Source organism: Prunus persica, chromosome G8, assembly GCF_000346465.2.
Source record: "Prunus persica cultivar Lovell chromosome G8, Prunus_persica_NCBIv2, whole genome shotgun sequence".
Classification (NCBI taxonomy): domain Eukaryota; kingdom Viridiplantae; phylum Streptophyta; class Magnoliopsida; order Rosales; family Rosaceae; genus Prunus; species Prunus persica.
In genome coordinates, this window is record NC_034016.1 from 4,682,549 (window position 1) to 4,743,973 (window position 61,425).

Sequence of the window (61,425 nt, forward strand, 5' to 3'; positions counted from 1 at the left end):
ATCCAAATTAATTATTTTCATTAAAAAATTTGTGAAAAAAACAAAAAAATGAATAGTTATTGCCCTTAGCCATGGCAATGGGTGGAAATACAAAATACTATTTACAAGGGCAGCCACTCCATAACTAAGGACAAATAAGTGGAGTTGCCCTTAGCAACGTAAAAGTAAATAACGAGTTACAGCTAGTGGTAAATAGTTAGGCGAAAGTAAAAGATAAAGATATAGTTGATAATGGGAAAATGGGGTGAGAGAGAGAGAGAGAGAGAGAGAGAGAGAGGATGAGGTTGACAGATTGAGACAGGAGATCGAGAGAAGAGATGGTACCAGACGAGAGAGAGAGATCGATGAAGTGACGCCGACGTTGTCGCCGATAGAGCTGAGGTAGGGAGAGACGAATCGATAGAGTAGTTCAGGTCGAGAGAGAGATACGCTTACGTCAGAGGAAGAAAGAAAGAAGAAGACTGAGAGAGAGTCGTGTGAGTGAGGTGAGGGTACGGGAAAATAAAATTGAGGGTACACCGCAAGCAGTCTCACCATGAAAACGAAAAAACAGAAGGAATAAAAGCAGCCCTAAGTCACCCGTCGTCGTTTTGAGTTCCTCTGTGAGTGGAAACCGAGCAAACGTCGCGCAGGAACGAACCACAAGCGTTCGACCATGTCTATGGAAGTCACCAATACAAACCTAATCACCGACCTACAGTCCCTGGTCGACTCCCTCCGGCACCGAGTTCAGGTACCTTCTCTCTCTCTCTCTCTCTCTCTCTCTCTCTCTCTTATTCAGTCCCCTTTGGTCAATGAGAAGTTGTGGTTAAAAGAAGAAGCTCAAATGATCAAAATCCTGTTGATTCCCTGCAATTTTTGCAGGGAAAAGCAAGTAAAGTACTCAAGAGAAATGCTAATCAAACAACGCATTGTGTACTTCATAGCTTAAATTATTGGTTGGTTGATTGTTTATCATCAATGGAAATCATAGCATACACAGTATGAGTCTCAGCTATTTATTTATATAAACATTATAGCGTAAACAGTCCGAGTCTCAGCTATTTATTTATTCTCCTTGAAAAATCTAAGCAAACAAGGGTTGGGTTGTAACTTCCATCTAATAGTTAATCCCCCAAGTCTTCATCATCCTGGACCTGGACCCAAGTTCTCATATTCCATTTTTGTTTTTTTGGTTATATTCAGTTTTCATGTTAAAAATATTTGTTTAGATTTTTCTATGATTTTTTCCCATGTTGGGAATGTTGAGGAGAATGGCTTCCAGAACCTGATATTCAAATAATGTCTGTGTGAAGGGCTTCCAGGACAGGTCTTGTCCACCAAATTTGGAGAGTCACCGTGTAGGTACAGGTAATTGCATATGTTGTGGGGATGACGGTAACATTAGGAGTTCAAGTGTGCTAGACGAAAAAAATAGCCAGGAGAGTTGGGAGGTTGGTGGAGTAAGCTAGGTACTTCTTGAAAAGAATGAACTTAGAATTAGTTCCATATCTAGTAAACAAGAGTGAGGAGCTTGGGAAAATGAAGGAGGAATAAGAGCAAAATTAGGAGTGGCAATTTTCAACATTGCACAATAATTTGACACTACTTGGCACAAACCTTTGACTGACACAACCTGGTAACATGAGTGAAAAAAAAAGTTGGGATAGTGGCAAACACGAATAACCCAAGCCCAAAAAAATACTAACTTTGTTTCTTTTTTTATATGGTATTATATGAATTTTTGTAGAATTGCAGGATAACTTTATATGGTTTTGCTAATGTTAAGATAAAGTAGATTTTTATTCTATGGAGAATTAGGAATGATTGTTTTGGCTTAGAAATAAACAGAACTTAGCCTTAAGTTTCTAGTTGAGAATATATGTGGCCCGACCACAACACAATTTAAAAAACGAGTTTGGGTTAAAGTCGAGTCATTTGACACGATTAATTAAATAGGTTAGGTTGGAGTTGACAATAAGTCGGAATGAATATGAAATGAAATGACATGACAGGACACTACTACATGGCCTGACTCGATTTCCACCCCCAAGTAAAATGAGGATTAGAGAGCTGGAAAATTCTAAGTTGGAGATCAATTACTAGCCCGGCAGGAAGATGATACTATCATGAAGATCATTAGTTGGGACATGAGAAGGTTTGCGAAATCATGGGAAGAGAAGGCTAATAAGGAGGTGTTACCATGTTAGTGAGGAATGGCCCTAATATCATAATATTACAATAAACACAAAAGGAGAGTCTAGGAGTGCGAGGGACTTTAGTGTCATTACAAGAGAGTAATTTGCTGTAAAATTTTAATGATGTTGCAATTTTAGCCTTAATCATTGTTTTATATGAGATCAGTTTTTCCCTTTAAAAAGAACTTGAATCTCTTTTCTTTTTCTTTTTTCAAGGGTAACATTTTGATAAAAGATTTACAAAGAAAAAAGGGGCCCAACTGAGCAAGTTTGTGGTTAAAATAAAACCATCCTAAACTGTAATTGTTTTCTATTCAAAGAAATAGTTTTGGTTGGCATCTTGGTCTTTTACCTTCTATCTTCTGGTTGTAGGTGCTGACAAGGGTGTGATAGTTTCCGTATTACTAATAGGTGCCACTTCAAATGTTTTTCTATTACATTATTTTTAGTTTTCTTTTCTGGTAATTCTTGTACTCCCAGAATTAGCCAAAGTAACATTTGTTAACAAATGCATAGTTATACTTACTTGTTTGCAATTCAAAATCCAGGAACTAGAGGCTGAGAATGCCAAGTTTTCATCTCAACTTGCAAACTGTCGCTGTCATGAGGTGGGTTATTCTATTTGTTGATATACCTTTTTCGAAGGGATGACTTTTCAGTTTTTACGTTTAGTAATTTGACTATTACAAGGATATTACTGGTAATTTTTCAAGAAGGTAGAGTGACCCTTTGAAGTAGGGACAGTAGTGATTAAATGAGGGATTAAACTTAACAAACTCTGTTAGACAAGAAACATAACTCAAAAGAAAAAAAGGCATTGTACTTTTAGCTGGAAATAAGGTTTGTCTCAGGACCTCAGACTGATTTACTAAGGGGAAAAAGAAATGAAAATCTCCTTCTTGGTGTTTCCATTTTGGCTTTTTGATTGATCTTTTTGGTTTTGTGAAAATGAACATGTTATGATGCAGAAAGAGGACAAGCGTGATAGTTCTGCTGTAAGTTGTGATAGTTCACTGGAGACAAGCAGGAAATCAAACTCTGGAAGTAAGAAAACCACCAAGGAGATAGTAAAAGAGAAAGTGCCAGGTTTTCCCTTTGATTTTTCCTTTTCAAATTAAAATTAAGAATTTTTTATTTCTACCAGATGCCAAGATAAGACAATGCAATTACATATATTTGCCGAAGGTCTTTCTAAAACCATTGCAGCAGATGCCTTGTATACATATATATATTGCCCGAACAGGGAACTAATAAACAATTGCATATATATATATATATGCTTAAGTCTTTCAATCTCTCTTCCTCTCCGTGGCTTTGTCTCTCTGTCTAGTGGTTCATGTTGTTTCTTAATGGCTGTTTAATGTAGTTATTCAAATTGTAAATATCTCTGTTGGTACACAGGTTATGACACAAGGATCATGAATCACCACTGCAAAAGATATGTTGCTCTGAAAGTCATGTATTTTGGGCGGAGGTACAATCTGCCACTAAGATGAAATTTATTTTTTATTTTAAAATTCCAGCACCGCATCTTCAGCCATCTCTCCTCCCCTCCCCCGCGCCGGCCCCCCCCCCCCCCCAAAAAAAATCTTGAAAGAGAATGAACAATAAACAGAAAGGTAGTCGAATGTTGAATTTGAGAGACCATACGGTGAAAACTCTGAAATATAGGCTGTTTCATTTTCTTCTTAAGAATGTATTATCATTTTCATCCCGATAGTTTCTTTCTCCCAGATACATTTTTGATAAATTTATAGAAGAAGCTTTCTAGAACAGCATTGCATGATCGATAGGCTAGAAAGAACCTAATACCCTTCATAATGATAATGGAATGTTTAAGGGCTTTTGAACTCTACATTACAGGTTTTATGGTTTTGCTGCAGAGGCACAAATGGATCCAACTATTGAGGTATTCTCTCTCATATTATTATTTTTTCCTAGTTTGTACCTGAAATATGTATGGAAATGTGAACTAGATAAGCAACGTATGTTACTTTGAATGTCAGAATCTTCATCGTGGTAAATTGATCTGCTATTTTTAAGCACAACTGAAAGCATTTACTTTTTGCATTTTTGCCCTCAAAGATGTTTGCAGTTGTCCATTTTACACTTGGTTATGGTACTACTTGTTATAATACTCTAATAAACTCTACAAATCTTTCAAACTGTAAAGTATACAAATTTTGTAAAAAAAAAAATCTCTCAGTATTGATATTTTATGATATTTCATAAGTGATACCATTCTATATATTGTACTGTTGTACATATTTTGCATTTGTATGAATATGAAATATAGCATCTTCATCCGTAAGAATTCCTTCAATATTTAAAGTTGAATACATGGTAGATATTGGTTTATATAATTAATCGTAATTTGCAGAAGTTAATGCCGCATATTGTCTTCATCTTATACTCTGGATAATATGCAGTCTGAAATTTTTAAAGCTCTTGAAAAGACAAGGCTTTTAGTTGGTGACAAGAAGGAATCACATTACTCCAGATGTGGTAGGACAGACAAGGGAGTATCTGCTGTTGGGCAAGTAAGTGGATACCAAACCTTTCTATTTCAATTTTGTAGGTTGATGATTGTAGAATTGGTACAACTGTATACAATGTAGGGTTTTCTTATGCTTGTATTTGTGTATTCCTCAATAATGAGTCAAACTGAATTATTCTAGCATCATTTTCTGAATCTCAAGTCAGCATCACTGCTCAAGATGCTAGAAGTAGATTCCCAACTGCTATCCTAGATAAAGCCAAGATTGAAAATGTGGATTACGGTGGAAATATATTAGTGAAAGATAGACATGCATATAAAATTCTAATACCAAAAAGAGTTCCTATGGGGCGCAAATACAGTAGATGGGATACCATTTTGGTCCAGACAATATTGAGAACAACTCATGGAAGTAGAGAAGTTTTGGATGTAGTTATGCACCTGCCATTAATGTGTCTTTCTATCCCTTCCTATCATCCCTCCAAGAATGAGATAATTAGGGTTTGCCCAGTGTAAGTTGCATAGTCTTGATGAGTGTTTGGAAATTCATTACATTACCCTATCCAGGTGTACTTTTTTTAATTTTAATATCTAGTAATAAACTTCAGCTCATACCGTCTGAGGTTTGTTATAAAAAATGAAATAAAGATATTTCTCCACATAATATTCAAGTCACAATGTCATGTATCAGTGGCGCAAAGTGGCTTTACCTTTATATATCTTATGTTTATAATAGATATACTATTGATGTAGTACAGCCCGTAGGTATTAGATTAAGCACTCAAACAATAGAACAGAGAAGAATATAAGAGACTGAGGAGAAGAAATAGAGATCGAAAAGACGAGATAAAGGACAGAAACAGTAGAACAAAGAAGAATATCGGAGATTGAGGAGAAGAAATATAGATCGAAGGGACGAAATCAGAGAGTTATAGGAAAAGGTTTACTCAACATTCAAATCTGAATTTTAAAGAACTACAGGGATATTTATAGCAAACTAAAACCTAGACATAATAGGATAAAAACCCCTTGCTTAAACAGAAATCCTAACCCAAATAAAATAGGAAACTTAAAACTAGAAACCTGGAAAAGTAGAAATCCTACTAGAATTTGGAAAACTGGAGAATCTAGGAAACTAACAAATATATTAGGAAACTAATAAATTTAGGTCCTACGCGTCCTGCATCAACTATAGTGTGTAGTTTACATGTTTGGTTAGTGAATTATTGATTGCTTTAACATTTCCATCAATTTGATTCAAAATTTCCATGTATTTTTTTTTTTTTGGAATAGAAACATTGTATTGATAATCAAGAGGAAAAATCCTCGATCAAACAAGAAGACCAAAAAAAGAGTCTGACCTACTAAGATTGAAAAACAAACTGTATAAAAAACACGAAAAACACAAAAACTTCAGTAAAATCATCTTAAGACTGCCATCATGTCTCTCATGATGGTAGAGTAGTGATAGTCCTTGAACTGCCCCGAAACCGAAGCCCAAAGGGATGCCCAAAATTTAATTCTGTCCCATAATTCCTCAACCCTTACTTCTATATGACCCTGAAATTTTTTTCGATTTCGCTCCATCCAGATATTCCAGAAAATAGCATGAACTAGACAATCACGAAGGATTCCAGCTCTCTTCCCCTTCCCCGAAATCCTCAGATTGATACTAAGGAGCTCAAAACACCCTTTAGGAATCACCCACTCCACTCCGAGAGCACCCAACATCCTCCACCATAATTTTAGGGAATACGAACAATGAATGAACAAGTGATCAATGTTTTCTGCATTCTCTTTGCAAAGAACACACCAAGAGGGGGATAAGCACATCTTTGGTTGCCTCCTTTGAATGCAATCGCAAGTATTAATCCTACCATTTGCTGCCAGCCACACGAAAAATTGAATTTTCGGCGGAGTCTTTGCCTTCCAGATTGAGCTGAAAGGGGGAAAGACATCCCTAGTGGTAGAGAGAAGAAAAGACCTGAAAGACTTGCAGGAAAAAGAACCCTGCTCCTCAACCTCCCAAGATCTCTGATCCGGTCTAGAACCGTATAATCTCACGTTCCCCAATATATCCAAAAGTATTACCACTTCTGCTATTTCAGCCTCGGACAAATTCCTTCTGAAATCAAAATCCCAATTGAGAGGCATCACATGATTGTTAGCAAAACAGGCTATACTTTGATTTTTTCTCCTAGACAAGGAAGAGAGTCTAGGAAACAGATCTTTTAGAATCCCTTCTTTCAGCCAAAGATCCTCCCAAAATCTAATTTTCTCCCCATTTCCAACAGAAAATCTGCAGCATTGAAGAAAAGAATTATACCCTTTCGAAATTTCTCGCCAAGGATTCCTGCAAGAGACCTTATCTATCTGTTTAGTATCCCACCCATTTGAGTCTATTCCGTACTTGCTCTTAATGATCCTATGCCATAGCGAATTGGTTTCAAGTGGAAATCTCCACAACCATTTAGCTCTGAGGGCTTCATTTCTTTCTCTTAAAGAGCCAAATCCAAGACCACCTTCCTCTTTCGATTTAGTCACCCTTTCCCACCTGACCAAGTGACATTTCTTCCCTTCTTCTAGACCTTCCCATAAAAAGTTACGCATAAGTTGTTCTACTTTGGCGGCCACTCCTATAGGCATCTTAAACAGTGACATATAGTAAGAAGGAATGCTGCTCAAAACCGCTTGGATTAGCGTTAACCTTCCACCTTTGTTTTTGTCATTTTTTATTTTTTGCCGATCCATCTGTAGATTCGGACTGATGGTTTTATCTAAGGAATACAGACTACTGATATCAGATATCTGCAACCTTGCTTAATAGTTTTGTTTCCTCGTAAAAAGAGAAGAAAAGAACCTTGCTTGATGCTAGCTCTCATGCTGCTGCTTTTCTGTATTTTATTTTCAAACTTAACTATTTGATTTATTGAGTATATTGCAATTATTTGACGCAGGTGATTGCTCTCTATTTACGATCAAACCTCAAGGAAACGTGTGAGAAAAATGAAGATTCGAGAAAAATGGTTTTCAAAGAGCAATATGGTTAGCCAGCTTTTTTGTTTTTGATAGGATTTAATAACTTTATATCTATAGAGCAAGGATAAATAATTACACCAAAAACAGTGTTTGGTATGAATCGAAATCTTTATTGGTTCTACCTCCTATTTTTTATGAAGAGAATGAATCTTTTTATCGAAGGATCAGAAAAAAATGAGCTCGAAGTTTCCTTTGTAACCCCTGGAACTTCTTCGTAGCGGCTCCGCTCCATGCCTCATTTCGTAGGGAACCTCAAAACGGCTCGATAAGACCCCATACCTAGAGCTAACATCGTATAACCCAATTGAGACATTGTAGAATAAGCTAAGCTTTTCTTAATATCTTTTTGAGCAAGAGCTAAAGTGGCTCCTAAAAGTAATAAACCATTCTGTTACTGTTATTACATTACATGGATACACATTTTCTATGGGAAACAACATAGACATTAAACCATGATCATGAGCAAGTGCACAAATATGCTCCCAAAAGATAAGTGGGTATAGGAAGTCATGTTGCTGATATCTATTTAGTTCTAAATATCCTATAGTGAAAAGACAAAAGAAGTACAAAAGGAGATGGACAGGCTTTGAATAGTTTACATGTTTTTTAAAATGGTGTGCACTGTTCAGCTGAGTCCAAATGGCGACACGATCCCTGTGTCTTGTCACTTTGACCCCCTCTTCTCTTCTCTCGTTCTTCACACAAGCAGTCAACCTAAGACTACAAACAAAGCACCTAGGGCAAACCATATTCAAACACCAGACTAGAAAACGAGGTCAATATACAATTCCTTTCCCCCAATCAAGGAGAAAGGACCCAAGCAAAGGCTAGAATCTAGTTTTATCTCAAATAAACGACACCACCTTTTGTAGGACGATGTCCTGAATAGGATGGGGGCATTGTTTACCACATTAATTTAATGTACTTTTTTGTTAGCTGGATTTAATCAAAGTTTGGCACTATCGCTTAGCCAAGTGTCATGGCACACACCATTAAAGAAGTTGATCGGCATGGCAAAGGCCCAGCCTTGTTGGATCAGCACAATGTGAAATCACAATTCCATATGGTAGTAGAATTTAGTGGAAACTATTTGGAGGAGGAGCAAAATAATTTTGCCTTCCAATTAGGAGCGGGAATAGGACATGAGTCCATTATACTATGCTATTTAACAAAGCCACACAACTTTATTGCAGGCTTGGGTTTGACTTGGGAAAGCCACAGTAGTATTGATAGAAAATATTTACGGATTATATGGTGCTCACGCAAGCATCACTTCTGTGCTTACATGTAAGCATGGTTAGTATTGCTTAAAAACAGAAAAATTAAATTAAATGTCTATATTGTTTGATGCGAGAAGATTGACTTATGGGCCCTGGGTGGCCTTGTTGACAAGCATCATAGGAAACTTGGTATGAGCAATGACAAGATGAATTAGTCCTGGTAATTGGTTGCACAAATGGTTGGCTATAGTAACCAATTGCCTGGGTTGAGTCGTGGTTGGTGTTAAACTGGATACAATGAAGCAATTGTATAGCCTTATGTTCTATTCAAAAAACATTGTATAGCCTTATGTGTGGTACTACGTAGATTCATTTGACATAATTTTTAGTCTTTAGCAGACACTAGTTTTCGAATGGTTGTGTTGTTAAATGCAATTGGCATGGCCTCAATTTGGGAAGTTTTGGTATTTACTTGTTATTTCTGTTGCACACACTTCAGACCATAAAATATTGGCATGAAGATGGATGAAAGTTTCTTCAGGGGAAAAGAACAAGCAACAATCAAGGAATCTAGCACTGTATTTAGATTTTAGGGCATAGATTTTACTTTACTGCCGTTTGAACCATATGAAACACGTTTAAGACACTTCATTTAATATTTTTAGTATCTTTTAAGTTTCAGATCAATTTCAACTAACCACATTCCATTTGAATAACACATGCTCCTTTGTTTTTTAATTTTTTTAAATTTTGTACTTTTCTCAGAAGGCGAAATCGATTATGTGAGGGTGTTGAATCGAGCCCTTCCGGATGATATTCGAGTTTTTGGCTGGTGTCCTGTTCCATTGGGTTTCAATGCGAGGTTTGTCTACCTTGTATTAAATTCTCCACTATTTTGAGATGATAATGTTGCTCGATACTTCTTTTGTTAGAACTTATCATACCGTGTGTCCTGCTTCATTTTTCTTTTCTTTAGAAATGGAAAATACTAATCATAAAAACCTATTGAGAGAACAGTTCCTCTGAGTAGTTGGTATTTTTTTGGGTGGTATTTCTTTAGTGAAACTAGTACATTTTAAGATACAGAATGAATAAACTCCCAGCTGCCAGCCGTCCACCTAGTTATGCTCTCTTGAATTTCCCATGGACCATGTGAATTAGTAACCCTAAAATGGAAGTATATGTATTAATGTTTTAGATTTAAGCACTCAAAATGGCATCGTGATTCTTAAGCGTAATAACTATCACCCACTGATCAATTAAATAAGGAGGCTTTACAATCTGTTGATTAGCTTCATTTTTTGTGCCATGATTTTTCTTGTGTATGTCAAATCGTCATGAGTCTGGCTAAATTTTCTTGGAGCTTCTTTTTGCATAACGCTTGCACCAAAGTGTTTAATTAGGTGCCAATGCCTGGCTGTCAAATCGTCACAGCCAGATATTCTGGAGGCACATTGCTTGTAGCAATAAAACGGCATTTCTTAGTGGAAAAAGTGAAGTTCAGCTTATCAAATGTGCTCACAAGATGGGCTGCTTTTAAAGCTCGCTTTAATGTGCAAAAGGTTTTGGTATTTTAGGCCTTCTAATGCATGGTGTATTACATGGGGGTAAATGAAATCTTGCAGCCTATCACTCTGCCCTTGGGTGAATAAGTCTTGATTTGTTCCGTGTGCAAGCTGTCTTGTATTTTTCTGACTGATATCCATGATTGTCTTGATCAAAGTTGGGTAAGGATTTCAGTTCATTTGAGGATAACTGAGTTCTGCACATCATCATCTGTATAACTGCAAGACAATGTTTTCATTTTTAATATCTGATGCTTACATGGTTGAGGCTAGTTCACTGTATTCTGTAACTGTACTGACCCTCTTTTTTTCTTTTCCTTTTTTTTAAAGTTCACTGTAATGACCTTATGCATTACCATTTGTTGCTTTCCTTTGTCAAATACAGGTTTAGCTGTTTGGGCAGGGAGTATTATTATTTATTTTGGGGAGAAAATCTGAATCTCTTGGTGCGTAATTCTTCTCTTTCAATTATCACATTTTGTGCTCCTTTTATTGGAATTAAGAGAATGAGAAACTTGGTTTCTTTGCTTCATGTTTAGCCAGGCTATGGAGAGTGCTGGTAGGAAATTTGTTGGCGAGCATGACTTCAGAAACTTCTGTAAAATGGATGCACTAAATGTACACAACTATAGGCGGAAAGTCACTTCATTTGCAATCTCTCCTTGTGATGTGAGGTTGACATGGGTAGATAATTTTTCTGACCCTGTTTTCTCTCTCTCTCTCTTTTTAAATGAGTTAATTCACATTTCCCTAATTGCTTAATCAGACAAATGAGGCACAAGTATTTGTTCAAGTTCTATGAATATTTCTTCTCTCTCTCTCTCTCTCTCTCTCTCTCTCTCTCTCTCACACACACACACATTCCATGTGTGTGTTGGGTGTGTAGCCTACGGGTTTTGTCCGACGACATTCATACATATGCAAGCAGCATGTGCAAACACAGCCTTTTGCCTTGAGCAGAAGATGTGATTGTCCATCTCCCCACCAGGGTACACAGATTTGACTTTTCGAAAGTGTTAAAAATGGACATTTCCAGAACAGATATTCAGAGCATGGTTCTGCTTTACACTTGACTTCCTTTTTGCTAAATACTTCATATATGTCCTATAGATTTTTTATTTTTTTAACTTTATATATGCACTGCTGGGTGTCCTCTCTTGTTGGGGGGGCCAGCATCGAAATCCTTTTGTACTATTCTCTAGATTAGACAGTTTTTTTTTAAAGAAACGTGTAAAAGTTATTTCCGGACTTCAATTCAGTGCTACATGATCTTTCATTTTTTTTACAAGACTTCAATTTCCTATCTCTCAGTTAGGAGTTGACCTATTTCAAACCTGTGTTCCAGTAAAACCTGATTCGGTTCTTGCTGTTTCTGTATCTCACTTTCTGATTTTTCCCCTTGGCGTCCTCTGTTCAACTCATAGTTCAGTTTCTAATCTTATCAACATGCCAAAAAGAAGAATTTTCTGTATTGAGACTTTCCTGAATGGACTTTCATGAGTATTTCTTTATAATTTTGCAATTGTTTTCAGGTTTGATGAGAACCAGCTTTGGGCAATCAAAATTAAAGGTAGTGCTTTCCTCTGGCACCAAGTCCGATGCATGGTTGCTGTACTATTCTTGATTGGCCAAGGTCATGAATCTCCTGATGTGCGTACCAAATGTCTTCTTCATTGGGTTCTCAAGTTTTTATATCGAACTTGTTTAAGCTGTTAAGATATACTACTTCAAAATTATTTGTTTCTTGAATCTCTTAAAACAATCAGCCTGGCATGTGCACAAAACTGAGGTGCAGCCAGAAACACTGTAAAGGTGAAAGTTCTACAGGTACAGAATAGTTATCTGGATATCACACATCAATAACATGCTTCCACACATGCAGACCAATTGCGTCCAGTCAGATGCCTCTCTTGCATTATCGCATACGCTTTCTGAATTCCCCTATGAAACCTTACATATTTCTCAAAATGCTTTCCGGTTTCCAAAATGCAGTCTCTATGTTAAGTTTTCATTTTCGTTACATAAAAGTAACTGAGGCAAACTGCTTTAATTTGTAGGTAATAGATGCGTTACTGGATACTGACAGAATCCCCAGAAAACCTCAATACAGCATGGCCCCGGAAATCCCATTGGTTCTTCAGTCTTGTGAATTTGAGGGTCTCAATTTCACTTGTTCGTCAGGTACTTTTTTTGATACATCATATGCTTTGTTTGTGAGTTATTGAAATTTGGAGTGTTGACGTTCTGTCACATCCATTTTCTTCTCTCAAATATTGCTTGCTGAATTCAGAATTGCCCATGCAAATTGAAATGACTCTCCAACTTCTAAATGTTTAATTTACTTGTGCTCCTAGATTCTGGGCAAGCTTTGCGTATGCACTTGGCAAATGAATGTCAAAATTATCATCTCGAAGCTGCAATCTTCCACGAGGCTCTGCAGAGCTGTTCGCCAATAGAAAAAGGTGCTGAAAGCAATATTCCTCATATTATTTCCAATAAACCATATAATATTTGTTGTATATTTATCTCTTACTGAGACGACCTTTGTTTTCTCAGATCAGAGATCCTTGGATAATGGAACAGTCAAGAAAAAATCTTCCCATGTCCCTCTCATGTCACGGCCAACTGAGCGTAAGTGTTACTGTATCTTTGAAAATTACATAGAACTGTTCACTACAATAAATGAAATGTTTTTGCAAGTTCGCATCCTCGTTAAAGAGCTGGAATGTATTGCGTTATACTTTATGGTGGCTTGTTTTATATACTTAATATAATGTGGGTTCAAGTGTCTAGATAACATCATGTTGTGTGTATTGTATCATGATCATAATGTTCAATGTGATTATCACGATTTCGCATGGGCTTCGGTATTTCTGGAGTTCGAGGAATATTCTCTGTTATCTTATCCAATCCGAAAGCTGTGTAGTCTTGTTCCTGCTGTCTTTTCATTTTCAATGCAATTTTTGTATGGCTGTTTATGATTTTTCAGAGATCGCTAGTCAGATCCTATATGCCAGAAGACACCTTGTCCCCTGTTTTGTACTCTTTCATCTATATTATCTCACTTGTCTATAGCGGAAATGCCAAGCCTACCCTTAATACTTTAAACAAGTGAGATAATAAATCTTAAAATTAGGGATAATATACAAATTTCATATGAAATCATTTTGCATCCAGACGATGTTATTTCTTCTCTACTTGCTAGCATAATTCCTTTCCAATATTTCTAATGCTGCCTCATAACTCTGCTTGAATTTGATCCCAGCATCGTATGAAGAGAGACGTGCCAAATTAAACACACGACGTAAAGACTGAAGAGTTTATTAATATTATATCTGGAGATTACACAAGTATAGCAGATTCTACCATTGAACTGTAGTATGTTGTATTGATAAATTGTTTGTTTCATTTTCATAAATGCTGCCCCAACGATTTTGTTGTCGATGTAATTTTCTTACTAGCGGTTTTTTTCATTACTTTGTCTGTTAGTGGAAATGAATTTAACACAATGAGCTTTTGATTATTCTACCTACCTGGGAGTATAACAAGCCTTTTTTTTAGATTAAACCGCTACAAGCCTTTGCTACTTGGAATTTCCATTGTCAGATCCAAATCACTCTTCGTGGGAAGGAAAACTACATTGCAATAAGTATGCTATTGTGTCGGTATTCTAATTCAATTACGTACTGTGATTTGGGAAAGTTATGCATCACAATGCATGATTGACTTGTGATACTGCTAGTCAGATCCAAATCACTCTCTTCGGTATGCTATTGTGTCGGTATTTTAAGTCAATTACGGACTCTCATGTGGGAAATTTAGAATGCATCACAATGCATGATTGACTTGTAATACTGCTAGTCAGATCCAAATCAACTTTCCGGGAGCAGATTTATAAACTAGGTCCCTCATTTGTTGGCGGGATTATACTCCACACCACCCGGCTAGCATGCTAGCATAACATAGTTAAAAAGGAACATGGACAAAGAATGTAGGCCTCACAAAGCCCAAGCATTTTACCGACTCCTTGTAGCTGCTTTGGCCCCATTCAGAAAGCAATGTCCAATCAACTCAACTTTTTTCATCGTTGTGAAAAAGTTTTGCCACCTTTTTCTTTGTCTATAAAGCTAAAGGATGACAAATGGAATGGGTTGAAAGGCTGAAGGTGGAACACATCAGTTAAGCAATAGCACGCATCACTGTTGGAGAAATGATTAGTAACACTGCAGTCGGTTTTCACTTGCAGTTTTTTACTAAACAAAGTTAAAAAAGTCATGAATAGGGAAAGTATGAATATTGAATAGAGGAATGGAAAAAGGATCAAATATTCCTCCCCTAATCAATTTATATCTAGTTTTTTAACTATTGAATTACGGATTTTAATGTGGATTCACATAATTCGTTTAGAGTGCTATTATTTTCATCACTTATCCTAGTTCCTCACCTACCATGTAAATTTGAAAAAACACAATCCTATCTTTTCATCCACCATTATTCCTAAAATGCCCTTTAATTATTAATTCAAGCAAATTCTCTTTACTAATCATTAGTGGTTTTCAATTATGAAAATTATTCAAAATATGAAAGATAGATGTGACATTTTTTTCGATGGTGATGATTGAAAACGAGTTTTTTTAATGATTTCATAGATTCTTTCATAATTACAAGCCCTTTGAGATACTGGAAAATGCCTCTCTTTTAATTTTTCAAATTATCATGAGGGTTGTTCATTATAAATCTTGTGAAGTAAAAAACTTGACCATAAATTTGAATTTCAACCTCCTTAGCGGTTGTCACAACCCTATGAGAAATGTTAAGGACAGTTCTTCATGCACAAATATGTGATTCTTAGTTGTTGTATTATGGGTTGTATATGCATCAACGGTTGAAAGTCGTTTGTAAACGCATAGACAGTTGTCCCAATCACTGCTTATATATTATTTCAACATTGAAGACTTTAAAGAGATATTTAGCATTGGTGCACTTAATATTTTGACTAAATTATATCAAATTGGCAAATTGATAAATAACAAAATAAAAAATAAATACAAATAATAGGGCAGAAGGGTATGTGATGGAGTAGTTCCCGCGAGGGAAACTCGGGTCAAACAAAACAAGGCGCCTCTTTTCTCTTCTCTGAGTTTTTATCAACCAAACAAACAAACAAACAACCCAAAATCAAAAAAGGAAACGCAAAAGCAAAATAAAAAAATAAAATAAAAATATCAGAGAGAGTTTTAGAGCCAGCCAGCCCTCACAGAAAACCAAGGAACAAAAAATGGAAGCAGCGATGGGATTGATGCGGAGAATGCCTCCCAAGCACACCGAGACGGCTCTCTCCGCCCTCCTCTCCCTTATGCCCCAACACTCCTCCGATCTCCTCTCTCAAGTCGATCAGCCCCTCCAGGTCCGTCTGTTTGTTTCCCGAGAAAATCCACCTTTCTAACGCCAAACCCAATTTTCAGTTTTCAGTTTTTCTTTCTCTTTGGCTTACCAGCCTCTTAGGGTTTCATTTTAGTCAAGAAAGGAAAAATGGGTTGTTGAAATTCGAGAAAGAAAAGTAATGACAACTACAATAGCAGCATTTGAACTCACTGTGTTGCACCGATTTCCCAAAAGCAGGTTTTGTGCGATATGGAGTATGGGAAGGAGTTCATTTTGTGTGAATATAATAGAGATGCAGACTCTTACAGGTAAAGACACTCCAATCTTTGTTCTGTGAACAGTCAAGTTTGATGACTTCTTGTTAGATTTGTGATCTAATTGGCTTTAACAGTATCATTTTTGTGGGAGATTTTAGATATAGCAGATCTGGCCTTGATTTTTGAATCTGGATGTTTTGTATAATTTGATTTTCTTTTTGTTACGCATGCAGATATAATTGATATGGTAAATGAAATGCATGTATAACTATCTATTTCACACACACAGAGACTCTCAAACCGCTGCTTTCATTTTTGCTCTATCCTTGATGCTGCTTCTGTAAAGTATTCAAAATCAATTTACAAAATCTCTTGATTTTGCATTCGGCTACCGGTGCTACATCTTCAGTTTATTTTTTGGCTTTCTTTTTTTGTTTTATCTTTTATGTTTTATTCTATGAATATCAGTTGTCTTACTCATCTTTGTATTTTCTTTTTTGTGTTGCTATATTTCTATACAGATCACCTTGGTCAAATAAATATCATCCACCATTAGAAGACGGCAGCCTCCCGTCTGAAGAGTTGAGGAAACTTGAAATTGAAGCAAACGACATCTTTGCCATTTATCGTGACCAGTGAGGTCCTTTACTTACCTCGTTCTTGTGTTATTGTTGTTAGTCGTTGAATTGTATAATCTAACCACCTCCACAATGCTTTTTTCTTCTTATTATCTAGTTTTCAAAACCAACCAAAATTTCTAGAAAGTATCCTCACGCAATATATTTAGCATAATGGTTCATTTATTCGTTTCATTTTGAAGATTTACCACGGCTTAATTGACTGGTAATTTGGTAGGTATTATGAAGGTGGAATTTCATCAGTTTACATGTGGGAGGATGATAACGAATGTTTTGTAGGCTGCTTTTTAATAAAAAAAGGTCTACTGCCTGAACCATCTCCAAGCAGATATAAATATCAACTTCTTTTCTGTTATATTCCTTATTTCTGATTTTTATTATTCGTGGGAATGAAGACGGCTCCAAGACAGGTCAAGGTCGCAGAGGTTATCTGCAGGAGGGGGCATGGGATGCTATACATGTAATTGAGGTAAACTCCATTTGTCACGGTTGGAACAATGTAGACATGTGGTGAGGGTGTCCATGTAGTCCTGCCGCTCTCTTCCATTTCACACTTCAACTAAATTTTAATTATGTTTGTTTGTCATTTATTCTCCCAATCATTCTGGGAACTTCGTTTTTTACATTAGGTGGGTCCGGAGGAGGAAGGAACATCCCATTACCGCTTAACCAGCACTGTCATGCTGTCTCTGACTACAGACAATGAGTCATCAGGCACTTTCAGTTTGTCTGGATCAATTAGACGACAGGTAATCATACTTGATTTTGTTTCCGTTTGGGATGGATTGGTATGTCTCCCATCTAAATGCTTCTTGGGCTTTGACATTTAAGTGATAAACGTGTTTCAAATAGATGTAGTTGTTATCAGCGAACTATTGCTCTTGTTTGTTGTTACAAATACACATTTTAGCTATTGAATGTTGTAGTGGAAAATCTTCTCTCTTTTGATATTTATGAGAGGAAGAACTTAATGTGCACCAATGAGTGTTGTGAAATCTCTGTGGCCCTAAGGTCTCCCCACCACCCTGCCAACCTCGGGTGAAAAAGATCAATAACAAAAATGGAAGAGAAGCCTTCCTCCCCACCAAAAGAGAAATAATGCCTGGTTGGATGGTTCCTGTGCTAATGTAGCTTATAAGATTCTTTTGGTCATATGCACTGAAGATGAAGACCTAAAGATGCACTAACGTGGGGAAAAGAGGATAAATGGAAATAATATAACAGGGGTAGAACAGTGTGAAAGTAAAGGGATTATTTATTGGAGTTATGTTGTAGAGAATTACCTCGTCTTATTGGAAGAGAATAGTCCATGATGTGGCCCCCAAGTTTTTGAAAAAGGACTCATGTTACTTGTACATGCATTTAATAGGGATTTCAGTTTTTCCACATGCATTTACTCGTTGTTTGGTTCTTGGAAAGCAACTGGAATCAAAATGCTAAAAAGGTCTAAAAATGCTTTAAAACAAAGCTACTTCAAAATTCTTCTTTTTCTTTGCTCCATATGTGCGTAGAATTGAACAGAGGCTCAATATGTTTTGTTGATTGTGTTAAGGCTGAGATGGTTCAGATTAAGCACAAGATTTGTTCTTTAAATGATGACCCAAAATTTGTTTTCTATGCTGCTATTCTTGTACTATTTGTATGATATCCTGGGGTGGATAAACTATTCTTTCTTGTTGGCTTTGTAGATGAATATGCACCTCTCAGTTCAAGAAGGTCATCTTTGTAACATGGGAAGAATGATCGAAGAAATGGAGAGCAAGCTGAGAAATTCACTGGATCAGGTACTGTGGTCTGTTATGTGTGGATTTACCTTTCTACATCCTTCTCTACAGTTTGAGATATACAATGTTTCAATAAAGTATTGAGCCCAGGCTTGAACTTAAGCCATGCCTTCTGAAAGCAGTGGATTTACCACTTAGCTGTCCGACAGGGACTTGAACATTGTGCAGTTGTGGCTAGACAGTAGGGGCTTATAAAGGCTTTGCATTTTATCTTTGGAATTTAAAGTTATGTCGTTGATCTACCTATTGCAGGTTTATTTTGGGAAGACGAAAGAGATGGTTTGCACTTTACGACCACCATCTGAAGTAGTGATGAGACTGCCTGACAGCTGATGTGGCATTCTATGACCTATCAAGAAGGAGAACAGTCACCAGGCGTTGGTTGTCATATTTGCTTAAAAGGGTGATTGGTGTTTTGGTATAGTTCGTATGTCATTATCCCAGTTTTTGAAATGTTCTTGCAATTTGATTTGCTCCAGTTGGTGGCCTTGTGCCATTGCACAGTGGAGAAGATGGCTGGTTTGTCAATTGAAAACGCATCATGGATTTTGTATTTTCATATGCCTTATCAAGTGTTTTCTTGAGTTAGTTTGTTGTGCCTTTTCTTTTTGGTTTTTTTTGGGTGTGAGTAATAGAATTATCCTACTGCCAGGTCAATTTATGTTACAATTTTCAGATTATTCCATAAGCTGGATCATTTTAGTAGGCTTGGCTTAACTGGTATAATCTTCTTGAAAAAAATTATGTGACGAAAGAAATTTATGGATGAAATATATACCCATATTTTCCATGATCTTTCCATAGTTTCTGTGTCCTATGTTGGTGCATTAGGGATGCTCTCTGTTTTTGCTGATCATAGTTTTCATTTTATTTTTTAAACTCAAAACATAAAATTTATTTTTTATTCGAATTTTCGAACTCTATTGTACTTGAAAAAAGTTGTGTTTCTACGGCCTTAGAATTGTAATGATCTGTTAAATTCGAATCATTATAATTTCACAAACCAAAAACAAGGCTCTTTGCATTCTATCTTCGTAACGGAAAACAATAGTCTATATGTGCGTGCTCAATTTTCTACATATGAGTGCTCAAATGGAAATCAATACGCTAACTTCTCGGTTAGACATACTCAACATCATCTTATGATTTGAACTATTCATTTTTTAGGTCATCATTCAAAAATTACCGTTGGAACAACCAAAAAAGTCAAATTAGACAACATCTAACTACGATCAAATAAATAGACGAACACAAATAGTTAAACGATATTTGATTTGTAAAATATGAATGATTTATATCATGAGATCATATTGTGGAGTGAGTGCAAACGAGTGTTCGTATTAAGTTACTCTCATCCTTTTTCCCTGCCCTCTCCCTTTTTTCACTTATTTTCAAATTTAAAATTAAAAAAAAGAAAAACACACATAATTTGTAACATATTTATTTTCAAAAATATATATTTATAACAATAAATAAATAAATAAATAAAACTAGTTGGCACATGCGTGCGTGCCAAGAAGCAAGAAATAAAAAAATTTAAAAAAAAACATGTTACCCCATCCTTTTTCTAAACGTTTTCTTATTTGTTTTACAAATTAAACTTAAAAAGCACACCTTTATTTCCATTAATTTTCAAACACAATTCGTAACATATTTATGACACGTGACAACATAGCAAGAGGCAAACAATAATAAATAAATTAAAAAAACACACAATGTGCATCTCGACAGTGAACCATAGACCATCCGAAAGTTTAATCTAAAATCTGCATTATGAACGAGTATTACTCCAACCTAAACTCTAGACAAAGGACTTGGTTAACACGTACACTGACCAAATTACCAACATTTCCTTCTGTTCAATAAAATAAATAAAAACCTACCCAACATTTCGGCTTTAAAAACGGCTTCATTAAGTTAAACCACGACGCCAACAGATCATAATTCAATGGTAAGAACATTTGCCTGCAGATAATGATCACAGATTTGAACTCAAATAGCACCTTCCCCTCCCCCGTCCAAATGACATATTCCTGTCTTTCGTTGTCCTCTGAAATATCTGTAGAACTAAATTGTAATCTATAGCCATGCACTTTGTTGGCAAAAGAACTATAAAGAGAAGAACCAGGCCACCCAGAAAACCATTTTTCGAGTTACTCATATGACGATCTGATTACCTAATCATCCTGCGATCAAACTCATTGCAGACTGAACACTCAAGACTTGATGCCACGATTAACAAGCTCAACATAATATTCAACAAATCAACGATATCTCGGGTTTAGAATCTCAGTGAGATGCATACTATAATGAAAAAAAACCATACATCATCACCAGTAATGAACAAGCTGATATCTAATACCTAGTAAATGCCAGAATCCGATTCACAAAAAGTGGAAATTTAGTAGAGCTTGCCCTGCCAACAGCAATCCTCTCACTAGACTACCCCTCAGGAAAAATAAAGAACAAAATGAAAAGGGAACCCCTCGGTGAAGGTGAAGGAAGCAAAGCATTCAGAAAGTTTGTGTGTCAGAAAATAAAACACATATTCAAGTGCATGTCAAAACAGAGAGTAGCATTGGCTTTGAAGACATTGTAAGAAAGGCGTTCACCCCTCAAGCTTTGCAGTACACCCTGCCACTTTTCGAACATTTTGCATCATCAGGCAGAAGCCTTTGCGTCATGCTCACCACTCGCAGGTGGTTTGGCATCAGATTGTGCAGCAGCTGATGGTGGTTGGTCAACAATTTCATCCTCGGTGTCACTATCACCAATCTCTTCTGGTAGTTTTAGACAATTAAATCAAAAGTCAAATACAGTAACATTATAGCTTATCTGCACTTAATAGTCCACTTCCTAAAATAAAAATAAAATCACATAACCGTAATGAAAATGATGTGGATAATATATTGTGAAACTCACCATCAAAGTTGCCAAGAGCATCGGGATTGAAGCCACCAGGGCCACCCATGTTGCCAAGAGCATCAGGATTGAAGCCACTGGCGCCACCCATGTTCATGCCAAGAGCATTAGGATTGAAGCCACCGGCGCCACCCATGTTCATGCCAAGAGCCTCAGGATTGAAGCCACCGCCACCACCCATGTTCAGTTTCTGAAATAACAGGACAAAGGCAATTGTTTATGTTCATGAAAAATTTAATACACGCTTCAATAGTTAGGTGATGGTATAGCCAAGGTGATGGTATGACTGCTCACAGAGAAATCAAAGTCTCCAAAGTCCATATTGTTTCCAGCTGAAAACCAAAATTACATATAATGAAAACCAGTCAGAATTTTTCCAGGAAACTATGCCAATAGGGCAGAGATTTAGGAAGGATACAAGAAACACTTACCACCTTCATCAGGTTTCACTTCCGGCTCTTCATCTTCATCAACCCATTTATCCCAATCCACTTTGAGAAACACAGGAGCTTTTCCCTGTTGTTTTATCAACCTGCTCCACCATTTATCCTCAGCCTTTTTCACAAGGTAACAGATATTTCTCAAGCCAACACTAGCCTTGCTCTCCTGCAAAGGAAAAGATAAGTTAGTGTTATAATTGATAACTATCCGATATAGTAGTAAAGATAGATGAAGATGTAATGGCTGCCATTGGAAACCTACATTTACATCAATCTTGTCATAGAGATCAAGGTCAACTTCATAAGGTGTCTTCTCTGGTCCAGTAGTAGCAGAGAATAAAAACTTTCCTTCAGGCTCCAGGTTAAGCTTTACATCGTGGGCATCCGGCAAGTTAATAGTTATGTAGACCGTATCAGACCTCTGGGCCCATTTCACATTAGGATGTCGGCTGAAAATTACATGTTTAAATGAAAATTAGTACAAATGAATATAAACACCAACCGAGTAAACTGTTACAATATACATATATACCAGAAAATGAGAAGAAAATGGAAACCCATGTATATAGCAGTATCAATAACAACAAAATTAGCATTATAGTTCACTTCTTGAAGCAAGTACTGTAAGACAAATCAGACTAGCATAAGCTTGTAGCTACTAGATCCTACACTAACCAAGCGTTCCTGCACAACTATTCACCAATATGGCAGTTTAAGCACAAAAAACAAAAATAATATAGAATCAAGAGTTAAAGGAGTATACAAAATAAAAATGGAAAAGCAAGACTTGTACAAGTGCAATAGTAAACATAGTTGCATTCATTGAATAAACTTTCTGTATATGCATCATCGTATCATACAAAAGAGACGGACAGAAAAATAAGAAATCTAACTTTACAAATTCTCTTTCCCATTTGGGTCTGGTATAATTTCACCAAAATCTCACTATATTCAGTTTTGTAAAAATAAAAGCATAGCCCTTCGTTTGGTTGCAGAGAAAAAGAAAGATGGAAAATAAGAACAAATATATTTCGACCAATACCAATACAGTCAGTTAAATCACAACATATGTAATTACCATTTCCAGGGAAGAAACAATAACTAAAACCCTAGACCTCTCCTGTTTGGTTGCGGAGAAATACATAAAGGTGAAGAAAAGGAAATCAATGAAAATACCCAGCGACTGAACCCAACAATCAAAACAGGCCATCCCCCATAGGCAGAGTCAAGTTCTCATACTTACAGATGATTCATTTTCCTTCACTTTCTAAGCAACCAAACAGGAAAAAAAAATAAAAAAATAAAAAAAAACCTAGCTCAAATCCTATGCTTCACAAGAAACTCAAAGATGAAAAATGAACAAAATCAGCAATAAAATGTAAATTAAAAGAAACTAGGAGCTAAGAACAACACCTCATCTTGGCGTATTGATCTTCACCCAGAAACAGCGTTTACTTGCGAGAGAGAGAGACGAGAGGGAGAGTGGTTTATAAACAAAAGGAAAGGGGTTTTAGTGTGAATTTATAGATGGAGTTTATGGACCGTAAACAGTGAAAATGCACGGTAAAAAGTGAAATCGGGTCTTAGATGCTTCCGTGTGGTTCCACACTTCCGTTTTATTCTAGATACTTGTGCAAGTTTTAGATCTTTTGCGGTTGCAATCGTCTGGGGGCAACCTTATTTGGAGGGCTGCTTGAGTTCCCTAGGGCCCGCTACAATTAGGGCTCTCATTAGATAAAAGTTTGGATTAATGACCTAAATGGTCCCTTAATTATTGTTCCAGTATTATTTTGGTCCACAAACTAAAATTTTCATTTCAAACGTCCTTAAACTTTTTATTTTGTACCAAGATGGTCATTCCATGACAGAGTCCATCACTTTTGATCACGTGATGGCCACGTGACTGAGTTTTGAAGGGTATATGCGACTTTTTGAGAAGCCCTCTCGTTTCCCGCGATTACCATCAAGTGAAAGGGATTCTAATGCGAATTGCTAAATTGGTCGATGTTGTAGTAGTGTGCGAGTCACTGAATTGGTGAAGTTAGTGTGTAATTTCAGTGTTAGTTTTGGAGTTCGAATTTGGGAGTTTGGGTTAGGGTTTGATTTTGGGGATTTTGGAGATTTTGGGAAATTCACTAGTTGCTGATAATGGAATACGAATACCGTTCGGGTGGAACAACTCCCAAATACGGTAAGGGCTTCTATAATGCATTTTATGTTGTTTTTGTTTGGAAATGGATGAAATGGATGAGTTGTCGTTGTCTGAAACTGTGGTTTCTTTATAAAAATTCCTTTTTCTGTGTTTGTGTTCGGCTTTTTTGTTGTTTTATGTTTAAAGTAAGGATAAAGGAATCGTTTTCTTGTATGTGGATTTGGCTTTTGCTACATTGACTGCAGAGTGTAAGCTTTATGTTTGTGGTCCCTTGGTTGTGGTTCCTGTATGTTGAATATGGGGGTTTTTTTAAACAGCTGTGGTCTCTTGGTTGTCTGGTTCATACCCAACTCCGTAATTGTTGCCCTTGTTGTCGTTAGCATTAATAACAAAACCATGGAATGTGCATTCTAGAATTACATCATGGGGGCTAGTTTGAAAATGGGGTTTATAAGAAGGGTAAGGTCTGTTATTTGGACAATATTATAGAGGATTTTCTGTCCTTGTTAAATTTACTGAAAATTGGGAGAGATCTTGGGTATGATGTTGACATTTCTCAAGTTGAACAACGTTTGGAAACTAGGTGTAAAAATCCTGAGGGTGGACTGGAGCTTGTTACATCAGATGCTACGGTGGTTGAAATGGTTGGTCACATACCATCCAATAAGGTTATTATGTTATACTATAGTGAGATTGAAGACTATGAGTATGATGCAGATGCAGAGAATTGTGATGGGGATTTGACTCATAATTACCAAGTGAAAGGGGTGGATTATATTGAAGTTGAAGATGATGAGACTTTTGAGACTGTTGGGATAAAAGTGGCAAATGAAGATGCAAGGGCAGAATTACCAAATGAAGATATAGGGGCACATGTGACAATTGATAATAAAGGGGCAGAATTGCTAAATGAAGATGAAGATGCAGATTCAGAAATTAAAGATAGTGATTATGAATTCAGTGAAAATGAGGCAGAGGCCAGGCCAACTGTTGGAGAGAATGTAGCAGATAATGGGACTAGTCATGGTGCTCCAGGAGAGATACCATTAGATGGTGCTGACACATTAGAATTTGACACTGTAAGTGAGACTGAAGATGAGGGTAACAGTAGAAAAAAAGATAAAACTGCCAAAGTTTAAGCAGTATATAAGAGATGTGGATTTGAAAAATCTTGAGTATAGATTGGGAATGAAGTTTGCAAACAAAAAACTGATAAAGGCTATCAAGGAGCATGCAATTATACATGGTAGGGAAGTGAAATTGAAAAAAAAGATAATAGATGAGTTCAGGCTAAATGTGTGAAAGGGTGTTCTTTCCAGGTATATAGATCAAAGATTAATAGAGAGGAAGAGACATTTGCAATAAAAACTTTGAGCCTAGAACATCAGTGTGGAAGAGTGGACAAGCTTAGGCATACTACATCAAAATGGCTTTGTGACAGATATGCAAACAAGCTGAAGCGCAACTCAGACTTTGATTTGAAATCATTTCAAGAAGATGTGTTGGAAGATTACAAAATAAATGTCACAAAAATTCAAGTTTATAGGGCAAAGAGGCTAGCCAGAGATTTAAATGAAGGTACTTTCAAAGAACAATATGCTAGATTGTGGGATTATACAGAACAATTGAAAATTGCAAACGAGGGTAGTATAGTGAAGATTAAAACTCAGATTGTGAAGGATGAGACAGTGTTTCAAAGGATATATGTGTGCTTAGCTGCCTGTGAGAAGGGATTTTTAGAAGGTTGCAGACCTGTTATTGGTGTTGATGACTGCCATTTGAAAGGGCCTTATCCTGGACAGATCTTGACTGCTGTTGGGGTAGATGGGAACAATGGTTATTTCCTAGTAGCTTATGCCATGGTTGATATTGACAGTAGAGACTCTTGGATTTGGTTTTTCAATATTCTTATTGAAGATTTAGGGATTACAAATGGAAAAGCTTGGGTAGTAATTAGTGACAAACAAAAGGGACTTGTACCTACCATTGAGAAAGTACTTCCAATTGCAGAGCACAGAATGTGTGTGAGACACTTGTACAGTAACTTTAGGGCATCACATATTGGTCTTGCTTTGAAACATATATTATGGGCTGCAACAAGAGCTACAACTGTGCCTTGGTGGGAGGCAGAAATGGAAAAGATGAAAAATGAGGATGAGGAAGTATGGAAGTGGTTGAAGAAAAGACCTGCAAAAAATTGGAGCAGATCTCACTTCGAATCACATGATAAATGTGATCTTTTGTTGAATAATCTATGTGAAAGTTTCAATGCAGCCATACCAGATGCAAGGGATAAGACAATTTTGAGTTGCTTGGAGAGGATAAGGGTGTATGTGATGCTTAGGATGGTTAGTAGGAGGTTTGCATATCAGAATTGGAGATACTCTGTTAGGCATAGGATCTTCAAGATAATTGAGAAGAACAAGCTAGGTTCATCACAATGCATTCCTAGATTGGTTGGTGGGAAATTGTATCAAGTGAGCCACATTTATGGTAAAGAATTTGTTGTAGACCTTAGAGCAAAGACATGCTCTTGTATGAGGTAAAATTTATGTGGAATACCATGTACTCATGCAATCTCAGCTACATTTCAAAGATGTGAAAACCCAATTGCTTATGTGGATGATTGTTATAAGCTCGAGACTTATATGAAGGCTTATGAACCAGTGATTCACCCCATTCCTTCAATGGACCAATGGAGTAAATGTGACCTTCTTCCAATTAAATCTCCACCTTATAAGCAACAACCGGGTAGGCTTAAAAAAGTTAGGACGAAGGAGCCTAGTGAGGTTGAAATACCAGCCCCCATCCTACCAAACCCTATGCCTCCAAATTATATTGCTCCACCAGCCAAGTTTAGAAGGGTTTTCATTGAAATAAGATGTCGTGGATGCGGTCAAAAAGGCCATAATAAAGCAACATGTGACAGACAAAACAATGAAACCCAACAGGTATGACTGTTAGACACATTGTTTAGTTCTATGTTATAGTGTACTTACATTAATAATTTTGTTATACATTTGCAGGTTCATGCATCTTCAACCCAAATAGAGCAAGGTTCTTCTTTTAACACAGTAAGAGGGAGAGGCATAAGCAGAGGGAGAGGCATAAGTAGAGGAAGAGGAAATGTTGCTCAAGCTACTGCTTACCCTAATTCTCTACATAGTGTAAGTTTTGGTTGAGCTGAAATCATGAATTTTTTTTAGATGGCAAGAGGTAATGGAGAAAGAGGCAGAGGAATAAGTAAAGGAAGAGGCAATGTTGCTCAAGCCCCTGTTTACCCAAATTCACAAGAAAGTGTAAGCTTCATTTTTTTCAATTTTTTATTGCTTATGCAATTGAAAAACAATAAAGATCAGTAACTTTTTCAGGTGACAAGAGGTAATGGACAAGGAGTCTCACCATCTTCACATATTGGCTTAGGAAGATGTTTACCATCTTCAAAGCTAAGTGCAATTAGAGGAAGAGGCTTAGGAAGAGGGATAAGTTGAGAAAGAGGCTTATGAAGAGGCATAAGTGGAGAAAGAGGCTTAGGAAGAGACATAAGTGGAGGAAGAGGCTTACCATCTTCACGATCAACTGTAGGTTTTTGTCATTTGGTTCATTTCTTACTCATTTCACTAATTGCCAACACTATCATACACCTGACATTATTACATTGTTTAGGTGGCAAGAGGAATGGGACAAGGAGGACCAACTTTGGACAACATTTCCCAAGATAATAACATGGCCTCAATATAGGGGAAATTATTGCTAAGGCTGTCATATTTTGCGTATTTTGGGATATGTAATTTTTTGGCCAGAGGGATTTTGTGACAAAAGGAACTGATTTTGACTTTAAACTGTGTAATTGGTTTTGAGTTTGAGGGGCTAAAACTCTATAATTGCTTGCTTATTTTGGGTTAGGTACTTTTTTGGACAGGAGGATTTTGTGTACTTTGTGTAATTGGTTTTGAGCTAGAACAACTTAAACTGTGTAATTGGTTGTCTGTTTTGGCTTATGTACTTTTCTAGGCAGGTGCATTTTGTAATTGAAATTCTGTAATTGGTCTAACTGGTCTTCAGTTTCATGGGCTCAAACTTTGTAATTGGAATTTGAATGTTTATATAGATGTTCATTTTGTAAATTGCCTGCGTGGTCAAGAATGAAATGGCTTTTAATTTGGTCTACTCAATGGAATGGCATCTCCCATATATTCAAATAACCTCAATTCAAGAAAATTTCATAACACTAATGCACATTTCAGAACCATTACATTCAAAGGTACAAACCCCATAACAATTACAACTTCCCACTCATCACAAATGTTATAAATAAACCCCAAGATAAAATCAAGGGAACCCACATTATGAATTGTCTTTGCCCATGACCCCATTCCAAAACCATTTTTTTCCTAAACCATTTCTTGCAATTTTTGCTGCAGTTCTTTCTTTTTTGCTTCCACAGTTCTTAATTGTTCTTCCTTTGCTCTACCTTCCTCCTCCATTACTCTAAGTCTTCTAAGCAAACCAGGGACCACTTGTTTTCCTCTTGGACAAGTTTCATTATCCACCCACTCGAAATAATGCATACCTCTTCTGCTATTTTGGCAAATCAAATCTTACCCAATTTTAGACCTCATCAAACAATTACAAATAGAAAAGAACAACTTTTGCAACCCAAATAATAACTTACCGAATTTTTATCACAAGCATTGAACCTTCTTCCTGGGTTCAAATCTGTCCACGAAGTCTGACGAATTATCTTCGTCTCACAGGCGTAGTACCGACTCATCCCACTTGAGGTCGTTGAAATCTTTGACGTTGAAATCTCCGACATTGCAAACCTAGGGTTCTAATTTGGGGGTTTTGGTGGAGCTTCTAACAGAAATGGGAGGGAATGCGATACTACAGTGGCTTGGTGGTTTTAGAAGAGAATACTCACCTAAAAATACGATTTTGTCCCTTGATTTAACGGAATAATACACAGACTTTGACGGAAAGAATATTTTGGTACAAAATATAAAGTTTAAGGACGTTTGAAATGAAAATATTAGTTGGTGGACCAAAATGATACTGGAGCAATAGTTGGGGGACCATTTAGGTCATTAACCCTAAAAGTTTAGTTACTTGGTAAGAAAAAAAGGATAAAAGTTTAATTGTTGTGAAATGTACAGTGTATGATGCGTGAATATTGAAGGTGCACGTAAAGTAATCGAGACTAAATATTTAACGAGGTTCAGCAATGCCTATACTTGGAGAGCAGCAACAGTAACCTTTTTACTATGTAAAATATTAAGGCTACAAGAGAATACAACTTTAGTGTTTACACTCTCGTAGACTCACTGATTTTTCTCTTAGCTCTCATTTTCTCTCATCTCACTCTCTTCTTTCTTCTTCCTCTCTGCTTGGCTCTTTTTTCTTCTCTGATGGTGCACCTTGCAAAGGCATAATGATGCCTTATTTATAGGCTAAGGAAATGATGCCCGTGAATGTACAATCCATACTTGATGTACCAAAGTCTTCTAGTGGGCTCCACATTTCTTCTCTTTACAACACTTCCTTTTAGAGACCACAAATAACATATATAAGAGTTTATTGTATGCAAAATATTCCTAAACCAATTGAGCACTTAAACCGCACCTTAACCCGAAACACAATTGAACAAAAGAATTATTAGAGATAAGGCTTACTTGAATTAGCCATAAGATGATCTTATCCTCTCGGTATTCCGGAATGTCAATGCTTTCAATTGGACAAGCATACATAATATGAACGTATAAATATGAGAGCAGAGACCAAACCTTTTATATAAGTTGCTTTACAACTGACTCTCCTATTAAGAGACAATTGCCAGCCAAAACGTACAGATAATAGATGATATCCATCTCTAGCAACAGTTATTCCATTTATTCATTGTCTGAATAAAAGTCTCATAATATCTTAATTTAAATATACCTCTATTTATTATTTATATGACACCTCATAATAATGAAATGGCAAACTCACAAAATATATGTAAAAACTTACATTTTCCCACATGAGTATAGCTAATTCATCAAACAAAAACTGCATATTGAATAATCAATAGTAATCACAGAGTTATATGAAATTATAGATAACTTTTGACAAGTAACCATACTGATATAAAGAGCTGAACTTTAGAAAACTTGACACACTTAAATTGTATTGGCACTGTAAAATCACAAACTGATTATATCATAATGTAAATGTTGCAGACATGGAATAAGAAGTGTGAGTATCGGTACCATGAGACTCCCACTTTGGTCTTATGATGTCATGAACATCATTCAATTTCAACAAAACTTTCCAAAGACTTAATAAACACAACAATAGAACCAAAAAAATTATAAAACATTCAAAGGTAAAGAATTACCTTACTCCCGCATTTCTAGTCTTTCTAATGTAGTCACATGAAAAGCTTTTGTTAAAGGATCTGCTATCATATGTAAAGTGCCACGATGCTCAATATCAATCACTCCATCTATGACCTTGTCTTGAAGTGCCCAGTACTTAATATCCATTAGCCTTGAAGCATCAAACCTTTTATTATTTTTAGCAAAGAACATAGCTGAACTATTATCACAATATAGCTTCAATGGCCTCTCTATACTCTTGACAATTTTCATACTATGAATCAAATTCTTTAACCAAACACATTGCCTTGAAGCTTCAAAACATCCAATATATTTAGATTTCATTGTAGACACTGATCTGGTAGTTTGCTTCTTACTTCTCCATGAAACTGCACCATCAGCTAAATAAACATATACCCACTTGTTGAGATTCTTTCATCAACACAGCCTCCAAAATCAACATTTGAATAGCAAACTAAATCAAGTAAATCCACATAATGATAAAACATCACATATGATTTCGTCTTCTACAAATATCTGAGAACCTTTTGCCTGCAGTCCAATGAGCAATACCAGGATTTGATTGAAACCTTCCTTGTACATTTAGTGCAAATGCCAAGTCTGATTTGGTACAAAATTGAGCATACATCACCATAGCTACCAAGGAAGCATAAGGCTTATCTTTCATAGCCTTAATTTCAAAATGTGTCACAAGACATTGATGAGTAGAAAACTTATCACCATAACCAATTAGAACATCACCACCACTACAACTTTCCATGTTGGACCTCTTAAGAACTCTGTCATTATAATTATTATGAGATATCCCCAAAACTCTTCTCAACCTGTCTTTAACAATCTCAATGCCCAAACAAAGTGAGCCTCTCCTAAATCCTTCCTATCAAAACTACTAGAAAGCATACCCTTAGTATCTTGAAGCAACTGAACATTTGAACTTGCCAATAGTATATCATTTACATAAAGAACTAGAATAATAAAATTGGACTTCGCCATTTTCATATAGGTGCAGTTATCAAATCTATTTTCAACAAAGCCAAATGAAGTCACAATTTGATCAAACCTTAAATACCACTGTATAGAAGCATGTTTAAGTCCATATATAGACTTATATAACTTATATACAAAGTTCTCTTTCCCCCTTTCAATGAACTTTAGTGGTTGCTTCTTGAAAATATCTTCTTTAAGATAACTATTGAGGAATGCAGTCTTCATATATATTTGGTGTAATTCAAGATTGAAGTGTGTTGTGAGAGCCATGATAATTCTAAAAGAATCTTTGGTTGACACAGAAGAGAAGGTTTTAGAGTGATCTAAACCTTCTCTTTGTGTAAACCCCTTTGCAACTAGCCTTGCCTTCAACCTTTTAACTATGTCTTGAGAATCCCTTTTAGTCTTGTAAACTCATTTGCAGCCTATTAGTTTGACATTAGCAGTAGTCTCAACCTAAGTCTGAACACCATTCTTGTCCATAAAAGCTAATTCTTATTCCATAGCAGCTTGCCAAAAAGTTGACTGAGAACTTTCCACGGCTTCTCTATAGGAAATAGGATCATCCTGGTCTCCAATGTTAAATTTAATTTCCTATAAATACACCATATAGTCACCAAAAATTGTAGATCTCCTCGGTCTTTAAGATTTTCGACGTGCACACTCAAGATTAGCTGGTACTACTTGTACTTCTGGTTCTGGAATAGGCAACAGATCTGCTCCTTCAACTTGTTCTTCAAATCCTTATGGCTGTGGGACATTATTTGCAACTGCCTCAGGTGTAGAACATAGAATTGGCACAGGAATTGACACTGAATTTCCAGAGGATGCAACTGAAGTTTTATCAACTTCTTAAAAAATATAAGAATTTTTGGACTGTGAGGAAGATGTACTGAACTCCTCTATAAAGTTAGCATTATTGGTATCTGGAATTCTAGTATGTGAAGTAGGACAATAAAGCTTGAATCCTTTAGACTTCTCAGAATAACCAAAAAGTAACAAGTGGTGGTTCTCATATCAAGCTTCTTTTATGTTGGATGATAAAGCCTAGCTTCAGATCTACAACCCCATGTATGAAAATGATTGAAGCTTGGTTTTCTACCTGTCCATGTCTCAAATAGTGTGGAAGTAATTGACTTGCTTGGTACCTCCATTCAAAATGTAATTAGCTGTCTTTATAGCTTCTCCCCACAGAAATTCAGGTAACTGAGGATGAGACAATATGCTTTTGACCATATCCTTTAGAGTCATATTCCTCCAGTCTGCCACTCCATTTTGATGTGGAGTTCCAGGTGTTGTATAATGTGCTACAATGCCTTGCTCTTGAAGAAAAAGAGCAAATAGACCTTTTTGTTGTCCAACCTCTGTATGCATGCCAAAATATTCTCCACCACGATCTGATCTTACAACTTTAATGGTTTGGTCCAACTGATTTTCAACTTCTAATTTGAAAACTTTGAAACAGTTTAAAACTTGTGATTTTTCAAAATTTAAGTACAAATATGAATATCTACAAAAATCATCTATAAAGAGAACAAAATAGAAATTTCCACATATTGTCCTCGTTGGAAATGGACCATAAACATCTGTATGTATTATCTCTAACAAGTTACTGCTTCTAGTTGAGTTTATTTTCTTTGTGCTTACGGTTTTGCCTTTAAAACAATAAATACAAGTTTCAAAATAATTGAAATCCAAATTTGGCAATATTTGTCTTTTCATTAATCGTTCCATTCTATCCATTGATATATGCCCTCTATGCCAAAGCATAGAAGTTTTATCATTATTGAGCATTCTCATAGAAATAGAATCAACAATATGAAAACATTCATGAAAATAAGCACACTGAAGCTGCCACAAGTCAACATTAAGAAAAGAATAACCAAGTACATAAAGAACATTGTTCAAGACTAAAATAAAATCAGATGACAACTGTAACGTAACACTACCAACAGACTTTACTTATACTTTTGTTCCATTTCCAACAAAGACTTTGTAGATCTCTCTATTTTGGTCCTTATGGCTTTTGAATGCCTTCAAGGAATTAGTGATATGAATAATGCAACTATTGTCAAACCACCATGAGTTTTGTGGAATAAAAACCAAATTTGTTTCAACAATAACAAACACATCAACAATTTGAATACCTTTCTTAGTGAGCCATGCCTTAAAACCAAGGCAATCTTTTCTCACATGCTCAACATATTTGCAAAAGAAACATTTTTTGAAATTTTCTTTGTTAGGTTTAAGACCATAACTAGTGGTAACAGTAGATCTTTGAGCAGGCATAACATAGTTATTAGGATTTTGCTTTGAATTGGAATTTGAACCTGTTTTAGATGCACCAATATTCAGATTGGGATTTCCAGACTTGTTGACTGTAGCTGCTTTCTTTCATTTCCCAGCATGAACCAAATTGACTTCAGTTTTGCTATTCTTCAATCTCTCATTCTCTTGACAGCAAATAGCAATAAGTTCATTGACAGTCCAAGTCTCTTTCTGGGTGTTGTAGTTGGTCTTCACTTGCTCATAATCGGAAGACAAGGAATTGAGAGCCATATGAGCAAGGAATTGACCAGTAATCTACAAATCCAGATTGTTGAGCTTGTTTGCCACATTAAAAAGTTTGAGGAGATGCTCTCTCATGCTGCCAGTTCCATCAAACTTGGTTGAAGTGAGAGTGGTAAGATAAGAACTAGATTTAGCCTTGTCAGACCTCTTAAACTTTTCTCCATAGCTACTATATAATCCTTGGCAAGATCACACCTCGAATGCCACCTCTAATGTGCTCTTCCATTGAATTTTGCATTATAAGCAAAGACATATCATTTGTTCTCTTCCACTTTTTAAAAGCATCCTTTTCTTCTTGACTACTGATATCAATCAAGGTTGCTGGCTTAGGCTCCTTAAAAGCTGTGGTGAACTCAAGTAATCCCAAATTCATGTCAATATGTTGCTTCCATGTCTTGAAGTTGGTTCCATTTAGTTTCTCAATGTTAATAAGGTTTATCATATTGAAACCTACCATTAATTTTAAAAACAGAACATAAGCTTTGAAGTTCACAACAATTGTGACTAAAACTAAATCTAAATGCTTTAGTCATACTAAAGTTATAGATGCAAGAAATCACTCTATAAATGTAATGAACTATCAAAATTTTGCATAGAAGCATAAAGCACAAGAAGTAGTACAAATTCAACAACTTGTGAGATGAAAAGATACTAACCAAGTTTTCCATGACTCACTAGACATTAGTTTATAGCCAAACCCAGTGGACAACTTCTTTGGAAGCAAATCTACCTATTAACGCTTATAAACTACAAACCGAGCATAAAAAACTTTGGCAGTTTACCCATCCAATCCCAAAATCAACCAAATATAATAATCTTGTTAATTGAATTAAATCAACCAAATTCATGAAAAACCATCAGACAAATCAATTAAGACATAATTTGATTCATAATGTTTACTTATCAAATTGAATATATATATAAAATCACAAGGATAATTAATAACACCCAATACTCTTTGCCCCCAATAAATCATTCACCATTTTTTGTAAGCAATGCCCAATACTCTTTGTAAAATGAACTCAATAGCCAATTTGGACTGACGGGCAGGATTTAGGCCCAAAGACCAATTTATATTATGAGTGGAGAATTTGGGTTGCAGATGGAGATTACAAGGTTGTCATACAGAAAAGTACACAACCGAAAACGTGCTGCTTACAAAAAGTTGGGGTTGACACGGCTCATAAACTGTAGTCAACCCAACATAAAGTAGTAATTGGCAGTTTGACAATGTTTTGATTGTTTTTAGCTTAATTACGATACAAGTTTATATCTTATGTATATACAAATAATGATAACTGAAAAAACACAAGTAGGTCAATCTTTTAAGTATTTCATTTTCTAAAACTTGCATTTATATACTTTCTAAATCTAATGGTCTTGTGAAATGAAACACACCTTGGAAGTTGAAGCCAATACCATAAACCTAACAGTCTTAACGATTTTTTGACCCAAAAAAAAAAAAATTTCTTAACGATTTCAAGCACATAATCTTTTCTTGCTCTTGAGTAATAATTTGTTCTTGAAATTCAATTATCTTGCACTCCACTTCCATTTTCTCTTCTATGTACCTATAGGAAAGTTAATGTGTTTGTGTTCTCATTAAAATAAATAATAATAAAATGTTTGCTTTTGGGCAATATACTTATAGGAAATTTAATGTGTTTGTAAAATAAGTGTTTGTGTTTGTGTGAAATACCTAAATGAAATTTAATGTGTGTCCTCATTTGCAAAAAAAAAAATTAAAAATTTAATTAAAAAAAATTGTGTTTAGGCAAAAGTACTTAAAGAAAAAGTACACGAGCCCAAATGTTAAAATATAAAGTGTAGAAAAAAAAGGATAAAAATAGGCAGAATTAAGTAAATACGTAGAATGCCTTTTAACTCTGATCAGATTTAGGAGCTTCTAAAGGTCCCTATTTCAAGAGCTCGATATAGAGCTTTGTTTTTTCGAATCCTCCTTAAATTTTGTTTAAGTAAGTGATTTAGAAAGCCATTACATTATAAATGCTTTAAGCCGACAATAAGAAAAAATCTTTTACACTTATAAAATTCTTTCTTTCTGCATAAAAAAGTTGAGACTTCAATAATGATACTGATATGCCCCTCTCTAGTGTCAACCTTAGTTGGTGACTTTAAAAGAAAAGAATATCAGAGAAAATATTAGACAAACATAATTCTTGGATAAATTTCATAGATTTTATTCTTCTCCAACTTGAGGTCTATATATAGGGTACAAAACTTCTCTTACAAGGAAATAAAATTTTCTTACAAGGAAAAAATTATACAATGAATCATAATTGCAATTGGTAATTAAATACAAAGTGGTCGACAGATAAATCCTATCTTAAATAAGACTCACGTAAACACTCCTCCCTAAGTTGGTGCATCTCAAATGCCCAACTTGTCAAGTGAGTAATCAAACATCTTACTTGAAACTGCTTTAGTCAGAATATTTGCGAGTGATTCCCAGAGGCAGACTCATATACACTCCTTCATTCAGGTCACAATGAACAAACACATTCTTAACATTAAACAGTTGTAAAGGTCAATCCAAATTTGTTGCTACGAACAACAAAACTTGAATAGTGTTGATTTTAACAACCGGAGCAAAAGTCTCTTGATAATCAACTCCTTAAGTGTGGGTACACCCTTGTACCGCTCAATAATTCCATCATCTTTATGTTTAATAGTAAACACCCACCTGCAACCAACATATTTTTTTCCTTATGGAAAATATACTACATCGCACGTATAATTCTTCTTGTGTGCCTCAATTTCTTCATTCATTGCCTGAGTCACCTTAGGATGTAAGGCTTCTTCAACCTTACTTACAATGACCACATAGGCCATCTGATGCACAAAAGCCTCGTAGGATGGAGACAGTCTGTCCGAGGACACATGACTGGCAATAGGGTTTTTGGTTGGCAGTTCACCAGATTCAGTCGGTTTGGTAGATTCAGCCTTTTCAATCAGCTTGCCGATTCAGTCAATTCGGTCTGTTCGGTCATTTCGAGCGTTTCAAAATCATTAATCGATTCCACAGAATCAGCTAAGTCAGTCTGTTTAGTCGTTTTAGTTAGCTTGAAAGATTAAGTCTCGTCTATCAACCTCATCAATCATCCAAATTAGTTATTTTGAAGTTCCCATCTCCATTTGAAGAGCATAGTGGGATACTGTTCCACCAAAATACATTTGTCTCTAGAAAATTCACTTCTATCGTAACATAATTTTGACGAGAATGACGATGATAATATCGATTCCCTTTTGGTTAGGGCATTGCTATAAACACACATGATAAGGCATGGTTCCAATTTAGTCCTAAGGTTCTCCTGAATATGGACAAAGACAACATACCCAAATACCAACTGAGTAAAATTGAGAACAAAAGATATGGACACAAGCGTTGATAATACATCCAAGGGGTTTTAAATCGAGACCGGAGATGGCATGTGCAGCTTGTCCACCAATCAATAGAGCTATGGTTGTGTCCAAAATGGGTCTATTTTTCCTCTCATCGATATCATTTTCTTAAGGTTTCCAAGGACAAGTGGTCTCATGAACAATCCATGAGAGTTATAGAGAATTAGGTCTATATCATCCAATGAAATGTGTAAAAAATACATCCAACTTCAGTTTTGCTTTCATTAGAAACAACCAAGTTATCCTGGTATGGTCATCAACAAAGGAAACAAACCATCGAGTGCTAGTAAATGTGGCAACTGGCGATGGTCCCCACACATCAGAAAATGAACTAGTCTTCTATGCATACCTAAAGGTTAAGAAACACGGTGGGTCTTGGCTAAAATACAAGCATTACACTTTTAATTCAGAGTCACAAAAACCTAAAAACAAAGACAGTAACAAATGATATAGATAACCAAAAAGGCATGCCTTATGTTTGTGCAAATTTCTCATTGAAGAATATTCGAGTGTAGATTCTTCACCCTTCTAGCTTCCTCCTCTCTCTTCCTCGATATCTGCAAAATAAATAGGAGTAAAAGATCAAACACAAAGGGTGTTGGTCAAAGGCCCTCCGATGCCTAAGTTAGTTCAATTGGATTTTGAGAAAAGATACAGCAATAGCTAAACTGGACAGAATTTTCTCTCATGGGGAGAGCCGGGTGGCCGAAGCCGTGTGTGGTGGCACTTAGCTTTGTGAGAAGAGATAAGGAGAACGGCAGAGAGAGAGAGAGAGAGAGAGAGAGAGAGAGAGAGAGAGAGATTTTCGTGGGGTTTTAGAACTAGGTTTAGGATTACCTTGAATGTCTTATGTGGCTATATTTATAGCCTCCTAGGGGTCATTTGGTACGGCGGACTGTTATAAACTGGACTAAATCCCGAGATTGGTTTGGATTGACTTGGATTGGCTTAAGCTGGACCTAGCATTGACTTACATTTGATGCTATATCGGACTAAGAAGCTGGATTGTAAAAATAGTGAAGACCTATGTTTGGTGTTGTGTCGGACTAGTTTTTTTTTTTAAATATTTAAATTTAATTAGGGATTCTGACATTTTTTAAAGGCTTAAATTCTAATATTTTTTTAGAATAATAATATGTGAGTATTTTCAAGTGTATTTTTGCTAATTTATGTTCTAAAAAAATAATTAAAACAATTAATTAAATTCTAATATAAAAAACCTAGATAATAACATCTTAGTAGATATATATAATTAATAAATAAAATTTAAGCTAAAATAATAAATTAAAGAAAACCACAAATATCTTCTCTTCCTTCCTCTCCCCATTACATCATCAATGATCCTCTTCAAACTCATTTTCCTACCTCCCTAAACTCATTTGCCTAACTCCCCAAACTACACAGCTCATGCCACTTTGCCCCTTCTCAAACCCATTTTCTTAGTAGATATAAACATAACCATGCATCTTCCCTACCTATCACTCCACTTTGCCCCTAATTAAGGCCATCAGATTCTAGCCCACATCAACAAAACGAACAAGATGGGGATGATGGTGATGATGATGGGGTCCTATTGGATTGTTCACAGTTGGATGAGGCAATGAAAAAGGGTAACGCAATAGCCATTAATTAGGGAAGAAACATTTCCAAAGGTGACAGACCCACCTTAAATCGTCTTCTATTTTCAAGAATCCAAATTCTTCATCCCTTGAATTTTTCCCAAAATATGTCACTCTCTCAAAAATGTCAACACCCAAAGGTTCAATTGGAGATTTGAGAGATTGAGAGTGTGCTTTTTAGGATGGTTGATTGAGAAATTGAAGTTGGATGAGAATTTTAGTTTGGGTGTTTTGTTTTTTTGATTGAACACGACCAACGCACCACCTGTACATGTGTTTGTTTAATTAAGGCAGCAGCAGCCAGAGCAATGTCGAAGAGAAAGGAGGAGAGTAGAGCAATGTTGGATAATGGCAGACTCAATAGCGACATCGTTATTTAGCGGCACCTCTTCAGTGCTCTTTATTTTGTGCTAATGGGCAAAGCGTTTTTTGTAGGCCCAGATTCTTTAGTCTCATTTAACTTAAAGTATGGATACACCAAACATGGGTTATGGGTGTTATTTAAGCTAGTCCAATCCAAGCCAATCCAAGGAGGTGTACCAAACAGGGCCCTAGTGTGCTAAGATTTTGGGAGAATAATCCTTATTTGGTTATGATTATTCTTCCCCAAAAGATGATAGGAATTACTCTAAGAGATTTGGTGGAGATCCTTGATTAGGGAGATATTCCTATCTTAAATAAAAATAATAATTTTTCTAATTAAATAGGAATTAATTAGGGTAATTAGTTTGACCTAAGGAATATTCCTTTTCCAAGTGTCTTCTTCTTATTGGCTGGTGAAATATATGCTCCCACAAATGTCCCCAGCTTCTGGATGACGCTTGTGAGGCATGGAGGAGATGACAAATATTTTTCGAGCTTTCTAACTGCATCTGGGCTTTCTTCTTTGAGTTGGGCTCCTAATTGGAGTAGGCCTTTGACTTCTTCTTGGAGTTGGGCTCTCAATGGGTGTAGGCTTGTGATTCCTTATTGACCTGGGATGTCCACCCGTTTTCAACACGACCCGTTAAGGGCTGACCAACTTACAGGGCCAGTCGATATTGTCCCCAACTTAACCACTTACATATCCCACTTGGTATGGGGTTTTACGTACCACAAAAGGCCTCAGTGGTTTTAGTAGTGGAATCACTCAATATATTGTAGTTTTACTTTGTCAATTTCCAATGTGGGACTTACATTCTTCAACACACGCCCCCTTACTTGGGACCACCACGTAGTGGGCCACACTTGCAGCCAATTTCACATTGGAGCCAATCAATAAAGCATGTACATTAACACCATGTATGGGGTAAAGGTCTAGTAATTCAGGCCCAGTCAATCTTCCAGATATGATACCAAGAAGAAAAGAATATCATAGAAAATATTAGATAAATAGAGTTCTTGGGTAAATTTTACAGTATTTATTCTTCTCTAATCTGTATATAGGGTCACAAATTCTCTCACAAGGAAATAAAATTTTCTTACAAGGAAATAATTATACAATGAATCCTAATTACAATAGCTAATTAATTACAAATTGGTCAACGTATAAATCCTATCCCAAATAGGACATTCAACACTTTAGACATTCAAAAAAACATAAATACTGGCTATCCGAATTTGGACTACATAAGTCTCAACCATCCCTAATCTCTCGGCCTCATCTCTTTCAAATTTGGCATAAGTCTCAACCTCCCCCGACCTAAAACGAACACAACTAGTAAGATGACAATTAATGATTTTGATCATGTGGGGATGATTAATGGTCAGAGTAGTAATAATGTTGTGAACTTCATCAACAATAATTGTAATCATCGTCATCAACAGTTGTTTATCAACTCTCCAGTAGCTAGTTCAACATTTATGATCCATCATGACATTTTTGCCTTCACCATTCCCACAGCTATGACATTGGTCTAGATGCGATTTCCAGACGAACATCTCTTTCACACCCACCCTTTACTCATGATGCTTACGTTGTGTAGCATCATCGTCTATTCCTTGGCCTTTAGCCTTGAGCTACTCATCCTTCGTGTTAGTGGTACTCGTCACGATGACGTATGCCCTCGTAATTGGTCCATTGTGTTTGGTTCACTCTGCCTTGCTTCACTCTTAGGGGTTCTGTTTTCTCCACATTTCTCCTCTTGGCTCTGGCTCCCAATGCTTTTATGCTTCTTGTTGTTGACGTTGCTGGCTTTTGCCCAGAAACTGGTGGCTCTGGTGAGTGACCTTCTTTCTTGGTTTCATCAAGGGGGACTAAACCACGTGTGTAGGACAAGTTCACCATTGCTACCCCTTCGCATCATAGAGTTCTCAAGCAGACTGTAAACCTTCAGCTCTGTAATCATATTTCAAGAAAATTGTTAAGAAGCCAATATTATTTTACCATACTTTGTACAACTTTGCTCTTGCTCGTGTTGCATTTTTCAACTTTCATAGGTAGGGAGATGTTCCCTACTGTTTTCTGTTTCCATGGTTCTGTATATTATTGGTTTGTTTTTCATTTATTTGATTTGAAAAGAAATATAGTTTATTTTGTTACTTGTTTTTTTGTTTTTGTTTTTTTCCAATGTTTGGATAGTTTATTTGCTGCATGTATAGCGGAATGTATTCCCTTCCATCTATGTAACATAATCTCAATAAAATTACAATTTTACGAAGTGAAGATCCATTATAGGCAACCGCACAAAGGCCTATTCTTGTAAACTTGACTGCACAATTCTATAGGGTTTTTAGATGTAATAGTTCCTGAATTTGTATCCGATTTGCATTTTGGTCCTTGAATTTACAAAATGACTTACTCAACTCTGCTTCCATTACCATGGTTGGTCATCGTGTTACATTTCTATCAAATTTAAGGGCAAAATTGTATCTTAATGTTCTTTCTAATGGAAAACACCAATAACATCACCCTTTTCTTATCAACTTTGACCCTAGATGTGTTGAATGGGTCGGGCCGGCCAGCACAGTACGAGCCCATCCCATTTAAACTGGGCACGCCATGAGCCCATCCCGTTTAAACTAGGCATGGCACGGCTCAAGCACGATTATTGGCGAGCCGTGTCATGATTAGAAAATTAAGCCCAAGGGACTAGGCCAGCCCACAACGCGATATGAATCAGCCCTCGGTCCGATCCCGCTTCAAGCCTGGCCCGACCCGCTTAACTTTTTTGGTTTTTTTTGTCAAGGCCCACTTTACTTAAACCATCTCTTAGCCGCCTTCTTCCAACAAATCATGAATTTTCATATTAAATAAATACTACACTATATCCACAATTTTTACTCTCATATTAAATTCTCAATAAATAAATACTATAATAAATCCTCAATTTTAAAGCCATATTACATATAAGAAAGGTATGAACATATTATAATTTTTTTTTTTTTGGTATGAAGTTAATATGCTAACATGAGTTTAAAAAAAAAGAAAAAAAGAAAATCAAGTTAAATGGGATAAACATGGCATGAGAACGGCATGTTTCAATGTGGGCTTGGGCTTTCGGTCGGGTTGAGATCAATGATTTTGATAAATGGGCCTGCATAACCCAATTAATTAAATGGACCGACTCGGCCCAAATAACTTAGTTGCATGAATTTAAATGGGTTGGGCCGGCACGGCACGACACGACCTGATTGACACCTTCATGACCCCCACCCTCCTTACCCATCAACTGTCGTCGAGCACCCCAAACCCACCCAAAATTGATCTCTACAGCCAATCACTCCCTACCCACTGCACATACTCTCATGCCCCTTAATAAGTTCATAATTCCATATGTTTTTATCATCTCTTTACTTCGTTTTTGTTCATAGTTCTTTCCTATAATAAGCTTATCTAGTTGTTTTAGTGTTTTGTAGGTTAAACAAAGCAAAGATGGGGTTTTGAGTTGAAATTGAAGTTTTCCTAATCAAAACTTAGAAAGATCAAGTTTTCCTACTCGAACAAAGAGATATCAAGGCTTGCCTAATAACATTAGGAGAATAAGATTCTAAGAGATTCTACAAAGAAAATTGAAGATTTGAGGTTTCCTATTCCAACTAGGAAAAGAGAGGTTTTCCACTTCGACTAGGAACGAAAAGTGATGTAAGAAACAACTTATATGTTTCGTTGTATCACTAATTTAGTTTAGTACTTTTTGGAAGAGATGCATCTGATGAAAAAAATTTGTCAAGTAGTGTTATGTTTGAAAGAGGTGGAACTACCACAAAGGCTACAATAGGCTGTAGCCCTGTGAGGTTTTTGGGATTAAAAAAAAAAAAAACTACACCTATATATTTGTATTCTTTTAAATATAGCCCAGTATGCATTAACCTATTAAAGTCCAAAAAAAATTCAGTTATTTATGAGTTTAGTTGCAGGGTAACAATAAATATATATATTAAAATAGGTACACTTTCAAGTTTGTTGTTGAATATATTTTCATTTTGATAATATATGGTTTTTGGTTGCATTTAAAATTTATTTGTTTTAAGTTAAAGCATAGGTTGAAGAGTTTTTTTTTTTTTTTTTTTTTTTGGGATTTTTTGGTTTTGCACCTTATAGCCTATTGGGATCTATTGTTTTGCTAATTTGCCAAAACATGAAGACAATACCATTCAAAATGTCTTTAGTGGGGTTCCCTTTCAAAATACAAGGACCAAGGTTTTTCCTTTTCCTCTTGATTGCCCAACTTACAAATTTTTCAAGCCTTTGTAGGCACTCAAGAATCATTTTTGCATTTGGTCATTTTGGACGGAAAAAATGTTTTCAATGAAAATGACAGGAACAAAGATTGTTTATTCTAATAAAATTGTTGATCTTCTCAATCAATTTGAAACATGTTGAATTAGTAAGGTGCAGTTGTATAAGAAGACAATAACATAAAGATCTTATGAATATGTTCATTTCATAATCAAATGGAACATTCATTCCAAATAAGAAAACACGTAGCATCAAACCAAATATCCATCTTTGAATCACTCGTATATAATGATTAAGAAACATGACCGAACTCACCTAAAATAGCAATACAACTTTCATGATCTTGGTACTAATTTCCTTTATCATAAATAGCTATGTTTTGGGGCTCACACTCTGGACTAAATAAGCGAACCAGCAAAGCAGTGGTTGAACTCATAGATACCGCGCCACAAGCTGCCCAACAAAGACTCCTAGGAACTATAATGTTGGGACCTGAAAGAGCACAAAAGCAACAACATAAGCTATGGCTTTGTGTTCATCAACTAGAATGGATGAGTACATTTGTTTTCGGCTTAAACTTTGCATTAGATCATAATGATCATGAATCGAACATGACAAGCACATAGCATGGCATTGAATAGAGATAGTGTATGTACAAGAACAGCAGAAGCAATAATAATAAAATCATAACTAGTAGAAGTAGGACAAACCATAATGCAGTCTACAAAGGATCCAGAATCCCAATGCTTCGCCAACACTGAAAATACTGGCAGTCTGTTTCATCAATCTGGAACAAGGTTTTGCATTCGACCTCATCAGCTCGCCATTAGAAACCCCTAAAAATCCCCTCAACGCCATTTGTATAAACTTTGTGCAGCAATTTAAAGCTTCTTTCCCACCTAGGATGTTCCAATGAAAATGGCAAAGGCTTGATTAAGTGGGAATGACACTGACTTGATTGAATGACACAAACCAAAATACTAGTAAGTCAATATGTCAAATTGAATGCTATCAAAACCAAATACCATGCTTGTTTAAACCGCTATTATATTGCAGAAAGCCTTGAATTTTATGCATACTTATTAATCAGACACAAGCACACAAGCACAAGAGCACAAGTTTATATACAATGGTAAAATGTCAACAAATTCCAATATGAGAATAGAAATTTGTTGAACACAAAAAGGGTAGTTTGAGATGAATTTTGCATACAACACAACACAAATCCCAGCCATTATAAGGAATTAGAAATGAGACTACAGACAAAGAGTAGCTCGTGTAGGAAATTACCTTTTGGCCTTTCTGGGAGCAAAACAAGGCTGAAGATTGATTGACAAAGTGTGGGACTTTCGGAGTGGGTGAGAGACTGATTGATAATGATAGTGAGAGAAGAAGTGAAGAAGAAGGCTACCTGGCTGGCTGGAATAGGGCACCGTGATCTTTGCTGGCATGGTTGTGTTTGTGTCTATACTAATGACTTTGGAATCTATGAGTACTGACTTAAGAATATGCATTTTTCATCAAGGAAACATCCTTTTAAGTCGGAATATTTATGTTACAACGCCATTCACTCTTGAGGGGAAACAGATGTTTATCCAAACATTTGGATTGGGGATGTCAATAATAGATTTAAGTCTTTCAAGAATCAACACTGGTGAATTCTTTTTAAACTACTTTTGCAATGTGTTTGGTAGGGTAGAGGATACATTAATTTTTGATGTAGCATATACTTAACAAACATCAAATATGCATTGGTGATGACATACTCTTTCTAGACCTATCTTTGGATCTTGAACTCTTTAAAGGTCCAAAGGGAGATAGACAAGTAAGGAATTGAAACTAAAATTGTACCAGTAAATTTATCTTTGTTGTATGAAATAAAATAACTGATAATTAAATCATTTGCAGTCAGAAATATACCAGAAGATGAAGGAAACATATCATCACTACAACTCGTCACCTTTCTTTTTGACACTTTCTTTTTTCCCTATTTCTTTCCTCACCTTTATCTTTAACACTCTGCTCTCTCTCCAATGGGTGCTTATATTCACTCCAATTCTATCTGCAATGTTTTAAAAGGATTTCCATTTTATGAATCACATTAAAATTCCAGCTTGGTCTATGCCTAGAATCCCAGAAACACTTGACATAATCATGGCCAATGCAGCTTCTAAGTGCCTCTTCTTGTTCTTCTTGTCTCTTCTCTCTAGCTGTTCATCAAGTAAGTAAAAACTATTACTTAATACTTTTTGATCTTTTGCTTTTCTGAAACCATGGTTCTCTTTATGAACATTACACTAATTAATGTGAAGTTGGGTTTCTCATATCATGCATGTATGTGGATACACTACAACTTCATCACAACTTCTATATGGAAAACAGTTGAGAAACCTTACTCCTTGAGAGTCATGTAATAAAGGTTGCACAAAGTTAAATCTTGACACTTATGTGGAAGACTTAAAGGGCTCGTTTGGTGCGTCAGATTGTACTGATTAATTTATATTGGATAATATTAATCTGTTTTGGAGAGTACTGACTGTTTATCCATAATATTAGAAGGTGTTTGGTGCTATTTTGGATAAATAGTCAGACTAAGTTATACTGTATTTGATGTTGTTCACGATAACATCGAATTAGACTATTTGTTTTAAAAAAATAAAAAAATTTGAATAATTTAAGAGGAAATTCAAATTCAAATGTCACAAATTTTTTTTGGTAAGATTCATATTACAATATTTTTATGGGGTTTATATTAATAAAATAATTTAAAAAGAAAAATGAAACCTGAGTTTAACTTCTTCATCTTTGTTTCCTCTACTTCTCTCTTGGGATGGTGACGACATAGAGAGACTGGCTTCCGCATCTTCCATTACCGTTCGAAAGACCATGTGTTGTCATTGACGACAAAGGTCAATTGACCTCTTTCCCCTTATTTTCAAATCATATGGGTTTCTTTCAGAATTCGAAATTCCTTCGTTATTAATTATCAAAATAATTATATATCTTGGAATTCATAGGAACCTTTTGTTCTGTTTGCATCAAGAGATAATGGGGAGATGAATTGAAATAGAGTTGTTCTCAAATTGATTAACTGGGTTCTCCAAGATTTGTGAGTTTGCATAATATGATTTAGGGTTTTAGCTCGCTTGGGACCAAGCTAAATAGATGTTCAAGCTTTATTTTGCTGGTTCATTTTTCTAGAGAAGAGTGAAGAAAATAACATGTAGAGAAGATAGTACAGAAGAAGAAGAAAATAGAGTCTGATTTTTTACGTGAACATGTGTGTTTTTTTTCCCTAGCCATATAATTAAGCATATATTATCTAAACTGGAGTGTGTGGGTTGTATTAGTTAGTCAGGTAAAGAGAGTATTAAAAGCCCAACTAGTATAAAATAATTGGGTAACTAAATAATACAAGTTGACACCAAACACCTAACATAGACTATTTGCTCCTATCTAGAGTATAATACGGTTTATCAAACGAGCCCAAATTGTTAGGAGTGTGGAAAGTCATTAGATCTACATTCTAACTAGCACTCCCTCACTTTCCTAGCTTATCTTGTCCCTCCTACATCTTTTACGTGTTCTAGTTACATATAATATATAATTATATGTTATTATCGTATATTAGATTAGTTTTAGATATTTATCCTAAAATAAATAGTACTAGCTTCTCCATATGCGCTTTCGCGCCCGCGAGAGGCTTTATTTTAAAAAAAAATTAAATTTATTTTAGAATAAATAAAAAAAGGGTAGTTGTGTTCTATAAAAATAAGATCCGTTATCTTATTTTTCTTTTAATTTTAATTTTTTTAAATTTGGATAAGTGTGAATTTACCATATTATCCTCATTTAATTAATTCAATTCTTAATGTTTGCATTACCAAGGGCATTTTTTGGTATTTTTTTTTTACAATTCTCTGCCTTTTGCTTTATGTATATAGATAGATATATTCGTTTTTTTTCTTCTACAAATTAACTATAAAAGAATAGAGAGAGAGAGTCACGGGCTGGATTGGGTAAAGGAAGAATGAGCTGGGCAGTTATATTTTCTGTCATGAGGACTGGGCTAAGTTACCTAGGCATGGGAAAGAATTTTAAAACTTGGGTCGGGCTTCAGCTCTCCCTACACAGGGCTGGAGATTTTTTTTTCTTGGGTCCAATCAGGTTTCCTAGTTTATTCACTTTTGCATTGCAAGTTTCCTTTTTCCTTCTTGGGTTCGATCAGGTTTCCTAGTTTATTCAAGCTTCCTAGAAAGATTAGGGCTGTTTGGTATTAAACTCGTTTGGTAGGCCATTAAACCTAACCCAATACAAACTAAAAAATACTCTTATTATTGAAAAAAAAAAAATTGTTATAAAGAAGTGAAGTCCACATAGATAAAACTAGAGGGTATTAATAAAAAAATGGAATTATGATGTTGGGGAGAAATCATTATGTCTCCTTGAAAAGCCATTTGCTTTGCCTATAAATAGGTATTATATTTGCTTGTAAACACACACGAATGAGAGAAGAGAATAGAGTCAGAGTCAAGGAGAAGAGAAAGAGTAAAGTCTATCTGAGGAGAAATTCTGTCAGTGTAAACACCAAAAAGAGAAATATAATTCCACTTCCTATATTACAGTGGTACTTCTCATACTCTGGTTATTCTAGTTCTATAACACGTTATCAGCACGATAGTCTCTTTTTTTTTATTTCTGAATTTTTCCCAACTCAACACTATGTGGTTATTTCTCTGTCTCCTCTTTGTCATATGTCTACTCTCACTTTACTACTACAACGACATGCAAACTTTCTTTTTTGTGTTCTCACAATTTTTATGTTGTTTCATCCATGCTTGTTTAATTTACTTCTTTGGAACGTAATTTGGAATGGCACGGTTTTTATACCTCATCCTGTTATTTTATGGTGGTGTAATTTTTTTTTACCCATCGCGTTGTAACACAAATTATTGTAATAGAATGATCACGATTTTGGTGCTCGTTCAAAAGGTTTAGGTCCAAGGAGTGGTCCATCCACAAATGGCAAAAATGCATCACGTAATAAGGGAAAGGCACAGACGAGCCATGTGCCTGGAAATGTTGAAAGCACTTGTCACAGATGTGGTGCAAAAGGACATTAGGTGAGTGCATGTCGTACGCCCAAGTATTTGGCGGATCTCTATCAAGCTTCACTTAAGAACAGAAAAGTGGAGATAAATTACATTGATCATGCTCCGCCAGCCACAGATGGCTCATCATAAATATCGCGTCAGCTAAACAAGACGCATCTGGAAGTTTCTGATTTTGTTACTGAAAGAGGGAATGAAGTTTATGAGTCCGAATTAGATTAAATTTTTGAATGTACTATTTGTATTAGCTGAAGTGTTGTTTAATTTTCCTTTCAATCCAATAAAAAGGGTAATATTTTCTTCTTTATTGATTCAGCTTATTTTACTTATTTGAAGGCATGGATGTAAATTATGAATGCCCTTAAAACAAAGGCTATGACAAAGATATTTGTCTCGCAGACAGTGCGACTACTCATACGATCCTTCAAGATCGGAAGTATTTCTCAAAATTAATGCTTACAAAAGCAAAGGTAACAACCATATCAGATCCTGCAGATCTGATTGAAGGCTCAGGAATAACCCAAATTATGTTACCAAATGGAACAATACTGTCCATTCCAGATGCTTTGTATTCATCTAACTCCAGAAGGAATCTGTTGAGTTTCAAAGATATACGTTTGAATGGCTACCATGTTGAAACAAAGAAATAGGAAAACATAGAATATCTTTGCATTACCTCCAGTGATACCTAAAAGCGTATATTGGAGAAGCTTTGCGCGCTCTCATCAGGGTTGTATTATACAACCATACAGACAATTGAGGTACATAGTGTCATGGACCAAGAGTCCATTGACTCAAATGCTTTTAAGCTTTGGCATGACAGGTTGGGTCTTCCTGGATCTACCATGATGCGCAGGATCATCACCAACTCTAAAGGACATCCCTTGTTGACTAAACATATTATGTTATCAAGTGACATCTTTTGCCAAGCTTGTTCACAAGGGAAGTTGGTGATCAGACCATTACAACCAAAGGTTGATGTTGAGTCTCCATCATTTTTGCAGAGAATTCAAGGGGACATTTGTGGACCTATTCATCCCCCATGTGGACCATTTCGGTATTTTATGGTCTTAGTGGACGCATCTACCCGATGGTCACATGTTTGTCTTTTGTCCACTCGGAATATGGCATTTGCTAGGCTTTTGGCTCAGATAATTAAATTACGAGCCCAATTCCCAGATTATCCCATTAAGTCAATCAGACTCGATAATGCTGGTGAATTTACATCTCAGACTTTTGATGACTACTGCATGTCACTAGGCATTGACATTGAACATCTTGTTCCCCATGTGCATACTCAAAATGGCTTGGCAGAAGCTTTAATTAAGCGTCTTCAGTTGATAGCACGCACTTTGCTAATGAAAACAAAGTTGCCAGTTTCTGCTTGGGGATATGTCATTTTACATGCAGCATCACTTGTGCGATTGAGGCCCGTCGCCAACAATCAATATTCTCTAATACAACTCGTATTAGGGAATCAATCAAACATTTCACATTTAAGAGTTTTTGGGTGTACGGTATATGTGTCCATTGCACCACCGCAACGTACTAAGATGGGCTCTCAACGCAGATTGGGAATTTATGTTGGTTTTGATTCACCATCTATAATCAGATATCTGGAACCCCTGATGGGTGATATTTTTACCGCACGGTTTGCGAATTGTCATTTTGATGAGACAATCTTCCCAGCATTAGGGGGAGAAAAATCTGTGTCTAAAGACCAAGGAAAACTCATTCCTGAAGAACAACATGAATTATCATGGAATGTACCCACATTGTCTCATCTCGATCCTTGTACTACTCAATGCGAAAACAAAGTGAGAAGGATCGTTCACCTTCAAAGTATTGCAAATTAGATGCGATATGCATTTAATGATGCAGCAAAGGTGACGAAATCTCATATCCCAGCTGCAAATGCACCCGCACGGATTGATGTCTATAATGGACAAAGCAATGTGCCAGCAAATGGTTCATCTGCTGCACGCCTGAAGCGTGGCAGACCACTGGGCTCAAAGGATTCAGTTCCTCGAAAGAGGAAGTTGATGGCTAAAATGAATCCAAATGAAATAAATAGAGAGCCCGCAATTCATAATTCAAATGCCCCCTAAGAGAGACAGGTACTTCCTGAAAAGAAAAACTTCATTAGTGAGACAAGCACCCCTGGAGTGGCAACTGTGCCTGAAAGTCAAGAAATCTTCATAAATTATACGTCCACTGATGAATTGTGGAATAGAAACGAGATGATCATCGATGATATATTTGCATTCTCAGTGGCTGCTGAGATCATAAAAGATGATGATATTGAGCCGTGCTTTATTGATGAATGCACATAGAGGCAAGATTGGCCTAAGTGGAAAGATGCAATCCAGGCAGAATTAAATTCTTTGGAAAAAAAGGAGTGTTTTTAGACCTATTGTTCCAACTCCACCCAATGTGAACCCTGTAGTTTACAAGTGGGTATTTACAAGAAAGTGCAATGAGAAAAATGAGATCTCAAGGTATAAAGCGCGACTCGTTGCACAAGGTTTTTCACAAAGGCCTGGAATTGATTATGTGGAAACGTACCCTTCAATAATGGACACAATTACATTCCGTTACTTAATAAGTTTGGCGGTTTCAGAAAAACTTGAAATGAGACTCATGGATGTCATTACCGCATATCTATATGGAGAATTGGATACAGATATATACATGAAAGTCCTAGAAGGATTCAAGCTGCCTGAAGCAGCCAGAAATAAACCACGGGGCATGTTCTCAGTTAAATTGAGAAGATCATTATATGGGCTAAAACAATCTGGACGAATGTGGTACAATCATCTCAGTAAGTATTTACTGAAGGAAGGATACACAAATGATCCTATTTGCCCATGTGTGTTTATTAAGAAATCAGAGTCTGGATTTGCGATAGTAGCAGTATATGTCGACGACATGAATCTAATTGGAACTTCTGAAGAGCTCTAAAAGACTAATAATTATCTCAAACGTGAGTTTGAGATGAAAGACCTTGGAAAGACAAAATATTGTCTTGGCTTGCAGATTGAGCACAGTGCTAATGAAATTTTGGTGCATCAATCAACTTATACTAAAAAAGTATTGAAACGGTTTGGCATGGATAAAGCCCATCAACTTAGCACTCCAATGGTCGTTCGATCGCTTGACACTAAGAAAGACCCATATCATCCAAAAGGGGATGATGAAATGGTTCTTGGCCCAGAAGTACCATATCTTAGTGCAATAGGTGCTTTATTGTACTTAGCATAATATACCAGACCAGACATATCATTTTTAGTAAATCTGTTAGCAAGGTACAGTTCTGCTCCAACAAGGCCACATTGGACCGACATCAAACATGTTCTACGATACCTTCGCGGGATAACAGACATGGGCTTATTCTATTCCAGTGAATCGACCAACGCCCAGAATATTGTTGGGTATGCTGATGCAGGATATCTCTCTGATCCACATCAAGGACGATCACAGACTGGGTATGTATTTACATGTGGAGGAACTGCAATCTCATGGCGCTCAACGAAACAAACACTAGTGGCCACATCTTCCAATCACTCAGAAATACTTGCGCTCCATGAAGCCAGTCGTGAATGTGTTTGGTTAAGGTCGGTGATCCATCACATCCGAAGCACATGTGCCCTACCCTCAGCAACAGACACTCCAACAATCCTGAATGAAGACAATGCAGCTTGTATTACTCATATCACAGGAAGGTAGATCAAGGGTGACAGGACTAAGCACATATAACCAAAGTTTTTCTACACACATGAGCTCCAGAAGAGTCAACAAATCAAAGTTAGACAAATCCCCTCAAGCGATAACCTGGCAGATCTCTTCACCAAATCATTGCCAAAATGTACATTCCAAAAGTTAGTGCATGGCATCGGATTACGACAACTCTGCAAGCAATCAAGTTGGAGCATGCAAAATCAAGGGGAGCATTCAAAAGTCATGTAACACAGGACATATGCGCGTTGTACTATTTTTCCTTCGACTAGGGTTTTTCCTAGCAAGGTTTTAACGAGGCAACATGAGCGTATTACCCTTATGTCCTAAACAAAGTTGTACTCTTTTTCCTTCGCTTAGGTTTTTTCGCATTGGGTTTTTCCAAGCAAGGTTTTTAATGAGGCAACCAATTTAGGAACATGTGGTCTTCAAGGGGAGTGTTATAAAGAAGTGAAGCTCACATAGATAAAGCTAGAGGGTATTAGTCAAAAGATGGAATTATGATGTTGGGGAGAAATCATTATGTCTCCCTTAAAAGCTATTTGCTTTGCCTATAAATAGGCATTATATTTGCTTGTAAACACACACGAATGAGAGAAGAGAAAGTCAAATATAAGGATATATGGTGAATTTCTTATATTTTATTCTTCTCTCAAAGGAGGTATATATATAGTGTACAATGTCTTTTTACCCAAGGAAAAGATAAAAGCTAATCCTAATAGAACAAGTAATACAATATTTACAAGAATCTTTATATTAATTTCCTATCTAAAATATGACTCACGCCAACACTCCCCCTTAAGTTGGTGCGTAGATGTCACCAATGCCCAACTTGTCAAGTGAGTCACTAAATACATGGCTAGACACTGCTTTAGTCAAAATATCTGCAAGTTGGTCCTCTGATTTCACATGTGGTACACTAATCACATTGCTTTCCAATTTTTCATTAATAAAATGTCTATCAATCTCCACATGTTTAGTACGATCATGTTGGACTGGACTATTAGCTATGTCGATTGCAGCTTGATTATCACAATACAATTTCATGGCATCTTTAGCCATGAAGCCCAATTCCTTTAATAATTTCCAAATCCACAACATCCCACATACGCCATGAACCATGCTTCGATACTCAGCTTCCGCACTGGACAAAGAACAAACCTTCTGTTTCTTGCTTCGCCAAGTAACAAGGTTACCACCCACAAATGTAAAATAACCTGATGTTGAATGCCTATCAGTTCTATTTCCTGCCCAATCGGCATCTGTAAAACCTTCAATTTCCAAATGTCCATGTTTTGAGAACATCAGCCCTTTGCCAGGTGCAGACTTTAGATACTGTAAAATTCGCATAACTGCTTCCATATGAACTTCACTAGGCGAATGTATAAATTGACTCACAACACTAACGGCATAAGCAATATCTGGCCTGGTGTGAGATAAATAAATAAGTCTTCCAACTAACCTCTGATACCTGTCTTTATTAGTTGGAACTTGATCTGGAAGAATCTCAAGATTATGGTTCTGCACAATAGGAGTATCAGCAGGTTTACACCCAAGCATCCCAGTTTCATTCAATAAATCTAACACATATTTTCTTTGTGACAAGAAAATACCATGTTGAGATCTAGCCACTTCAATTCCCAAAAAATATTTCAACCCTCCAAGATCCTTCATCTCAAACTCAGTTGATAAATAATGTTTCAATTTATCAATCTCTTCTGTATCATCACCTGTTATTATCATATCATCAACATATATAATTAAAACAGTGATCTTCCCTTTCCTCATCTTCAGAAACAAAGTATGATCTGCATTGCTTTGACGATAACCGTATTTCTTCATGGCATAACTGAATTTGCCAAACCAAGCTCTAGGAGACTGCTTCAACCCATAGAGTGACTTCCTCAACTTGCACACCAAATTTGAATTTTCAGATAGATCAAATCCTGGAGGCAGGCTCATATAAACTTCTTCCTTCAATTCTCCATGTAGGAAAACATTTTTCACATCAAATTGTTGGATTAGCCAATCTAAATTTGCTGCAAGTGATATTAGAACACGAACTGTGTTTATTTTTGCAACTGGTGCAAAAGTTTCCTGATAATCAACACCATATGTCTGAGTATATCCTTTGGCAACCAATCTCGCCTTGTATATATCAATGGTACCATCTACCTTGTGTTTAATTGTGAAAATCCATATGCATCCAACTGGTCGTTTTCCTTGTGGCAATGAAACTAAATCCCAAGTTTGATTTTTTTTCAAAGCCAACATCTCTTCATCCATAGCTTTCTTCCATTGAGGAGCAGCCAAAGCATCTTGCACTTTAGATGGAATAAATTCAGTTGTCATATGATTAGCAAAAACTGCACATGCTTCAGATAATCGATGAGTAGAGACATAGTTTGCAATTGGGTAGTTCGACTTCTTTAAATTTTCAGGTGAAAAACGATCTGGTGGAATTCCTCTATTACGTCTGGGAGGCAATTGATACCTTGTTTCTGCAACACTATCAATATCATTTGTAATTAAATTGTCAGTATTAATCAAATTTGGTTCTGTACTTACCTCAGGGTTATCCGAAGCCTCAGGAATTTGGACAGGTACTGTTGGTGTAGAAGAGGGAGAACAATTATGTGGGATATGTGGAGTTGCAGGGAACAAAGTAGGGTTAGCAACATGTGACGCCAGGTCCTCAACTGACGTGACTGCATTTTCTTTTTCATTGCAGATCACTTCTTCTCTTTCTATGGTAATATCAGGTAACATAATTGTCCAATTCCAATTCTGCTCTTCAATATTCTCCTTCTCCCCCTGAAGAGGAGAGTTGGATTCATGATGAAAATACATGGACAACTCTGAGAAAGTGACATCCATTGTGACATATGTACGCTTTGTCGGAGGATGGTAGCATCGATATCCTTTGGAATATGGGGAGAAACCCACAAACACACATTTAAGAGCACATGGATCCAATTTAGACCGTAGGTGTTTAAGGATGTGAACGTAGGCTATACAACCAAAAATACGGGGATGGAGAGTCAGGACTGACGGTAGGGGATGTGTCGAAGTCAAAACATCCAGTGGTGTCTTGTATCCATGGACAGAAGAGGGCATACGATTTAATAAATATACTGCATATAATATAGCATCACTCCAAAACATCTTAGGCATATGAGCTTCTATCAAAATACTCCTGGCCATCTCAAGAATATGACGATTTTTCCGTTTAGCAACCCCATTTTGTTGAGGGGTATAGGGACATGTAGTTTCATGGAGAAGACCGTTATCCTGAAAGAAAGACACAAAATCATGATTCACATATTCACCTCCATTATCTGATCGCAGAAACTGAATTTTTTTGGAGAATTGTGTCTGAACCATCTGATAAAATTGCTTGAAGAAACCAAAAACCTCACTTTTATTTTTCATAAAATATATCCATGTCATTCTCGTATAATCATCAACGAAAGTCACAAACCATCTAATGCCAGAGATTGTAGAGACTGGGGAAGGACCCCATACATCAGAATGAATAAGAGCAAAAGGTTTATCATTCTTATTGAAACTAATAGGGTATGAAACACGGTGACTCTTGGCAAGAATACAAGTTTCACACTGAAGACTAGAAATATCCAAATCCAAAAATAAAGCTGGAAATAAATATTTTAAATAACCAAAAAAAGCATGTCCTAAACGCCAATGCCATAACCAAATTTGTTTCTTCTTGTCTGCAGCTGAGTCATGAGCAATAAGGGCCTTTCTCGTGCAAACATCATCCACATAATATAGTCCTCCTCTCTTAGTACCACGCCCAATTATTTCCTGGGTTCGAATATCCTGAAGAAGGCAAAACAAGGGATAGATTAATACAAAACAATTTAATTGTTCAGTCACTTGTCCAACTAGATAATAAATTCTGAGATAAAGAAGGAACAAGAAGAACATGTTCCAAAGTTAAATTTGGAGAAAGATCAACTGTGCCTGCCCCAGTCACAGGGTAGGATTGGCCATTCGCATTCGCCATACTAGTAAGGCTAGGAGTAGTACGAGTCTTCAAATCTGTCGAGTCAAATGTCATGTGATTTGAAGCACCTGAATCAATAATCCAACCAGAACCAATACCTAAGCCAGTAACAGCAGCAAAAGCACTACCTGAGGTATTAGAAGAAGTGCCCGAATCACCTGTAGGGAAGGCGGCAAAACCTGGAGGAGCAATGGAGGAGGAGACAGATGGCATATGGGAAGCTTGTGGGACAGAAGGGTCGGGAGATCCTATGCAGAGTGCGACCTTGCCTTGTGCGTATCGTTCAGCGGCTACTTTGGCCTTGTTACGGTCCTTGACTTCATCCCACCATTCTGGATAGCCATGTAATTTAAAACAATCAGTTACAAAGTGATTCGTGCTATTGCAATGAGTACAGCTTTCGCCATTTTGAGGTTTAACTCGTTGTGGACCATTAGGTCTTGTAGAACCTGTAGGTCCGTTAGCTGTAGAACCTGCAGGTTTGTAGGAAGAGGCAGGCATAGAGTGCCTTGTAGGTCCATTAATTGTAGAATCAGCAGGTTTGTAGGAAGAGGCAGGCCTGGAGTTCCTTGCTACCATAGCAACTTCAGTGTTCACCGGGGTTGGTGGTACCATCATGGTGGATCGCCGCTGGTCTTCTCGTCTGACACATGAAAAAGCTTTCTTCAAATTCGGAAACGGATCCATGCGAAGAATATCGCTACGAACTCTGTCAAACACATCATCTAATCCAGCTAAAAATACATAAACCCTCTCAATTTCAATCTCCTGTTGACGAAGCAAAATATCTGATGAATTAGTAAATTTATTTGGTCGTCGATAATCAATCTCATGCCAAATACTTTGCAATTCTGCATAATATGTGACAAGTTGTCGTCCAAACTGTTTCGCCTTGAATGCCCGACAAGTTAGCTCATAAATATGTGACTGATCTTGGCCATCATAGTATGTTTTTTTAACATTCTCCCATACATCTTTGGCAGTTTTGTAGGGAAGGAAAATTTGCATAATATCAGGCTCCATAGACTGAATCAGCCATCCCTTCATAATTGCGTTTTCAGCATACCACTTCTTGTAATTAGAGTCTGCCAGAGCTGGTGCAGCAGAAGCGCCTGTCAGATACCCATATTTTCCCTTCCCAGCAACATGTAACTCAAGCAGTTGGGACCATACTGAATAATTTGTTCCATTCAATTTGACAATTGTAGGAGCAGCGGAAGAATCATGATGAACATTGACAATTGACATAGGCTGACCAGAACCCCCTGAGGTAATTTGTGGTACCTCATTGGATTGGCCATCTTCATTAAACAAATCCTGCGTATCCCCCATGGAGCCAAATAGCACGGCAAGAATTAAAACAAAATAATAGGCAAAAAGGAAAAAATCTGTAGCAGTAAGGGAGGTATGCTATTCTAAGGCAAATATAACCTGGCTCTGATACCGAGTCAAATATAAGGATATATGGTGAATTTCTGATATTTTATTCTTCTCTCAAAGGAGGTGTATATATAGTGTACAATGTCTTTTTAGCCAAGAAAAAGATAAAAGCTACTCCTAATAGAACAAGTAATACAATATTTACAAGAATCTTTATATTAATTTCCTATCTAAAATAGGACTCACGCCAACAGAGAATAGAGTGAGAGTCAGAGAGAAGAGAAAGAGTGAAGTCTATCTGAGGAGAAATTTTGTCAGTGTAAACATCAAAAAGAGAAATATAATTCCACTCCCTATATTATAGTGGTACTTCTCATACTCTGGTTATTCTAGTTCTATAACACAAATGCGTTTTTTTTATAATTATTTTCCAGCGTCATTCGCAGCTGCTGGTTCGCGCTCGCAGAAGCTTGAAGCTCTCTTGCTCCCTCTCTCTCCTTCTCTCTCTTCGTCCTTCTCTCTCTCTCTCTCTCTCATCAATTCAAACCCTAGAAATTTGGGACTTTTCCAATATCAAAAGTCAGTTTGCTTTTTCTATTCCTTTTGGATAGCTGGGTTTTGTTTGTTAGTAATGTGAGTTTTTGTTTAAATTTGATAATGGGTTTCTTTTGATTCCCCTGTTCCTGTTTTGTGAACTTATTGTTCCAGAAACTCAAATTTTATGGCTGGCATAGATTTATTTTGTGAATTTGTGATCAATTCATAGTTGGTGTTTAGCTTTACAAGTTTTCTGCTGATATCAAACTTGTTACTTAAGGAAGAGTTTAGTGAAGGAGTTACTGAGGATGCTAAATTTTTTGGATGAACTTCCTATTGCTGATTCTGATTCTGCAATTCTGAGTTTAGTGAAAGAATGAATGATAGTCAAAATTGACACCTAAGAAAACAAACCTAGAAAGAATCCTTAAGAGCATCTCCATGCCACTGGTCATACCAAAACATTCTTGTTTCCCTTCCCCTTCCTTTAAAACTGAGAACTGAGAGAAACACTTTACCTATTTGTACTATCTTTGCATAAATCCCACTCATAATAACATCGAATAGGATAAGTAGTCCCAATAGATGAAGGTTGAGAAGCTCATATGAGAATTTTGACCACCAAACCTACGTTACCCCTAGATGTTTACCTATTTGTACTCTCTCTCTCTCTCTCTCTCTCTCTATTTCTAAATTTTCTTTTGGTGCATCATCCTCAATTTCTTTGTCTGATTGTTCACCCTCGTTAGTAACCTGTAGAAAAAAGATGCGTAAGAAACAAACTGATTCTCCATACAAACGGTAAACATCTAATATATAATTTAATGATTCATCATTGTTGGATTGAGTTCACTTCTACCCTTTTGATATTTTCTTCTTTTGGTGCTTTTTGTTCCAATTCCATCTTTTCTTTTGATAGATGATCCTTAATTCTAGTTTTCCCTTCCTTTTATTGTTCACTCTTTCTAGTTTCCTGCCCAAAAAAAAAAAGAAAGTGTAAAAGACAGAGCAAATTCATTTGCTATAGCATTCATTACTTTCAAATTCATTTGTTATAGCATTCATTAGTTTTCCCTTCCTTTGATTGTTCACCCTTTCTAGTTTTCTGTCAAAAACCAAGAGCTACTTTACTGGCAAGGAAAGTAACTGCCGGAAGACACAGAATTGTCCAACTTCAATTATGAGAAAATTTTTTTTTTTTCTGACCTTTCAAGTAATTCCACATAGAATTTATTTTTCCCGACCTTTAGGTATAAGCTAGCTGCGGAGTTGTCTTTATATTTTATATATTAGCTAGCTGCAGGGTCATGGTCCCATAGATTAACTGGCCAGTATAGCAATTATTTTTCTTTCCTTTAGTATTGGTGTCTGAGTGTAGTACCACTTAATTGGACAATGGAATTTAGCTGATGGAGTATCATCCTTCAATGTTGGTTTGATTGTTTTGGAAATCCTTTTCAAGCTCATCCAACCATGTTTTTTTTCTTTTTTAACAAACCATTTTGGCTTTATGTGATGATCACTGGTAGCTTGAATTTTATGCAAGGTAGTTCAATTAGCTTCGAGGGTAAATTTTTGTTAATTTGAAATGGTTTTTATCATCATCTAGGGCATATATAATTAAGAACAGTAAAGAATAATAATTGTTCTGGAATTGAGATGAAGAGCCTAATTACTAATTTCAAATAATTCATATACTACAAAGAGACATGTGACCTTAAGCCTGATTCTATTCATTGTACATGTTATAACTGTATAAAGTGGATGTGTTGATTACAATATTACTTTGAACCATTTGGTTTTCTGTTGAGACTTTTATCTTGGATATTTGGTGCTTCCTGTGATGTCTTATTATGTTACTATTTTGAGTTAACTCATAAAAATAATATTTTTGTTATAAACTAAAGAGAAATTGGAGAGGGAATTGAGATAGATCAAGCATAGAGATCTGATGTTTCTCATTGAATATTTTCTGTGTATTTACAATGAAATGGTGTGAACCCTTTTGTAGGCAAATAATTGGACTAAACTTCCACTTGGAGGAAGCTTCGAGGAAGCTTCAAGTGGGCTCCACCTAATATATTTACAACACTCCCCCTTGGAGACCACAAAAGATATGGAATATGCCTCGTTAAAAACCTTGCCAGTAAAAACCCAGTGGGACAAAAACTGGTCAAAGGAAAAAGAGTACATAATCATGTGTAATATAAAATTTTGTGCGCGTGCGACACTGTCTCGTTAAAACCTTGCCAGGAAAAACCCAGTGGGATAAAAACCTGGACGAAGGAAAAAGAGTACAGTGTTTGAAGATCTTTATTGATAGCACGCTCCCCCTGATGCTTGGCAAAATATCTTTAAGTCATACTGTTGATCACCTTTCTGAATATCATAGTTGACACTGCTGCTGTGAGTCAATCTTGAGCGACACTGCCTCGTTAAAACCTTACCAGGAAAAACCCAGTGGGATAAAAACCTGGATGAAGGAAAAAGAGTACAGTGTATGGAGGTCTTTATGAAAACCACGCTCCCCCTGAAAAATATCTCCCCCTGAAAAATTTCATGACTAGCTTTTCCAGTATGCGACCATAGAAATTTTCATAGTATACCCTAAACCTTTGAGCGACACTGCCTCGTTAAAACCTTACCAGGAAAAACCCAATGGGATAAAAACCTGGATGAAGGAAAAAGAGTACAGTGTGGAGCTGAGCTCTATCTGGTCTAGTATACTTCTGGAAAAACATTTAAGGACCAACGGATAAGACTCTCTGAGTATAAGCAAGAATCTCGTTGGCATAATGCTCGATCCTTAAGTCGAGACAAATATTTTGTGACTTCTGCAGAAGCTGTAATGTGTTGCAAACACATTATAATCAATGTACTCACTGAGGTAATTTATGCATATTAATATTGAGTACAAATTTT

At 36.3% G+C, this 61,425-nt stretch overlaps 4 protein-coding genes across 6 annotated transcripts; 3 read left to right on the forward strand and 1 right to left on the reverse strand.

Moving 5' to 3' along the window:
* On the forward strand, positions 249 to 14,091 carry LOC18766292 (tRNA pseudouridine(38/39) synthase). Its single transcript, XM_020570643.1, has 15 exons — positions 249 to 733; positions 2,726 to 2,785; positions 3,146 to 3,263; positions 3,579 to 3,651; positions 4,041 to 4,086; positions 4,607 to 4,717; positions 7,632 to 7,719; positions 9,699 to 9,795; positions 10,884 to 10,944; positions 11,042 to 11,172; positions 12,031 to 12,148; positions 12,556 to 12,679; positions 12,853 to 12,960; positions 13,055 to 13,129; positions 13,764 to 14,091. Exons 1-15 carry the CDS (start codon positions 656 to 658, stop codon positions 13,811 to 13,813), a joined length of 1,338 nt encoding a protein of 445 aa, XP_020426232.1. The 5' UTR covers positions 249 to 655; the 3' UTR covers positions 13,814 to 14,091.
* Positions 15,486 to 19,355, forward strand: LOC18768535 (probable F-actin-capping protein subunit beta). The gene is made up of 8 exons (XM_020570080.1): positions 15,486 to 15,905; positions 16,121 to 16,191; positions 16,662 to 16,775; positions 16,996 to 17,078; positions 17,174 to 17,247; positions 17,408 to 17,527; positions 18,467 to 18,562; positions 18,815 to 19,355. The coding sequence occupies exons 1-8, from the start codon at positions 15,777 to 15,779 to the stop codon at positions 18,893 to 18,895; spliced, it is 768 nt and encodes a 255-aa protein (XP_020425669.1). The 5' UTR covers positions 15,486 to 15,776; the 3' UTR covers positions 18,896 to 19,355.
* Positions 20,791 to 23,636, reverse strand: LOC18767387 (uncharacterized protein Os08g0359500). 3 transcript variants are annotated; one of them, XM_007201192.2, is made up of 6 exons: positions 23,338 to 23,636; positions 22,187 to 22,373; positions 21,916 to 22,090; positions 21,779 to 21,816; positions 21,485 to 21,674; positions 20,791 to 21,342 (listed from the first exon to the last, which is right to left on the reverse strand). In XM_007201192.2, the coding sequence occupies exons 1-6, from the start codon at positions 23,340 to 23,342 to the stop codon at positions 21,224 to 21,226; spliced, it is 714 nt and encodes a 237-aa protein (XP_007201254.1). In that variant the 5' UTR covers positions 23,343 to 23,636; the 3' UTR covers positions 20,791 to 21,223. The 3 variants fall into 3 exon arrangements, with proteins under 3 accessions (XP_007201254.1, XP_007201255.1, XP_020425670.1); XM_007201193.2 differs by having other exon boundaries at positions 20,791 to 21,339; positions 23,338 to 23,444; XM_020570081.1 differs by having other exon boundaries at positions 20,912 to 21,342; positions 21,919 to 22,090; positions 23,338 to 23,444.
* Positions 24,500 to 27,817, forward strand: LOC18767258. The gene is made up of 6 exons (XM_020570916.1): positions 24,500 to 24,540; positions 24,660 to 25,155; positions 25,396 to 26,569; positions 26,660 to 27,027; positions 27,103 to 27,243; positions 27,743 to 27,817. Exons 1-6 carry the CDS (start codon positions 24,500 to 24,502, stop codon positions 27,815 to 27,817), a joined length of 2,295 nt encoding a protein of 764 aa, XP_020426505.1.

What these genes read in the sequence shown, in the direction of transcription:
- LOC18766292 (XM_020570643.1), top strand. Translation starts at nt 656, where the DNA reads ATGTCTATGGAAGTCACCAATACAAACCTAATCACCGACCTACAGTCC. An exon ending in AAATGGATCCAACTATTGAG is followed by an intron (nt 4,087 to 4,606) that starts GTATTCTCTCTC and finishes GATAATATGCAG; the next exon opens with TCTGAAATTTTTAAAGCTCT. An exon ending in CATGTCACGGCCAACTGAGC is followed by an intron (nt 13,130 to 13,763) that starts GTAAGTGTTACT and finishes ATTTGATCCCAG; the next exon opens with CATCGTATGAAGAGAGACGT.
- LOC18768535 (XM_020570080.1), top strand. Translation starts at nt 15,777, where the DNA reads ATGGAAGCAGCGATGGGATTGATGCGGAGAATGCCTCCCAAGCACACC. An exon ending in CTGCTTTTTAATAAAAAAAG is followed by an intron (nt 17,079 to 17,173) that starts GTCTACTGCCTG and finishes GTGGGAATGAAG; the next exon opens with ACGGCTCCAAGACAGGTCAA. An exon ending in CTGGATCAATTAGACGACAG is followed by an intron (nt 17,528 to 18,466) that starts GTAATCATACTT and finishes TTGGCTTTGTAG; the next exon opens with ATGAATATGCACCTCTCAGT.
- LOC18767387 (XM_007201192.2), bottom strand. An exon ending in ATGACAAGATTGATGTAAAT is followed by an intron (nt 22,091 to 22,186) that starts GTAGGTTTCCAA and finishes TTTCCTTTGCAG; the next exon opens with GAGAGCAAGGCTAGTGTTGG. An exon ending in TGCTCTTGGCAACTTTGATG is followed by an intron (nt 21,343 to 21,484) that starts GTGAGTTTCACA and finishes TAAAACTACCAG; the next exon opens with AAGAGATTGGTGATAGTGAC.
- LOC18767258 (XM_020570916.1), top strand. Translation starts at nt 24,500, where the DNA reads ATGGGGGCTAGTTTGAAAATGGGGTTTATAAGAAGGGTAAG. An exon ending in TCAAGTGAGCCACATTTATG is followed by an intron (nt 26,570 to 26,659) that starts GTAAAGAATTTG and finishes ATGCAATCTCAG; the next exon opens with CTACATTTCAAAGATGTGAA. An exon ending in ACCCTAATTCTCTACATAGT is followed by an intron (nt 27,244 to 27,742) that starts GTAAGTTTTGGT and finishes TACATTGTTTAG; the next exon opens with GTGGCAAGAGGAATGGGACA.